This window comes from Cibotium barometz, chromosome 3 (assembly GCF_041138505.1).
Source record: "Cibotium barometz isolate CiBa-2024 chromosome 3, ASM4113850v1, whole genome shotgun sequence".
Classification (NCBI taxonomy): domain Eukaryota; kingdom Viridiplantae; phylum Streptophyta; class Polypodiopsida; order Cyatheales; family Cibotiaceae; genus Cibotium; species Cibotium barometz.
This window is the reverse complement of record NC_141048.1, coordinates 59,475,900-59,539,572: the sequence shown is the minus strand read 5'-3', so window position 1 is coordinate 59,539,572 and position 63,673 is coordinate 59,475,900. Positions and strand designations below refer to the sequence as shown.

Genomic DNA, 63,673 nt, shown 5'->3' with positions numbered 1-63,673 from the left:
AGAGCATCTAGATACATCAAAACACCTAATTACATCAATTTCTTCATTATTTGAAGGAATTTCGCTCTCTTTTGCTTAATTTTGCAGCTTAATTTTGCATAAAGAGAAGAGACTAAAATTAAGAGTTCAATTATCTCTAATTATGAATTAATTTACACATTAGTTGATGCACATGGCTTAGCAATTTCATGTCCTACCTAATAATGTGCTCAATGATGTGAATTAATTAGTGATTAGTGGTGAATTAAAGTCTTTAATCAGTCTAAAAGGGGAGAAAGATTAGTAAAAGAGTTAATATTTGATTAATTCTTAATCATATTTTTTGCACAACTCATTAGTGGCTAATGAGCATTTAATGTAAAGATGCCAATGAGTTGTCAACTTGTCCATTTTGGGGGTCATTTATGAAGGGTATAAGGGAGATGCTGGTCAAAGCTCTCTACTCTATGTAACTCTCTCATAATTCCTTAATATAATAACCTTTTCATTGAAAAAAGTGTTGACTTTTTTTATATTCACTTACCTTTTTGGGGAAATGCCCATATCTCCCCAATTGAAAATTCAAAAAATATTCCCTCCACACAAGAAAACTCGAATTTCTCTCTAGACTCCAAAAAAAGAGGCTTCACGGCATGAGATTCTTTGCATTTCATGGTGTAAAACAGGTCCATGAAAAAAAATCACAGTGTGAGATCCTCTGCATTTCACGGTGTAAAACAGGTCCGTAAAAAAAATTCGCGACATGAAAAGGTCCCTCTATTTCACGATGTGAAAAGGTCCATGGAGTTTTTTTTTTAAGAGTATAAAAATAGCCTTGTTTTGAGGCCCATATCTCCTAAACCGTGATGCCGATGAACACGTTCTAGTGCTCAGCAGAAAACCCTAATTGAGCTCTTCAAAATTGGTCCAAGCGTTAAAGAGGGTGAAATCTATCGTTTTGGCCTCCGACCCAACAGTCTCAAAATTCAACCTGAAAATCGAGGCAAAAAGCGAGCTTAAAGCAGTAAAAAATGTCCAAACTAGCCCGAAAATGATCGCGTACCATATTTGGGCTACTTTTGAGTGTCTAAACGACAAAATCATGAAAAAGTCAAAGAGATAAAGTTGTAGTGCTCCAAAAATACTACAACTCTCTCATACAGCTTTTTTTCCAAATTCCTTTTGGATTGTGAAAATGAAAAAATCTTTCTGGAAAAAAAATCATCTTGAGATAGTGATAGAAAATAGGTTTTGAGACCTCTTCATCTGGGATACTACCAGCATGCACTTTTTCCAAAAAAGTTTATCCTAAGAGGGCGTTCACATGCACTTTTGAGACCTTGTCTTCCATCTGAGACACCAGTGGGACACACTTTTTTTAGGAAAATATCTTTAAGATCATTCACGTGCGCTTAGCGCCTAAGAAAATTAAGGCAAACAAACCCTCATTTGACTTAGAGAAAGATGCGCCAAGCCTCCTAAGGCTAACGGGCTGTAAGAAAACCTAAAAAGCAAAAAAAAAAAGTGTGCTTGCTCATTAAGGAGAAATTGGCAAATGATAGAGGGATTACGTGGGCCCACACCCAAACTGAATCCAATGGGATTATGTGGGCCCACACCCAAACTGAACCCAATGGCTGAAATCTTCGAGCCATTGAGATTCATGCCACAAATGCACCTCCTAATACCATTTTCCATGTTGACAACAAGTGTGTCATCGGGTTTTACATCCCCTGTCATATTATTTCGGGATTTGGTCCTTTGCCTAGCACCACTACAAGTCCTAAACCCCCAATGGCTGAAATCTTCGAGCCATTGAGATTCATGCCACAAATGCACCACCTAATACCATTTTCCATGTTGACAACAAGTGTGTCATCGGGTTTTACATCCCCTGTCATATTATTTCGGGATTTGGTCCTTTGCCTAGCACTACTATAAGTCCTAAACCTTTAGAACTCCTAGGTACCAACCCTTTGTAGCCCCTAAATGCCCAAACCGTGGATATATTGACTAATCTAAGAAGCGGGGTTGCCCGAGGACTAAATGAGATCTAGAGTATATACAAGCAGTTCATAATGCGAAGATGCTAAAGTGGAGTGGGTAGGTGTGGACTAGTCAGTGTAGTCCAGTTGTAGAATCTATGGTGAAGATATGTCAATGCCAGCTACCAAACTCGCTAGTGATGTAAATGTCGAATGGCCATGCAGGCACATTAATTACTATGTTTTGATTTTAAATTCATGGCTGGTCATTACATTTTATATGTAATTCGTAGATCCTACATTTACATATTCTAATCATAATTACAATGTATAACAAATATGGGGAGGTTATGCTGAAATTTTTTATATTTCGAGAAAGCCTGTGAATTCATTGGAACTAGTGATACATGACTTGAATGACTCAAGATTTGGAATGATAGTCCGTTATCATATTCCACACAAGAATGCACAACCTTGTCCCTATCTAAGACCATTCACTGGCTATTTTAGCATTTTACGATAAATAAGGCTATTTTGCATAAATTCAAATTTAGCTACACAACACAAATGATGTGGGTTGGTCACAAAGTTAAAATCATTTTTATGTAAGTCTTGGTACCCTCCATAGGCCTACTGAATCTCATACCTATTGAAGGTCATTTGCTATACCCTACACTAGGTGGTGCAAGACCCAGACAGCACTTTTTTGGGCCAAAACTACCCTTGAGCCTTGGATCCACTCGTCAATTGAATATCGCGAGTCACGTGCCCAAGTTCCACCAAGGATGACATCATATTCAAGGGAATCTAGGATTGCATGGAATTCAATTTCCATGATTTGATCGATTGTTTTAGAAGCATAGCTGAAGTAACATGGAACTTCAATGTTTTCTCCATTGGCACCTATTGCAAGAGAATTTTCTTTAAGGATGATTGCAGGTTGATCCAAAAATACCCAAGTGTCTATTGTCACGAGGTTATGGTGGCTTGCTCGAGCATTAATCAATGCGCGTTTACATTTAACTTTGTTTTCCATAGGGAAATCTAACCATACCATGATAGAATCCTCAAGTGGAACCATGGATGTTCTAGTGTTTAATTCAGCTTCAATTCCCGTTTTAGTTTCATATTCCCATTCACTTTCATCCTCATCTTTGCTCTTGGAATTTTCAAGAGTTCCTAATGTGTACAATGGTACCTTGGGTCCACTAACCACTTTAACTGAGGTCTGTTTGGAAACTTGTGAATCCTTACAGTCCTGTTCTATGTAGCTCTTAAGATCTTGGTACAACTCATGGTTAGCTTTTAAAAGTGCAAGGGCTGAAGCTATGCTAGCTTCACCACACAAGAGAAGAGCACTCCTCTAAATGAGGATTTGAGAGATTGCTTAAATTTTGTAAGGGATTCATCGAATTCCTCACGTGCTTTTTCAACTGCATTATTCATGCAATCTTCCTCTAATGACTCTTCTTGGCTTGATGAGTTCATACGTCTTCCTCTTGAAAGGGTAAGTGATATACCTCCGATTTTTGTATTTTGGTTACTTTTTTAGGTTTGACATTATGAGGTTCAATCATAACCGGTGATCCTGTTTGACACTCAGCAGTGCTAAGCAAGCTCTCCTGAGCTTGTATTTTGCGTTCCTCATATGTCATGTGATCATGATTTTGAATTTGGTGTGGTTGGTCAGGTTCTAGTTTCATGATTGGATTGGGAGGTGCACTAAGTGACAAGTCAGAACTTGTTTCATACTCACTAAGTGACGTACTAAAACTTGTTTCATCTTTTGTTTTTCCTTGGATTGTTAGGTTTGCATTATGTTTGCCGAGAATGAAACTTTTTCGGTCTTTTGTTTCATGTTTCGCACATGTGGGTTTTATGGTTTCAAGGTAGCCTTTGAGGTGGATGCATTCGCATTATATGTAGCTTTTGGCTCTTCTAGGGTTAGGTTCTCCACAATTTTCCTTTTCCTTTTCCTTTATTTCAACCTTGGTTTTGATAGTTTGTTGGCCCTTGTTTTTCTTGGGTTTAGAAGGGTTTGCATCCTCTTTTGGTTTCTGTTTGAAAACATGCTCTTCTACCCATTTCAAAGTGTGTTCTTTTGCATTCTTTTTTACTATTTCTCGTGCCTTAGCTTGCAAGCATGTAAGCACATTCAAGGGTACTATGGACAATTGTCTGTTTTACACACTCAAGATGTTAAGAGTTATATTTTGCATGACAGGTTGCATTAAAGCAACTCGCCTTAGGATATCTTGGAGTATGTGATCGATGCCACATCGTTCACATATGGGTTGCAAAGTGTCGGTGATTGTGGGCATGGAAATATTCCAAATTGTGTAGTCTACCACTTTGTGCAGTCCATGATAATAGAAACACTGAAGTGTTTGCTTAGTTGCTTCTTGAGGAGTTTCTACCCTTTGGACTATTTCTGTTTGAGGCAAGGATGATTGTAGTATTGATGTAATTGGAGGTGAATTAGGACATTGAGATGTGTCGTGACCTAAAGCTTTACAATGTTTGCAGAATTGAAAGACATACTTAGGGTACGCACATTGGGAATTGGGGTGGTAGTGGTGGTAATGAACACAAGGAATTAGGCCCACTATTGTGAGAGGCATCAATGATGTTTTGTCTTGAGGGAGCTCATTTTCTCTTGGAGATTTTGGTTCAAAGCTTTTAAGCAAGGCTGTGTAGAATTCAAGGAATGACAATTTCGAGATCAAATATCCTTTAGCCTTTGCTTCACTTGGTTTAGATGAGGAAAATCTCATATCGTGATCATCTCACTTGGTTTAGATGAGGAACATCTCATATCGTGATCATCCTCCATTATGTTGTCATCTAAACGTATTGCTTCTTTACAACATTGATCGAATGTTTCCAGATTGGATTCAATGATCAAGTTATGTAAGCTATTTTTCTTTATGCCCATTATGAAACATCTCTTCAATTGAGCATCGTTTAGTTTTTCACATGGCTCACATCGTGAGTCCAGTATTTTTATCCAGAGAATAAAATCTCTAATGGTTTCGTTTTATTTTCGCTCATTCGAATAGAGTTCCCTTGTTGCACTCCATCGATAACCTTGTCTTGAAAAGCCATGGATAAAGGTTGTTTTCAAGGTCCTAAAATTTACTTTAATCGTCGTGCAGGCATCAATGTGATGAACCATCGAATAGCCTTTCCCACTAAGCAAAGGGCAGTTTGGATTTCCAAAGGCTTCACACCTCTGTTGTTCAAACATTTGCATGAATTGAACAGGATCAGTTGTTCCATCATACTACCCATGATTTTGGAAATTTCTACGGTTGTGTTTTTGGATGAGTCACTAAAGCCGTGTGTGGGTGCTCTTGTGGAGCATTGATGAGCACAAGGCAACTACCAGTCAAGAACTTTGGCACTACCTCTCATGCAAAGCATCCGATGAGATATATCTAGGTAGAAGAAGAAAAAAGCATTGAGCACAAGGCAACTACTAGTCAAGCTCTAGTACTACCTCAGGCAAAGCATCTGGTGAGATAATCTAGGTAGAAGAAGAAAAAAGCATTGAGCACAAGGCAACTACCAGTCTAGTACTACCTCTCAGGCAAAGCATCTGCTGGTGAGATAATCTAGGCAGAAGAAGAAAACCAGAAAACTAGATGGAAAAGGTGCACACACACTCACCTAAGGGTGTGACAAGATCGAGGGTCAAAGTGTGGCACGGATGCCATAAGGCCTCAAAATAGACCGTTAACAAAATCAATCAATAGTGAGGTGAGGCTTGAGTAATCGTCGTGAGGAATGGGGGTGCTTGTTAGTGGAGGGGAGAGGGGGCATCATCAGTGGAGAGGATGAGGGGGGTGGTGTTGGTGGTGTTATGAAGAGTGGAGAGGGTAGAAGGGAGAGGGTAAGGGGAGAGTGTCAATGGAGAGGGTAAGGGGAGGGCTAGCAGTTAGAGGGAGGGTAGATAGGGTTCCTTAAAATAAATTTTTGGGATTTTTTTTAAAAATAAGGCAAAGAGAGGGGGGAGGTCTTTGCATCAAAAAAATAATGGGGAAGGGACTTTTAATTTTTGTGTGAGAGAAATCCAAGTTGGCACAAAAATTGACCTTAAGACACTTTGAGAAGGAAACACTAATTTCTCAACACAAAAATTGGAGCACAACATATACTTGCATAAATTGAGCATAAACCTTAATAAACCAACTAAAATAAACAAGAGAGAGATAGAATAGAGGACACCAGCAACACAAGAGTGGGTTGAATCTCTCCTAGGTAGAGTGTGACCCTTGTACCACTCTCCCATATTTATATGTATTAGAAAAAGCACTTGCTTTCCAAGAAGATTTTGTGCCACTCTCCCATATTCAGAGAGTGGCCCTTGTACCAATCTCCCATATTTGTATATGTATTAGAAAAATCACTTGCTTTCCAATAAGATTTTTCTAAAAACAAAGCACAAGTGCTTTTGAGTTTATGAGCATGCTTGCTTTCCAATAAGATTTTTCTAAAAACAAAGCACAATTGCTTTTGAGTTTATGAGCGTGCAAGCTCTACAAAAATATAGCAAGCATTAATATAAAGTCTTGGGCCTACCAAAAGTATAAAATACTATTTGGTATGTACAAAGGTATGAGGCTTTACCCTTACAAAAATATAGATGCCTCAATATGAAACCATAAAAGGTGTTCACATGTCTTCCAAAATATCTCATAGTGGTCCAATACATGTTCCACTCGCAACAACAATTAACACATAATCCACCACTTATTCTTCGCCTACATCCAAAATAATATTAGTCAGTGCACACAACTAATTAAACACATTAATCTCATGAGCATATCATACCAATACACACACCTTGATTAAACACATTAATCTTGGTAAATGATATAAATAAAAGGATGCATCCAAAATAATATATCCCAAAATAAAATAATGGGCATCCCCATAGAGGTTGTGACTAATATTCCTTCTTGTTCAGGTTGCAATTGACCTCAATTACATGGATAATAAGAGTGGATGATATTTTTGTAAGAATGGAAAAACTTTTTTGGCATCTATTTAGCATCTTCAATAGGATGGTTCTTGAAAGTCACAAGATACTTAAATAAGTGTTACCTGTGTGTGTAGTGGTGGTCTCATGGTCAATAATAGACTCAAGCGCACAAGATGTTCTTCTTCATCTATCAATTTAGGAGGTTGTTCTAATGTAGGATGAGATGGTAAAGGTCCTCTAAAAGGTCTCAAAAGACTAATATGAAAAGAGTTATGAATATGCCAAGTAGAAGGTAGCTCCAACTTACATGCATTATTATTGATCTTTGCAATTATCTAGAAATGTCCATAAAATCTAGGAGCTAACTTAACTACAAGGTTAGTTTCTACATATTTAAGTTTTCTTTTCTCAACACGAAGAAGCACATAATCGCCTTCATTAAAGATGATATGTTTTTGTGTTACGATTACTGTACTTCATGTATTTCTCTTGAGCTTTTTGAATATTCAACTTTACTACTTTATGAATTTGGTCAAATGCTCTAATAAAAGAATCTACAGCCTTTATAGAATGTGAAAGTATAGTGGTAGGAGTAGGCAAAGCCTTACCATAGACTATCTCAAATGGTGCTTTCTTAGTAGCAGTATGAGGACAATTATTATATGCAAATATTTATCCCACTACTTAGGCTGAGATGAGACATAAGATCTAAGCAAATCAAGTATTGTGCTATTTGTTACTTCAGTTTGTCCATTAGATTCAGGATGGAAAGCACTAGAGAAATCAAGTATTGTGCTATTTGTTACTTCAGTTTATCCATTAGATTCAAGATGGAAAGTGGTAGAGAAATCAAGTTTTGTTCCAAGATTATTAAACAATGTAGTCTAGAAATCGTTACAAAAAAGCTTAAGACTTTGGTATAAAAGCTTTGAGGCCTAAAATATTTCGTAAACTAAAGCTTAAAGCTTTGAATCAGAAAGCTTTAATCTTTTAAAAGAAATCTTAATAATATGGTGGCTAGCAGCATTAAGCACTCAAATTAATTAGCGAGGAGAGGCAGTGCAAGGTAGGGAAAGATAGGGCGGCTGTAGTAATTTGGTGCCAACAAATGAGTAGCAATCGGCCTCTAGTGCAGTAGAAGGCGACCAGCACAATTAAAAAAAGAACACAAGTATGCAGCGTAGGAGGAGCCCTTGAATATGGATTTACTCTATGAGTTGAGTTTAGGAATTCCAACATTAGGAGGTTGAAGCTCTTGCCATGAGTTTTCAGCAATTCCAAGATTAGGAGGTTGAAGCTCTTGCCATGTTAATCACATCCATAAGGCTTGATTCTTGAGGGATTGTGACTTGAAGAAGGTGGTTTTGCAAAAAGAGCAGTGGTCTTGGGTTTTGCCGGAAGTGGTTTTAAAAAACTTGATATTGGACTGTAGCCCTATATTGGACTGTAGCCCTTGATCTTGTTCTTGATCCAATGGCTCATAAGATTCTCATAAAGTACACAACCTTTGTCCAAAGGTTTTTATGGCCTTCTTTATCCTTTTGATCTTTGATGATGTCCTCTCTTTGTCCAAGCACTTATACACTTGCTGCAGCTTTTTGCAGGCCTTTCTTTCTCCCGTGATATTTCTCCTTTGATTTGTTGAAGCTTTAGTGATTCCTAAAAATCAAACATTTAGCCTTCTTTACACCAACAAGTAAATTGCATAAACCTTGATTTTTGAATTTTCCTTCAAAAATCCTTCTTCTTGAGTGGTCCCCAAGCTCTAATGCCACTGTCAGGACCTTAAGACACTTGGAGAAGGAAACTCTAATTTCTCAACACAAAAATTAGAGCATAACATATACTTGCACAAATTGAAAGCATAAACCTTAATTAACCAACTAAAATAAACAAAAGAGAGATAGAGTAGAGGTCACCGTCGACACAAGAGTGGGTTGAATCTCCCCAAGGTAGAGTGTGGCCCTTGTACCACTCTCCCATATTTATATGTATTAAAAAAAGTACTTTCTAAAAATATTGTTCTAAAAATAAAGCTTATGTGCTTTTAAGTTTATGAGCGTACAAGCTCTACAAAAATATAGCAAGCATTAATATAAAGTCTTGGGCTTACCAAAAGTATAAAATACTATTTGGTTTGTACAAAGGTATGAGATTTTAGCCTTACAAAAATATAGATGCCTAAATATGAAACCATAAAAGGTGTTCACATGTCTTCAAGATATCTCATAGTGGTACATGTTCCACCTACGATTAACACATAATCCACCACTCATTCTATAGAGGTTATCACTAATAGGGGGGAGAGAGAGAGGGTGGTTGGCTAGAGTGCGAAGAGAGAGAGAGAGAGAGAGAGAGAGAGAGAGAGAGAGAGAGAGAGAGAGAGAGACCTATTAAACATCTTCAAAAGACCATAAAGATCTATGAGACAAAAAGTTACAAAGTTGTCTTATAAAATCTGGTAACATATGAAATGAAATTGATAAAAGAAAACTTGTCCAATGCCCTTGCGCAAGGGCTTGGGCAAGGGCATTAGGCTTTACATACACCACGTAAGCATTGGTGAGCCATTACTATCCACATCCACATCCACATCCACATCCATATTCATAAGGTAGGATACATCCACTACTAAAGGAGGACAATTCTAATGTTGCTAAAGTAAATTTCATATCTGGAGCTATTGCATAGTAGGGCCTCTCCTCTATGGTTATAGTTGTTATGCCCATTGTATTTAGTAAGCCCTTTCAATAGTAACTCCCTATGGGAATGTGCTCATGAGATGAGGTGCTAGCACATGGGTGTGGCTAGGCTGAATATCCTCTTGCTCATGCAAGTGTGCCTAGGCCGAATATCCTCTTGCTCATGTGCATGCCATTTGGTCACCTCTTGTGGTGTTTAGGTAAAGTACCTTGTGAGGGTTCTCTATGATGTGTCTCCTCTTAGTCTTTGTGCTTGGCATAGCATATCTTAGTGGTGGTGATGCATCTCTAAGAGAAATAGGCCTAGACATTGCTGGTCCTCATAGGCCATGATCTTGGAGAGTGGGCTAACCCCCCCTGAATATGCAGTGTATCTCATAGTACACTAGGCATCTACATATGTAATGCTCATCTTTCTCTACCTCCCCCATGGTACATCCTTTTCATAACCTTTTCTCCTACTCTATGTGCTTGTATCTCTGTGTCTCTATCTTTAAGTTATGGGATGATACCCGAATTTGACCAGTGTGGCTATCCTCATAGTAGCAGGTGGCATCTATAGGTAGCCTGGCCTCTATATGAATCCATTTGCTAGTGTGAGTTGGAAACAGGATTTAGGGGGTAGTCCTATGAAGCCAACCATGTGGTGTTGGCCTCTATATGAATACATCTACTAGTGTGAGTTGGAAGCAGGATTTAGGGGATAGCTCCTATAAAGCCAACCACGTGGTGTTAGTATCTAATATAATCAAATATGGTGCAGATGAGGTGATTGATCTCTCCATGGGAGAGGGGTAGGAGAGGGGCATCATGATTGTAATGAAAAGGTTGTAAGTCATCAATGTTTAAGGAATGTGAGGCAAACCAACTCCTAACATGGGCATACCATGACCATGTCACACCCTTTGCTTCCAACCTCTGTAATGACTCTAAGGCTAACCCGAGAAGATGACCACTGCCTAGTGTATATATTGGATGTAAGTATATCACTATCTATCACTATCTACCAGAGGAGTAGCCCCAAAATTTTCCCTAAAAATCTTGTGTGGTATGGATGCCTTCCTTCATACCATCTTGGAGAGCATCGAAAGCGATATCATATGTCCAAAATTTGCTTGTTTTTCTTCCTTAAGTTTGGTCGCCCAAAAGGCTAATAGTGCAAGGGTGACCAAAGTATCAAAAAGCCATAGTTTTGTGCTAGGTTTTTGAAATATGTCTAGAAACATTGTCTCTTCAACCTAGCCCCACCAAGGCTAAATTCCCTCATTTATATTGTATGCTAAGGTACATTATAAAAATTCATTCTACACACACACACACACACACACACAAACACACACATCCCTTGTATTAAAATAAATTGATACATTTGTTTATACAAATCATGCACGAGAGAGCGAGAGAGAAGGTACCTTAAACTTAAAATGATCACACAATCAAATTTTCCTTCAATAATATTCATCTTTATAACATAAGTGCTTATTACATGAGAGACGAGAGAGAGAGAGAGAGAGAAAGAGAAAGAAATCATAAAATGGTAATAGCAATGGTAAAGTGTGATGGAGTGAATAGATTTTAGAGAAGATAGAAAAATGCTACCCTTCACCCTTCATGTACTAAGTTTACTTTTGGTCTGAGTTTAATTTGTTGCATTTATCCGCTCTCACCAACCCTTTCACATTATCTAATGTCGGTCCATGACCCTATGTAAATCTTAAATGTCCTAACATACTGTATAGTTTAGAGAAGATTCACTCGCCCACCAAATCTTGTCACTTTTATGGGGCCAAGTTTAGTGTTCGAGTCTAGTGTTGGGCCAAGTTTACTATTTGCTCAACCAGACATAGTGTGTGAAGGTTACAGTGGTGCCAGTGCCCATAATCTTTCATCTATGTTTACCTATGGTCAGAGTTTACTTTTATGACACTCGAGAGACAGTCAAACGACATAAAGAACTTGATGTATGGCTATGCTACCTTGCCTATTGATCCCATGACTCCAACATTGTGTTAGATAGTACTATGAGGAATGCTACCTCCCTTGTTTTGTTGCTGCCGACACTAATGCCACCCACCTCGTCTACTATGCCACATCAATGCCGCCTCCTTGTCCCCTTCGTGTGCACGTTAATGCCTACACACTAGCCCTTCTATTCTTGATTTCACTTGCCTGTTTGGTGGCTATCTCTAAAGTAGAGATGTTGACAACGTTATTTATAGTCCAATAAGGATGAGCCTTGAGGAGATGAAATGCAACTAAGATTGGTGGAGAGCATATTGTGAACGAGGAAACTCTATATCTATTGCTTCACCTTGACCTACCTTGTTGAAGGGGTTGCCTTACCTACAAAACTGAGATTGGAAAGATAGTAGGAGACAAATTGGTGTTAGTGCTCGTTTAATTTTAGAGAACATAAGTTCCACTTTCCCAAAATGAGGTGGATTGGTGCTGGTGGCTATTCGATTTCAGAGAGCATGAGTTCCAATTTTCCAGTGAGGGTGCATCACTGCTCTTTAATGAAACACAAAGACAAAGGTGAGGAGTCTTTATCTATGCCCTCTCTGGCCTTGCTTTCCAACAACATGGTTATTACCTACAACAATTGCTTTTGACCTATGTTGTGCAAATTAGCCATCACCAACTGCCCTTTCCTAAATCTTTCCAATTTTCCAGTGAGGGTGCATCACTGCTCTTTAATGAAACACAAAGACAAAGGTGAGGAGTCTTTATCTATGCCCTCTCTGGCCTTGCTTTCCAACAACATGGTTATTACCTACAACAATTGCTTTTGACCTATGTTGTGCAAATTAGCCATCACCAACTACCCTTTCCTAAATCTTTGCTTTCTCCTTTGATTGCCCCACCTCCTCGTCCTCCCCTTTGTGCAACCACATCTCAGCTAGGTACTCTCTCTCTCTCTCTCTCTCTCTCTCTCTCTCTCTCTCTCTCTCTCTCTCACACACACACACACACACACACACGCGCGCGCGCGCGCACACACACACACACAAAAACATACATATGCTTTTCACATTATATATATATATATATATATATATATATAAACTCACTAAAAATACTCCTCTATCTCTATCTCCGACAAACACACAAACACTCTCTCTTGCACATCTTTGTTTAGATGCATCCCTTAGCATTAATAAATTGATTCACATATGACCCTACATTTTGGGACCATTCGCATATGATGACTCTTTAATCTCGTGCGTGTAAGATTTTACTCGCCTGACAGATTTGTTCATTTCCGTAGAGCCCACCCTGGCCACATGCTAATACTTTCTTTCTAGCAAGCTGGCTCTAGTTGGCTAAAGTTTATGGACTTGCACATTACATGGAGGAAGCCGACAAATGCAAATTATGGCTCTATAGATGCCCTGGTGATGAGAGGTGTTTATGAGCGATTTGGAAGCGTCCTCCAAGATCTACCTATATAAAGGGAGCAAGGTGAGTGTTGAGACACTCACTTAGCCCATGGATTGTCTTGTGGTTGTTTGCCATGTCTCTAGTGTTAGCATCGGGTGGGAGTTCCTCCTCTCAGGTAACTCTTGTTGATCTACCTTGCATGATGATGGTGACTGAATCCCTTAGCGATGGTAACTCTATGCTTATTGTTGTAGACCTATAGGTTTACATGACTACATGGAAACCCGTATTATGCTAACGCCTGTGTATGACTCGTATTACATGATGGGATGATGACCTTTGGGAATCCTATACATAATACATATCCTATTTTGGATAATTTATATGCTGGTTTTTCAGAGATGGTTCTCGATTTTTATACCACAATCAATTCTGAATTGTTTTTTAGAAAAGATTCTTAGTTTTTGGATTTTACTGATAATGCTAGCATGTGCATATTTTATGAATAAGCTACGTTGCTATATGAGTCTTCTCTGTTTTTTTAAGAAATTTTAAAATCAATTTAAGCACGGCTCATAACCCTAGTTTTTTGTGTGTGTTAATCCTATATCACCGGTTGATACGTAGGGCTAATAACGCGGATTCAGTATCATATTTTCTTGTTTTTTCTGGGTTGTATATTAACTAGGAGTCAATATTATGTATGATATTTTTTGGGTTTTTTTAATCAATACAAACTGATTTTTGAAGTCAATAAGGATTTATACTGGCACGTTAAAGTTTATCCTCAATGCTAATTGATGGTACACCTCATATGGATGTGTATTACTATGATAACCGGCTAATGGCTTGTAACCGGGCATGCATGGCGGTGGCTAAAACACTCGACGGATTCTGGAAATTTTATCTGACCTCAATATAGGCCAAAGAATTAGTTACAATAACATATAATCTAAGAATTTAACCCTCCGAGTTGTTAGATAAAAAATGGTTATATAAGGATGTAAATAGCTTCGAGAATTGCATGGAGGCCACCACTAGAAAGTATTTCATAATACAACTGATAAAGTAGTGATTATGTATTCTTATACATATGTAGTTTTCTGAATTCTCCTAAGACTTGCTTAACTGGATGAACAATACTTGGATTGTTGTGATAATTTCTAGGGACTATCCTCTGAGATACTCGAGTACTTACATCTTGATAGGATGTTCTACTAACTTTATTAGTGGTATCTATTGATTCTTTTTAGGAATACTAAGATGTTAATCATCTTTCATAAGAAACAATATTGGATTTCTCTAATTGAGATCACTTTCTAGCCAATTATCTTCCACTTGGTAGATTACCCCTTTACTTTGAGATAATAATATAGTTTAGATATATTAAGGGGATCCCATCATACATAAACCATAAGCTATTTTGGGTGACATCTATAACACGTGATAGGTCCTTTGACACCTGCAAGACACACATGGGCTAACTCTTTGTTTGTTTGTTTGTTTGAATGGATGCAGGTAATAGGATCTATTCTCTCAAGATATTTTCGTGGTTTATGCTCTACAAAAACAAGTTCTTTTCTCACTTAATGGAGTCACTTGCTCCTTGTACTTGTAACATGATTATTGTACACAAATCTATTATTATATAACATGTTTAATGTTTTTACTAGTCAAGTTGGATATGGTTCTTGGAGTTTCTCTGATTGTGCTGATATAGAAGACTGAAAACACACACTATAACTGCAGTATATATTTCTTTAAATGGGAGATATATGAAACCTCTAGATTGACATTCTTGACCTTAGAAGTCTAGCTCTCCTCACTATCATTATGCTCCTTGAGCGAATAGGTTTCAGGTAGGTGGCTTTACTTTTAGGGTGAGATCATGGCTCACAACAATTTTGCTATGCACATGTTGGTTGAAGGTAGTCCTTATCTTATACTTATCTCATATTTATTTCAAACTCTAACACCTTTCTTTTGATTTTAGATCCTACCACTTCTAAGGGGTGTCAAGATTCCGATGGAACATACCCCGTCCGAAAGCTTGCTAGCACGTCTTGGCATGCATTAGGGATGAAGAAGCTCATAAGAAGATTCTGTCAATCCTGAGATGTTCCCTTTGGGATCCATTTTGCAGTTCCTCTCATTTAATGATTGGGTTCGAGTACTTACAACTCTTGATAATAAAAAGGGTGATGGTAATCAAACCATCTGTGACTTATTATCACAAATTCCCATGCTTACTAAAACTTACCATTCTGATCTTACCTCATTTGTTGCGGTGGGAGCAGATATCTCAAATTTCTTAAGAAAGCAATGCGGTTTGGAACCTTCTTTCCTTGATGCTCCATCTATTCCCAATGTTCCACTAAGAGGAAACATATTGAATAGAGATCCAACGGCTCTAGAAACTATTAAGTCTTTCTAAACAGACATGTGTACTACATATGACTGATTCCTGCTTTTTAGAATTGGTGCCAACGGTGTCCAAAGTCTACCCTTTTTTACCTATTCGGCAAGTGGAGGTAGAATCAATGGGGGTGTCACATTGCCTTTGGACCCTCACAAATAAAGGGTTCCTAGCACATATCCAAGCATAAACTTGGATATATTTGGCAAATCTAATAGTTTCAATACTTGAAGAATGCAAGAACCATGCTATCAAAGGTGTGCAATATCTGGAAAGAGGAGTCATCTTTTTCTATGAGTTTTTAGACTTATCTAAGTGCTCATCATCACCTGTGGGGATTTATGGAAGAACCAAAGGGACCATGACTTTTTCCATGACTTTTTCCAAGACCAATGCTGAATATTATTTTGAAACAATTTGGAATATCTATAGGCCATATTTAAAATACACCTGCAAATTTCTTTATCCTAATGCCCCTTATGATTCTAGCATAATTTGGTTCAACCATGCTATATGGTATGTTTTGAATCACTTAGAGTATTTATTTCCAAACAAACCAGTGGTGTTCCACCTCACTTCTTTGTTCTTGGCTAGGAGCTCAAGCCAAAAATCTAGTATTAACACAAATTACTTTTCTTCAAGTTAGAAAGCTTATGTTGGATGTATTAATTGAACTTAAGGGAACAGAACTAGGAACCATTCTCAATAGTTATGCTCAATTTAAAGGGATAAAGCTCATAAATGTGCTTCTAAATCCATGTATTGACAATGATTCCCCTTACAAAAAGGAACCATTCGACATGTGTACATAGTCACGGATTCCAACCACTTATAAATAACCAAACTCAAGTAGAACCCTTCTTCTTTCCCATAGTCATCCACTCCTTGGGCTCCATTTTCTTACTCTTCTTTGGGCACAGTTTCACTCAAGAAGGGAGGGGGTGTTGGAGGAATTATTATTAAAAAGAACTTTATTAGGTGAGCAAGAGAGATAACTATGTTGGAGGCAGGAGATGACTCTATAAAAACCCATATAGCACATGCATGTGTTAAAAATATCCCTATTTTTAAATTTTACAATCTTTTACACAATTATTCATGTTAAGAATTTGAAGGATGAACCATCTTTTTGAATTTAGATAATTAAATACATTAAATAGCTAATTATTTAATCCCCTCTTTCATATATAATTAAAAAAACACCATGCACTAAGTTGTTATGTTACATATGTATAAAGTGAACCCCCTCCCCCCACACCCCAAAGGAGGTGAATTAACCTTATCCATCATGTATTGGCCTTATGCAAGGCATTGATAGAAAAGGATTTGGATGCCTTATGAATAGGGCTTATATGCATAAGGCTTATGCATCCTTATGCATAGGACTTATGTGTTGACTTATGCATAGGCCTACTTATACATTATGTATCGTCATATGCGTAGGCCATTATGCATTAGACCCGATCCAGACCTAATGTATAAGGTGTATGCATTAGGTAATGCATCCTTATGCATAGGACTTATGTGTTGCCTTATGCATAAGTCGAGGGTGCTATGTAACAAGAGAGATGAGAAGCCTACTCTTATGAGAGAATGAGTGTACAAATTGGATTGACATAGAAAGAGGCTATCTTGATATGCTAAAGACAACCTTACAAATAGGAAGAAAATGTTAGTGAAAACATTTTCTTCCTATTTAATGAAAACAAATAGGAAGAAAATGTTAGTGAAAATAAGTTCTTATGTGTTAAGCAAAAGAGGCCCCTTACCTAAGTGTCCACTAAAGTATGAAAGTATAAGCGTTACCTAGATCAAGAGAGAAACCTTAGGTGAGCAACAACAAGGAGGAGAAAACATTGACTGATTCATCCCCTTTTTATATAATATACCACTGTGCACCCTTTATGGGTGTTGGAGCCCTGAATGTGAAAGAGGTTTGTGCCTTTAACCAATCACATAAGTTTTTGTGAAGCAATCTCAAATTATGACAAGATGTCAATGTGGCTAGAACAATGATAACTTTTAACACTTACGTTGCCTATGCAATACTCATGAGTTCTTTATCATTTCCACCTTTGTGTCATCACTTCACAAATTCTTTGTTGATATCCAAAGTTCATTAGAATTTAATATAGAGAAGGATACTCATAAGACACACTCACATTGATGCCATCAATTTTAAGGCAAGAAAGGTCTCAAAATAGCATTGAAAATCAATGCATGCTTGAAAGATGTGTGTATCTCTTGATCTTTAAGGCATGCATTGAATTTAAAAAAAAAGGAGCTGTAGAGGCCTTAGAAGATGCCAACTTTTGAGGCCTCCTCGACCCTTTTTTTAAATATATACAATGCATGCCTTAATGTTCAAGGGAAGGGCTCTCCTCTAGCCTCTTCATAATCATCTTCTTCTTCACCTCCATCATCATCATGTTTGGCCCCTTTTCTTTCAATTTCACGGCCCTATATTAATGGGTGCATACCTTTGTATTACGGGTGGTGACCTTGCATGAAAAAAAAGGGTTGGGGCTTCTGAGGCCTCCCCAACACTTTTTTCATGTGTGTGTGTGTGTTTTCAGTCTTCTACATCAACCAATCAAAGAAACTCTAAGAACCATATCCACTTTGACTAGTAAAAACATTAAACATGATTATATAACAATAGATTTGTGTACAATAAAGTTATAAGTACAAGGAGCAAGTGACTCCATTAAGTGAAAAAAGAACTTGTTGTTGTAGAGCATAAACCACGAAAATATTTTGAGAGAATAGGTCATGTTACTTGCATCCATTTAAATATACAAACAAAGAGTTAGCCCATGTGTGTCTTGTAGGTGTCAAAGGACCTATCACGTGTTATAGATGTCACCCAAAATAGCTTATGATTTATCCAGTGATGGGATCAATCCCCTTGATATATCTAGAATATAGTATTATCTCAAAGTAAAGGGGTAATCTACCAAGTGGAAGATATTTGGCAACAAAGTGATCTCAATTAGAGAAATCCAATATTGTTTCTTATGAAAGATGATTAACATCTTAGTACTCCTAAAAAGAATCAATACATACCACGAATAAAGTTTGTAGAAAATCCTATCAAGATGTAAGTACTCAGGTATCTCAGAGGACAGTCCCTAGAAAATATCACAACAATCCAAGTATTGTTCATCCAATTAAGCAAGTCTTAAGGGAATTCAGAAAACTACATATGTATAAGAATACATAATCACTACTTATCAGTAGTATTATGAAATACTTTCTAGTGGTGGCGGCCTCCATGCAATTCTTGAAGCAATTTAAATAGTTATATGACAATTTTTTATCTAACAACCCGAAGGGTTAAATTCTCAGATTATACGTTATTGTAACTAATTCTTTGGCCTATATTGAGGTCAGATAAAATTTCCATAATCTGTCGAGTGTTTCAGCCACCACCATGCATGCCCGGTTATAGGCTATTAGCCAGTTATCACAGTAATACACATCCATATGCGATGTACTGTCAATTAGTGTTTGAGGATAAACCTCAACGTGCCAGTATAAATCCTTATTGACTTCAAACATCAGTTTGTATTGATTAAAAAACCCCGAAAAGTATCATACATGTATTGATTAAAAAACCCCGAAAAGTATCATACATAATATTGACTCCCTGTTAATAAAACCCAAAAAAACCCAGAAAATATGATACTGAAACCACGTTATTAGCTGCCTTGCTTATCAATCGGTGATATATTATCAACACACACAGAAAACCAAGATTATGAGCTGTGCTCAAATTTATTTTAAATTTTTTGAAAAAAACAGATAAGACTCATATATTAGCATAACTTATTCATAAGATATGCACATGCTAGCGTTATCAGTAAAATCCAAAAACTAAGAATCTTTTTTGAAAAACAATTTAGAATTGATTGTGGTATAAAAATCGAGAACCATCTCTAAAAAACCAACATGTAAATTATCCAAAATAGGATATGTATTATGTATAGGATTCCCAAAGGTCATCATCCCATCATGTAATACAAGTCATACACATGCATTAGCATAATACGGGTTTCCATGTAGTCATAAACCCATAGGTTTGCAATAAGCATAGAGTTACCATCGCTAAGGGATTCAGTCATCATGCGAGGTAGATCAACAAGAGTTACCTGAGAGGAGGAACTCCCACCTGATGCTAACACTAGAGACATGGCAAACAACCACAAGACAATCCACGGGCTAAGTGAGTGTCTCAACACTCACCTTGCTCCCTTTATATAGGTAGAGCTTGGAGGATGCTTCCAAACCGCTATCAACACCTCTCGTCAGTGTATATGCAGAGACATAATATGCATTTGTTAGCTTCCTCCATGTAATGTGCAGGTCCATAAACTTTAGACAACTAGATCTGGCTTGCCAGAAAGAAAGCATTAGCATGCGGCTAGGGTGGGCTCCACGAAAATGAACAAATCTGTGAGGCGAGTAAAATCTCACATGCATAAGATTAGGTGAGATTACTAAAGAGTCATCGTATGCAAATGGTCCCGAAGTGTAGGGTCATATGTGTGAATCAATTTATTGATACTAAGGGATGCATCTAAACAAAGATGTGCAAGAGAGAGTGTTTGTGTGTTTGTGTGTGTGTGTGTGTGTGTGTGTGTGTGTGTGTGTGTGTGTGTGTTTGTCGGAGATAGAGATAGTGGAGTATTTTTTTAGTGAGTTTATATATATATATATATAATGTGAAAAGCATATGTATGTTTGTGTGTGTGTGTGTGTATGTGTGTGTCCACCCATACCTAGGCATCATACTCATAAGGGTTTGAGGCAATAGGCCCCATGAGTATGGGCCTACTGCCTCAAGAGATTAATAAGCAGAGAAGGATTAAATCTAGCTCCATGCCATTCATTGCTAGCTATGACACGGGACCCATGAGTATGGGCCTACTGCCTCAAGAGATTAATAAGCAAAGAAGGATTAAATCTAGCTCCATGCCATTCATTGCTAGCTATGACACGGGACCCTTTTGTACTTCTTGAAGAAATAATTAAAAACTCATAAAATATATCAAAATTAAAACAAAGACTTGAATTAAACTGAAAATCAAATAACATAGCATAACATAAGGCAAGAGAAATAGAATAACATCACCATCAAGGTAAGATTGGGTGCAATCTCCCCCCCCCATGCCGTGTAGCTCCACTTCCACGATATGAGTATTTAGATAATTTTATTCATAAAAAATAGCCCAAGGAGCTAAGAATAAATGAGAGTACAAATTGGGCTTGCTTTTCCCACTTTTGGGGTATTGCTTTATATATTTATAACCATATCAAAATCCCTAAGGTTTGTACATATAAAAACCTTTGCCCAAATATAATTGTTATTGGGCCTTGTTACATAAAATAACTTTGTGCACATTTGCACATATAATAATCTCGTACACATTTGCACATTCTATTGAGCTGAATCCTGTACAAATTAAATTAAGCATATTTTTTTCTACAATTATTAATCCATAAAAAATGTGGTAAAATATATACCTATAATAGTCCTCCCGTTTTTGAGGAAGCAACTGTCCTTAGTTGTGTAAGAAAAATGTCGAGAGAACAAGATTATTGATGTTATAACCTGCAAGGTAAACTCAGAGGTCCTTAGTTGTGTAAGAAAAATGTTGAGAGAACAAGATTATTGATGTTATAACCTGCAAGGTAAACTCAGAGGTCCAAACATGGCTCAGAGGCACAAAGGCATGGCTTAAAGGTTCTTATTATGGACATGGAATACCAACAAGAAAAACTCGTGTAACACCTAAATTGGTGATCGTCACACCGATTTAAAAAAATAACATGTACAAAAAGTCATGATTCATAAAAGAAAAATGATCATCATCTTCACACCACTGCTCAATCCACCAGCCATACGACACCTCAATCGGTACCCTCATATAGTGCAACACCTCGATCGGTACCCTCACACATCTCATGTAGTGCGACACTGTTACATGTATATATTTTATTATTTTTTGATGAATTAATAATCGTATAAAAATATGTTTAATTTTAATTTGTGCAGGATTCAGCTTAATAGAATGTGCAAATGAGCACAAGATTATTATATGTGTAAATGTGCACAAAATCATTTTATGTAACAAAGCCCATTAGCAATTATATTTGGGCAAAGGTTTTTATTTGTACAAACCTTAAGAATTTTGATATGGTTAAAAATATGTAAAGCAATACCCCAAAAGTGGGAAAAGCAAGCCCAATTTGTACGCACATCTATTCTTAGTTCCCTGGGCTATTTTTATGAATAAAATTCTCAGAGTACTCATATCGTGGAACTGGAGCTACACGACATGGGGGGAAGGGGGGGCAATTGCACCCAATCTTGTCTCTAATGGTGATGTTATTTTATTTCCCTTGCTTTGTGTTATGCTATGTTATTTGATTCCAATTTAATTCAAGTCTTTGTTTTAATTTTTGATATATTTTATGAGTTTTTAATTATTTCTTCAAGAAGTACAAAAGGGTCCAGTGATAGTGGTATGAGAGCTTTAGTTTAATTTAATCTTCTTGAAGAGCGATCAAAGACTTGTGGACAAAGAGGTGAAAGAGACAAAGGCACAAGGCACTTGAGATTTTGGTAAATTTTTTTGAATTTAAATTGAAGAAGAACACGTTTATGGATTTATGTTTATGTATGGTTGAAAGAAGGCTTGTCTTTAACCATTGGACAATAAATCCCCATCAATCTATTTATTGCCCGAAGGGTAAAGCTAGGTGAAAAACCATTAGTGGGTTTTCGGAACCACAAAACCACCTTCCTCAACATTAATCCTCTTCATAATCATAATCTGTTGGGTAGAGATTGAATCAACAAGGAGAGGAGCATATGGAGAGCCATAGCCATAGCCAGATTGTTAAACCAAGGCAACCATAAGAAAACTATCATGGAGGGATGAGAGTTGTGGAGAGAATTTCTTTATCCAAAATTACTTTTTCATTTTTTTTCTTTCTTCTTTGTTGTGTGCTGAGCTGGTAGCTTTTTATCCAAAGCCTTAATCAAAGGCTGTTAAATAATTATAATTATATATATATATATTATATATATATATATATATATATATATATATATATATATTGCTGCGCCTCCCTACCATCCACTCCAGGCTTAGAGATGGGCGCACCACAGTGTGTCTGCGAGCAATAAATGCGCGTGCAGAAACGATCTCGAGTCTCGCCTTCCAGCTCAGCTAGGAAAATAACACGAACCGGTTCACGGGATCGCTTTTCTCTCTCCCTTCTGTGCAAGCGGCACATAAACAATAAAGCTACATTTCTTTTTCTTTTGTTTCTGTTGGCCTTGTTTAAAGGTTTAATAATCAAGCCTAATAAGCTTAATAATAAAACCTATACACACACACACACACAGAAAGCTATTATCATTAAAAAGCTTATAAATAAAAGCTTGAAAAAGCTTAGCTAATAAAAGCTTATGTTATAAGCTTTTTAGTAAGCTTTATAATACAAAGCCTTATTAAAGCTTTTCTTTTTAAAAAAATCAAATCAAATCAAATTTTAGTTAAAATCTATTTTTCTTCAATCTCTATTATTTTCATAAAATTTTTTTCATATATATAAAAGGCCAAAACTTATGCTTTAAAGTTTAATCGTTAAAGCTATAATATATATATATATATATAATTAATTAATTAATTAAAGCTTTTAAAAAAGTGCATATTTTGTTTTTAACAAACCCCTTGAAGAATTTTTTTTAGATGGCCAGCAATGACGGGAAACGTTGCTTTGTCTCACTATTGAGACTCGGCTCCCACAAATCATGAGCTAAGTCTTCGTTACAATCAATCTTTACCAGTTGTAAATTAATTAAATTATTGCATGCATATTTTGTGTTGTCCAATCAACTATTTTGCAGCCAACCGACATAATATCTAAGCTAAGTATTTACTATACTCTCTCTATTTATATTTTTATTTCAAATATTCAAGCATTTTGAGAGTACTGTTTATAATTAAGCTTTAATTTATTGTTCCTCGATTCTTTAAATTTGTTTAAAATTGTCAAACGGTGTCCTTTTAAATCCAAATGAATTTCATAAGTAATTGTTGAGATTATCACTTTTTTTTGGGATGATTATATCATTTTGCATGGGCAAAATTAATTATTTCAACGTTTATTTCCTAGTTTTTAAATTAAAATTGTTAGAAATATAGTTTGCATGTTAGAAAAATCCATTAAAAAAAGAAAAGAAAACTTTGTTAAAAACCTCAAAAAGCTTTAACTTTTGGGAGTAAGACCTTAGATCGTAGAGACCAAAATCTTGCTCCAAGACCTTCTTAAGGCTTAGAAGAGACCTTAGTTTCTTTGTTCCAATCAAATTATTTTTGTGATGCAGAGATTACAATATTTTCAGGCTATCAACAATAATGTGCAAATCGTTGGGAGTTTTCATATTTTTATTGTTGTGATATTTGAACACCACTCTTATTGTTTTATTCTCGACTCATCATACCTTGAGGTATATTTTCTTATCCGTGAATTTTAGTTGCATCAGTCGTATCTACATTTGTTTATCTAACACTTTACCATGTAGATGTGCTTCCCCAACATCATATGAGTACGTATTCAACCCATTCATTAGTTGCATTGTGTGTTTAAAATTGACACTAATTAATTCAAGATATATTACTCATAGAACTACTTCTAAATTGTTTGGTACCATATAGCATGAGCAATAATATTTCTTTTTCAGAATGATTTCAGCACTTCTAACAAAGCTGTATGACACTTGCAAGTAAGTTGTTATCCTCTATAACTTATTAAATAATTTTTCCAATGTTTCTATGAAAGTTTTATCTTTAAAATAGTGATTCTAACACCTTCCAAGTAAGTTTCTCATTTCTATCTTTAAAATAATCATGCTTAAATAATTATGCATAGAATTTTAATTCATACTACTCTAAGTTCTAGTTCTTATAAAGTCATAATTTAATATAACCCTAGTTACATTTGAAATAATAATTATATTTTAATCCATTGGCATTGTTTCTCATCTTTCTCAATGTAGACCATCTTTGCAATCGGATATATATATATATATATATATATATATATATATATATATACATATATATATATATAAGGTACGACTCTCTTACGCTTGAGTTTCATGTTTATTATTTAAGTCTATTTCAACTTCAAAAGTAAATTAATCTTTCATCATCTAGACTTGTTCACTTAATCAAGATGGTTAGAATCATTACTAGTTAATTGTCTTTTATCAAATTTATCCATTCTTCATTTATAATCTCACACCCTCTCTACTAGCTTCTCAACTCACCCTCTCTACTAGCTTCTCAACTCAAGGTTAGTATTCCCTATCCTTAAATCCATAACCAATTTAACTTTCATACTTTTGACGTTAAACTTTTCATGAGATTCTATTTAATAACTTAATACACCCTATCTATAATCAAATTATCTGTTATAATGTTAAGTTTCTCGTGGACTTTGTTTAACAACTCACGTACCTTTGAGTGTCAAAATTCTTTTGAGGCAGATAATTTCAATGACACCATGACGACGGAGGTATGTATATGTATATATTCACTGCCTTTTGTACAACTTTTTCATAAGTATTTCTATAATATTTTTTTCAACCTAAGAACCTACTTAATAAACCATAAATTCAACATTAAGATTAGTTCAAGTTCGATAACTTTAATAGAATTTCTAGATAGAGAAAATTTGTGTTAGAATTTAAGTTTCAGAGAGAACTGGCCACTCTGCCTCAAACTTCTATTATGAAGGAAGTGATGTATAGAATTAATCTAATGGTATGGGACATCAAATTAGTTTCATATACTTACTCCAAACACATTTATGTCTTCTATCTTTTTACCATCCTATGTGTGTATATACAACGCACCTATGTGGTATGGGACACATAGACTCGTCTTACATAAATTCATTTGATTGGTTCATTGCATATGTATTCTGTGTAGATCTAGTCTTCCACACCAATCACGAAGCCATCCTCTCATGCGTTTATGCAACTGTATATTGGGGACGCCCATATATGGTATGCTTTTAGACCCCCACTATTTGTTTCAGTTGGTTCGTATATGGAGGGGTGATTCCCAGGGTACTTACGCCTGGCAAACATATGTGTGGGTGTTATTTGAATATTTATGGGTTGTCTATATCTGAAGACGACGTTGGGATTAATTTATGTGTTCAATTAATTGTTTAACTAACATGGATAGCGTCTGAGTATAGCAACGAGAAGTGCGAGGGTACCGATTGAGGTGTCATATGGATGGTGGATTGAGTGGTGGTGTGAAGATGTTGATCATTTTCTTTTGTGAATCATGGCTTTTTGTACATGCTATTTTTTATTTGATAATCGGTGTGACGATGGTATTCTATGTCCATAAGAACCTCCGAGCCATGCCATTGTGCCTCTAACCCATGTTTGGACCTTTGAGTTTGCCTTATAGATTATGACATCAATAATCTTGTTCTCTCGACATTTTTCTTACGCAACTGTCCTTCGTAGATCGACATGTTGTATCTTGTCATCACCTTGCTGCCGTGTGCTTACTTGCTTGAGAGACCTTTTATATGCGAACAAATCTAGAAGAGAGAATGGACACTCGTCCATCCAGCTGTCCATTCCTCATGGACGAGGAGTCTTCCTCGTCCATAAAAAGTTATTGAGCTCACCCAGGAGAAAGGTGTGTAAACCCCCTTGTTTCCAAAAAGATCTAATGGATGGGACGTGGATGTTGGACCCATCCAAAACGATGTGTGTAGACAGAGTGGTAGGGAAAACCCTATTATGAAGGTATTAAGGATGACCTTAAATAATACAATAAAACTACATACGGTATCACGACACATACAATCAGAGAAAAAAAAAACGCAAAAAAAGAAGAGGAGGAGGAAGCCGTGCAACACCACAAATTCCTTCTCCCTCCCCCCTCCCAATTTCCTGGATCTGAGCGCTATGGATCGCTATCAGAGAGTCGAGAAGCCCCGCTCAGAGACACCCATCAGCGAGAACGAGATCCGCATCACCACACCGGGCAAGATGAGGAACTACATCACGTACGCTACCTCCTTGCTCCAGGTTAGGATTCCTGCTTTTGCTGCTCTACCTCCTCGTTTAAGATTTTTGGCTTTTAGGGTTTTACCTGTGTGTTGTGTTTTAGGGTTGTTTTTTGAGGATATTTCTTCATCAGCTCTGTCTAGGGTTTCTGAATTTCAGGGTGTTTTTTGTTGTTTTTCTGTGTATGTGGAGGCCCGGCAGGTATGGCGCTGAGTCGAATTCTCTTTCTTAGTCTGTTTTGCGCGGGTGTGTGTGTGTGTGTGAGAGAGAGAGAGAGAGAGAGAGAGAGAGAGAGAGAGAGAGAGAGAGAAGTACTTCTTCAACCTCTCTGTTACGAGAGGTGACAGACTAACTCAGGTTAAATGTCACTTTTGAAGCAACCAATGTTGTCTTTAAACCTTTCCTCAAGAGAGTTAAGGGGGACTATCTTAAAATAAATGCCACGTTTGACAGAGAAGAGGGCAGTCTTATCTTTGCCTTTCAAAAGTATAAAATCACAGTAATATTCTTGCTGCTCATGCCTATCTTCAATAGGCCCATGCACCCGGGGGGTGGGGGGTGTAGTAGAATTTGGTAATGACATCTCATGATTTCAAGAAAGTACTTGATTTAAGATTTGTATGTTCGAGAATTAAATGTTTTTTGTATCTTTTTGACATAAATTTGTTACAGTATTGATGGAATTCCAATAGGACTTTTAAGTAATCAAATAAGTACAGATCTCCAAGAATTCTTCATGCTTGAATCTTTTTCTGTGAGCCTTCAATGCTTTTGAAAATTTTCAAGTTTTCAAGCGCTTTGGTCGATCTTCATCTTTAAGCTTGGGTAAAACAAGGTTTCATTTTGATCTTCTTTAATTGATTGGTAATGTCTTCATGGAGAGGTTTTTGGTTAATGTCATTAAGGATGAGGAGGAGCAAGGGTGTAAGGGTTGGAGAATGGTGTGATCACAACAATCTATTGCATCAGTCTTACATCTATTGTTCTTGACATATGTTTGTTATTTGGAATCTAGATGTGAAGAACTGGTTAATGCCGAAGTATTTGGGAGTTGTGTCTTTAGTTCATAATAACATGGGCCATGTTTTGTACTTTGTGATGAACTTAGCAGTTTGTTGTGATCAGCAGATATGATGTATTGAGATCTGATTTGAAGGTTGGCTGGGTCTTGTAGTTAAAGATTGCCAGGATGTCAAGCACAAAATTTGGTCTCACTCATGAATATCATTGTAGATATGATGTATGTGAAATCTGATGTCGAAGCTTGGCTGGTTTTTCATGAAGTTGAAGCCTGAACGTTACCAAGATGTGTGTGAAAAGTTTTCCAGTATAAAATTTGGTCTCCCTCTTCATAAGTAGTGATGATTTGAAGCTTCTTGCTATGTGTTTAAGATAACAAATATGCAAGGTTTTGGTGTCCTCTTGCAGAGTGAACATTCATTTGATATTTGTTTGTGAGGTTTTCAGAAGCACAGCTCATATGGCTCATGTAGTGTTGCACTTGACCTTGTTTTATGCCTTTTGCAGGATAAGGCGACACCAGAGATTGTGCTGAAAGCTATGGGCCGTGCAATAAACAAAACTGTGACAATAGCAGAGATCATCAAGGTAGGCATTGATGTCATCTGCATGCCTCAATGGTAGCAGGTCAGCAAGATCATGTTTGAATTTGTCATCTTGAGGCCACATGGAAGGTGATGGGGCTCTGAGGTCCATGTATGCTGTATTTCTCATGACAGAGAAGAGTTGCAGGACTTCATCAGATCACCACAATTGGATCAACTGACATTACTGATGTCTGGGAACCATTAGAAGAAGGATTGCTTCCGTAAGTACTAAAGAACTGCAAATAACCAGGATGATGTGACACATTGTTCAGTTTTAAAGACCAGATTGGTTCCGATGCAGGTTGGAACAAACTCGGCATGTATCAATGATTTCAATCGTTCTCTCTGTCAAAGAACTGGATACCACCTCCACCGGGTATTGACCATACCATGGGTTTTGCATCTGTACTAGTTGGAAATAAGCGGATTAGATTCCAGCAGGGGCTATCTGTCGAAACTAGTGATGGCCTTCCGAGTTTGATGGGGCACGTCTGTGGCAAGTTGACCCTGGCTCGAAAAACAAAAATAAAAGCATCTGTACTAGTGATTTGAATAATCAGATACACAGCTAATCACATAGTTGGAAATAAGCGGATTAGACTCCAGCCTGGGCTATCTGCCGAAACTAGTGGTAAAAGCTTTTGGCCTTTCGAGTTTAATTGGGCGCGTCCATGCCAAGTTGACCCTGGCTCGAAAAACAAAAACAAAAACATCTGTACTAGTGATTTGAATAATCAGATACACAACTAATCATAGACAAGTATGGTGGACCTTTTTTTTGTCATTTGCAGCTACCAGCCACCTCTTCCAGCAGAACTTGTGAAGCCATTGGCAGATTATGATAATGAAGGAGGTGATATGTAGTGCAGCCATGTTGAATTTATAGGAAAGAGTTCTTCCAGGGGTATGCTGGTGTGTGCATCCAGTCACTTTTGTGTATCTAACAGTGTCTTTTTTCTGTGGGTTGCGGATTTCAGAAGGTTCACCTCGAGGGGGGAGAGGAAGGGGCAGGGGCAGAGGAAGAGGAAGAGGGCGAGGTAGAGGAAGAGGAAGAGGTAACGTATATCCAATGTCTGGAGTTGTGAATAGATCTCCTGTGTTCTGTTTATATTGGGTCTTACTGCATTTCTGGATTGTGGTTATGATGGACACATGATAAACTGGTGGCAGCCTTTGCTTTTTGAGCATGCTGATGATGCCATGGCTTAAGCAGGAATGGGCTTTGGAGGTGATTACAATGGATTCGATGGTGGTTGGGCTCCTGGACGTGGACGAGGGAGAGGATGGGGGAGGGGACTTGGTTTTAGGGGTCGTGGCAGGGGCTATGCGGGTGGAGCTGATACTGTGGAAGATGCTGGTGGATATGACGATTCAAATATTGTTCCAGTGGAGGGGTTTTCTCGAGGCCGAGGTACAGCCTGTGCTGACATTTAATCTGTGGGTGGTTGTACATCTTCGCCTGCTAAGAGCTTTCACAAACCTCAGAAATGTCTTTCACAGGGCGTGGTCGTGGACGGGGAAGGGGCCGAGGCCGAGGCAGAGGCCGTGGTTTTCAGCAGGGTGGAGCTTGAACTGGAAGGGAATGTAATGATCTAATCATTCATTTGCTCTGCTCAGATTTAGGTGAAATTGTGCATTTACCAAATAGGGGTTAGGCTTTGCTTTATTATGCTTCAAAATGAGCTTAGTTGGAGAGGTAAGTCTCAGCCTAGTAGGAAAGGGGGCTGTGTTTTTGTAGATTGTTTTTAGATGTCATTTTATTCATTCTTGTGAAAATCGCCTCAAGTTTTTTTTTCTAATGAAATTGAATCTCCAGCATTCAGTTTCTGTTGTATTGCAGTAAAGATACTCATAAAGCAAAGCATTCATTTTAAGCCCGAATTATGGTGGAGACATGGTTTGTCACTAGTAAGCATTTTTTTGTCAGATGCTGAGCAGAAGCTATATGTATGCCTTGTATTTCCACTGTTTCTTGTGGCTTTTTAGAGCAGCTTTATTCCTTTGTGGTGAAATTCTGCCCAGACCCTCGTTAGAGGTTGGGTTACAGTGAAAGGCTATGTGGTTCTCATCATGTTTGTGTAGTTTCTGTGGCAGAAAAATAAAGATGATTTTTTAGCGGAGTCAAATTTTGGTTGTGTATTTGTAACTTTCCAAGGATGAGGTTTTGCACTCTGTGAAACCTGTACTTTTTTCTCTGTACGGATGGGCTGAGCACTTCTTTCACAAGCTGTTTGTTGGAGCACATTGTTTCCAGGATGTCAACAAGTGATTGTATATTTCAGTCGTGCTGGCGGCATATCGATCTTTGACTTCATAACTTACCCAAGACTTTCTCCAGCTTGACTAGTACCCTGCTGAATTGTGAAAGGTGTCTAGACAACTTTCCTTTCCTCAAAGCTCCTTTAGCAGATGCTTTTTAGTACCATTGATGCTGGTTAGCAGATGTCTTTTTATATCTCCTAGTACTAGGTCGCTAAAGTTAACTGGAATGAGTTTGTCCAGGGATAGAGCCCCCCTCCACAATGTTCTCTGCAGGTTCTTTTATTTTCAGCAAGTTCAGGTGTCCTTTGGTTTTTTCCTCCAGGATGACTCCATGGCAGCTGCTCCATTGTCCCTGTCCGAGGTCACCCTCAGCAGTGTTTTCTCAAAAGCAGATTTCCAACTCTCAGCCTCTTTAGTGGCCTCACTAGAGGCACACACCTTGGTGTGCAAGATTGCTGTCCCCGGCTCATGGTCAGGTCCAAGATCTCCTTTCATGCACCCACCTTGGTGTGCAAGACCGTTGCCAGCTATCTGGCTCATGGCCAGGTCCAAGATTTCCTTTAGGCACAGCTCTTATTGCGGAGAGCTGGGTGGTATCATGGACATCCAGCTCCTTGGCAATGGGTACATTCAGGTGGAGTTTTCCACTTCCACTATTGTGGAGTAGACCCTGTCGCATGTCGTGCTTGCAGTGCGGAGCTCCCAGGCTTACTTCACCCTGTGGAAACATGGTTTCTCTTTGGAGCGGGACCTATTGGCAGAAGCAACGGGCTACGCCAGCCGCCACCATTGCGAGGGCATCGTGGATCCCAGCTTATTGCCTCGCCAGAGCATCTCCCTTGACACTTGGGGACTCCCCAGCTTCACAGCAACATTCATCATCAATGGCTCAAATTCTCGGGCCTTCCAGGACAGTGCATCATCTGCCAGCAGATGGGGCACCTCGCACGAGCTTGTCCCTGCCGATGCATCGGTGAGGGGTCTCCTCCTGGAGTCACAGGAATAGCCCCCCCCCCCCCCCCCCCCCCCCCCCCCCCCCCCCCCTCTTTGCTGGAAGAGCAAAGTGCCAGCAGCCCTCCTCGCCTCCCTCCCCGGTTGCCGCCCCGCTAGAGGCAGCCTCAGAGGGGGATCCCATCAACCACATCAGTAGCAGCAGGTGCCTACCCAGGGGTGCAAGTGGTAGGTCCCACCTTGTCGGACCAGCCACCATCACAGGTGCCATAAGGTGTGCCCGGTTCGCTCTTGATGCCTGTCTAATGTGTGAACTGTTGTGAGTATTTATCTCCAGATTTTAAGTGTGGTGCACCATTGGATTCCATGGGTCCTCGTGGCGAGCTTTCAGTACATCCCCCCCCCCCTTCCCAAAAAAAAAAAAAGCTTGCGGCTCGCGATTTCCTTTAGCTAGCTCGTATCAGAGAGGTGGGTGGTATCACGGCCATCCAGTTCCTTGACAATGGGTACATTCAGGTGGAATTTTCCACTTCCTCCATTGCGGAGTAAACCCTGTTGCATAGCCTGCTTGCAGTGCGGACCTCCCAGGCTTACTTCACCCTCTGGAAACATGGTTTCTCTTTGGAGCCGGACCCATTGGCAGAGGCAATGGGCTTCCCAGTGATGGTATGCTACCTGCCTACCCTTCCCAAAGAGTACAATCTGTTGGGCAAGCTATTGGATCCCCCCTATACAATGGCCACCATCGTGAGGGAGGGCAGCATGGGATCCCGGAGAGTACCATCCGTTGGGCAAGGTATTGGATTCCCCTATGCAGTGTCCACCATTGTAAGGGCAGCATGGGTCCCAGTTTCTTGCCTCGCTGGAGAATCTCCCTTGACACTTGGCGACTCCCCAGCTCGACAGCAACATTCAGCAGCATGGCTTGAATTCTCGTGGCTTCCAGGACAGTGCATTGTCTGCCCGCAGATGTGGCACCTCGCACGAGCTTGTCCCTGCCGATGCATCGGTGAGGGGTCTCCTTCGGGAGTCACTGGCAGCAGTGCCAGGGTCACGTGCACCATGCAGTGGGGTACACAGTGACACACTGGCATAATCATCAGTGCAACATTTTATACAGAAGAAGTACCTTTTTACAGGAATAGCCGTGATCCCATTGTGAGCCCTTAGTCTAGGGACAGTCAGGCACGAGCTACGTAGTTCAGTCTCCGAGCCATAGAGGTCAGTCTAGACTTTGGAGTCGGTCCTCTCAATCCACTTGAGAATTCATCAGATAGTGCATGTAGAAGTCAGCCATGAAATTAGCCGACAGCTTCTGGTAGCCTACCAGCAGCCTGAGGACATATATAAAACAGGCGCATCAGTCCCTCGTTATTCATTCAGTAATTCAGGAAAGCATCAGCAATTCAAACACTAGATAATCATCCTACTCTCTCTAGGCAAATCTTTGAAGCATCTCTTCAGCATTCAACCAACATATGTGCAGTCCTTCAGCTATTTGGACTTGCATAAGTGGCCCGAAGGGTCTTCTGTAGTGCCTTGGATTGGTGGATACTCAGTCGACATATGGTCTTCCTCGTCCTTGTTGGGGGCAGTCATATCGCTTGTTCTCAAGCATTGTACAACATTCTCCAAAGAAATAACATAAATAAATACTCTTGCTTGCAGGGCGGGATTGGGACCCAATACTGTGTTGTGTACTTCACTTCTATTCTCCTCTCTCTCTCTCTCTCTCTCTCTCTCGGATGCTAAAGATCCCACCACACAACGGTATAAAGTTCTCCTCTCTCTCTCTCTCTCTCTCTCGGATGCTAAAGATCCCACCACACAACGGTATAAAGAAGGCCTTGTTGTGTGTATGACGATCAACCTACATTGGTATCATAGCACCAGGTTGGTGACTTGACTCGGCTATCAACCAGCATATGTGCAGTCCTCCATCTATCTGGACTTGCATAAGTGGCATGAAGGGTCTTTTGTAGTGCCTTGGATTGGTGGATACTCAGTTGACGAATGGTCTTCCTCGTCCTTGTGTTGTGGGTAGTCATATGTCGCTTGTTCTCAAGCATTGTACATCATTCTTAGAAGAAATAACATAAGCAAATACTCCTGCTTGCAAGGGGATTGGGACCCAATATTGTGTTGTGCACTTCACTTCTATTCTCCTCTCTCTCTCTCTCTCTCTCTATTGTGTGAATTGGACCAATCCCCCAATATTGTGTTGTGCACTTCACTTCTATTCTCTTCTCTCTCTCTCTCTCTCTCTCTCTCTCTCTCTCTATTGTGTGAATTGGATGCTAAAGATCTCATCACATAAAGGTATAAAGAAGGCCTTGTTGTGCGTTACCATGATCAACCACATTGGTATTAGAGCATCATGTTGGTGACCCGACTTGGCTACCTAAAGAAGTGAGCATCTTGAGGATGGTGATATTGTGGTCCGGAAAAAACACCCAGGCCTTCTCCATGTCGGGAGAGATATCGCATCAAGAAGAAAGCCATCAGGAAGTCATGGAGGCGCACAGTTTCCAACATGACACACCAAAAGAAAGTATGCTTTCGCAAGCACATTAGTGCTCTTGAGAATAATGATGGTGCAAATAAATTCTTTGAAGATGCAGCTTGTCGTAGGAAAAGAAGCCCAAAGAAGGCATCTCGGATCTGGCACATGTTCTTCAGTCTGGAGGAAGAAAGAAGAAAAGACGACGAAAGATGCAAAGAAGCAAGAAAAAAATGCAGCAGAAGAAAAAAATAGAGAAGAACATAGACGTGCGGAGGAACAAAGGAATAAAGAAGCCACACACAAATATTAGGAAGACCAATGTTGCTGAGAAGCCGCTGACCAAGAGTTTTAACAAAGTCTCAATTGGGAGGCTATGCAAATCCAACATCAGCAACAAACGATGTCATAGATTCTGGCATTCCTTCCTAGGATTGCTTTGAATACTGTCCTCCATCGTTCCTACCACCATCACTGTCATATGAACCTCTCCAAATTTTGTAAGGATGATGGTAAGTGTGATCATGGTGCTGTTACTCAGTTTATTCAACAATTTGAAGCACATTTTCCTTTAGCTAAAATTACCCATACTTATTGGGGAAATTTTTACTTGGTGGTAGATTGGTCACAACTTCACATAGACCGCATCATAGGCCAATTCCAATTTGATTGGACTACCTTCGTGGCTTACCTCAAAACCAATTTTCTTCCACCACAGTATATGACTAATCTTGAGGACGAATTTTACAATTTCACTCAGGGTGGTTTCCATGTTTTGACCTATTTCAACAAGGTCATTACCATGGCCCAACAGATGGACATATTGGAAGAAGATAAGCTCAAGTAGTTTATTCGTGGTTTAGACACAAACATTGTACCTAGTTAGGAATTTTGGACCTCAGACTTATGCATGGGCACTAACCCTCGCTCAGAATCAGGAACTGACGGAGAATGGAGGTAAGCCAAAGTAGGTACAGTCTACTTCTAAGTCCCAACAATAGTCGTCTACCCAAGGTAAGGGGGCTCAAAACAACAAGGACCAAAAGGACAAAAAGAAAAATTCTCAAGGTCAATAAGAAAGATTCTATGCCCAAGAAGACTCTTGAGGAAGAAGCTAAGGAGGGCATCATTGGAGGTTATCTCCAACCGGATGAACAGACACGGTATAGGATAGAGAACTGTTGGTTCTTCTGTCACATTGTGGGACACGAGAAGAAAGATTGCTCTAAGTTTCAGGTTGAAAAGTTTGCCAAGGTATCCACTTCCACACTAGTGATCGTAGCATCCCCAACCACACCTCCATCATCTGCCTTTAATGTCGTTCAGCTTTTCCCCACTTTGAATTCAATAACACTAGTGGTATTTGATGATAAGTAGGAGGGTAAGGCTTAGGGAAATAAGGCTCTCATCCATGCCTATGGCACTGCTCTCTCATCAATTTGAGTTTCAGGTTCAAAAGGTAACATTCCAACGGGATTTCATAGTCCCCTCCTTTTTTAGGGTGTGACATGATCCTCGGGATCCAGTGGCTTAGACAAGGTTTAGGGTTTAGCACCGTCAACGAGCGTAGGACATGGTTCAAAACCATTCCTGATTGGAGGCAGGACACATCACTATAGTTGAAGGATTTCTTGAGCTTCGCGAGGATCGGAGCATTCTTGGAATTTCATTCATTTCCCACATTCAGGCCCAACGAGCGATAAGAAAAGGAGTAGAGTGTGCGTTGCTATTATGTCCACTCTCACTCAAATGCAGTTCAGACAAACACCTACAATGGACCAAAGGATGGATGGTCTTTTGTCTCAATACAGCAACATTATACTGCAAGATGACCTCCCACCCAATCTCCCATCCAGTAGACTTGAGGACCATCGCATAGAGTTGGTATTTTGTCTTAATACGACAACATTATGCTGCGAGACGACCTCCCACCCAATCTCCCACCCAGTAGACTTGAGGACCATCACATAGAGCTGGTTCTTGCTTCAGAGCCTCCCAACGAGTTCCCCTATTGCCTTTCCAAGGAATTGGAGAGTGAGGTGGAGCACCTCTTGCTCTTATTTTATTTGTCCAAAAGAAGGATAAGACCACACGCTTATGTGTGGATTACAGGGCGCTCAATAAGCTAACAATTAAGAAAATATTCCACATGCTCAGAATAGAGTACATCCTACAACGACTCAATGGTGCAAAATTTTTCTCTAAGATGGATCTTAAGAGTGGCTACCATTAGGTTTGGATCTTTAAGGCCGACATTCCAAAAACTGCCTTCTTCAAGACCGAGCGCGACCATTATGAATTTGTGGTGATGTCCTTTGGACTCACCAACGCACCAGCGACATTCAACAAGATGATGTCTCGAGTTTTTCGGGATCTCATTGGCGAATGTGTCTTCATCTTTCTAGATGACATCCTTATCTTCTTAGGGACTACAAAGCAACATGAGCAAGATGTTGCACAAGTATTAACTCTTTACAGGACAATGAGTTGTTCATTAATGCCAAGAAGAGTGAGTTTGGAGTACTGGAAATCCATTACCTAGGATACATCATCAATTCATCAGGTATTAGCCTCGATCTTGAAAAGGTACATGCCATTCTCAGTTGGGATATTCCCACTATAGCCCAGGAAATTCGTTCATTTGTGGGTCTTTGTCATGCCTACAACACACACATGGACAAGTTTTCTGACATTGCAGCACCTCTCACCAACTCGCTCAAGGGTGTGAAGAGTCGTCGGCAGAAAGTGTTCATCTCACGGGCAAGGCTTTAGAGGCATTCCAGGCAATGGAGAAAGTTACCTTTGAGTTTCTAGTTTTGAAGTTCGCATCATGGGTGACCCTTTTGAGGTGATTATCGATGCCAGTAACCTAGGCATTAGAGTTGTTTTATAGCAAGATGGTAGGGAAGTGGCTTACTATAACCGCAAGTTGAATAATGATGAAAAGAATTATTCGGTGTATGACAAAGAGCTTTAGGGGGTGATAACAACACTTAAACATTGGAAGCACTTCCTTTACAGAAGAGATTTCACACTTAAGACAGATCACCAAGTACTTAAATGGTTGCAAACCATGCCAAGTGCCTAATGGAGTGACCAGATGGAGTCAATTGTTCCATTAATTTGGGGAAATGATTGAATGTGTCCCTGGTTAGAACAACCCCGTTTGCTGATGCAAAAAGGCACAATTCAAACATTACAGGATTCCACTATGCTGGAAATTCAAGGCAAAGACTTGGACAACATGAAGGCATAGTATTTGGATTCGGAAGAATTCGGGACTTTATATCAGATGGCCCTCAGAGATAGAGGTCCTAAATTCACGTCCATTTTTGGAGAGCATTCTTTGACAATTTGGGACTAAGTTGTAGCTGTCCAGTCCATTCCATCCACAAACAGAAGGCCAAACAGAAATATACAATCGATTGGCCTTTGACGTTCTCAAATCATATTGCCATGACCAGTAGTCCAAATGGGAACAATAGGTTCAGGCAATCCTAAATGATACTCACTCATCAAGTATTGGCTGGACGTCGTAGAAGGTAGCGTTTGGTTTCTGGTTCTCATCTCTTTTGACGAGACATGTATCACCATCCCTAGAGGCCAATAAGAAAATCGAAACTTTTTTGGAAATCATTGAGTCAGTTAAGGAGCGCCTTGCCAAAGCTCAAGAATCTTATTATACTTGGCAAGCCAACAAATCCAGGTGAGTGTCAACTTTAGAGAAGGGGACTTGGTATATCTCCGCATCATGAAGCAACGGTTAAAGCAAGTGGGTAAGTGTTGTCCCAAGCTTTTATTCTGAAATTTTGGCCCATTTTTCGTCATTCAAAAGTTAAGTGATGTCTCTTTAAAGTTAAAGTTATCGGAAAGTTAGACTATGCCCAATGTCTTTCATGTTTCTTGGTTGAAGCCATATGTTGGTCTAGCATTGCAGGATATATTAGAAGAGAAACAACCAGATATGATCGACGAAGTTGAGTGCTTAGAGCACTCAAGGGAGAGGGTTGAATTTGCACTTATAGCATCTACCTCTATAAGGAACTATGTTGGGATTTGGCACAAGATTGAGAGCACTGGAGGGGGGAGGGATTTGGTGCAGGGTCTTTATAAGGGCACTCCGTAATATGGTGTGGGCCTTTGCATTGAAAGCATTCATTGGTGACCTGCGTACCTATCTTGCTCTTTGTTACACTATGGCTTTGAATAGAGAGGTATAGTCTATGGTTGAAGCCAGTTTAAGATACCCAAACGGATCATACTCTTGGTGCTCGATGGGTCTTGTTAGCCATGAGACTCATAGCTCTCTTGTTCTTGGTTTTCTATCTTTGCAAGCAAAGTCATTGAGTATTGTTGTTGTACTAGTGTAGTTCTTGGAGGAATCGGTTGCAAAGGTTCTTTCAAGAGTACCCCCAATTATTGGCGGACTACTTGGAAGCCTTGAATTTGTCGCCAAGTTAAGCAGGAGGGAATGCCATGTGCACCCTGCACTAGGGTACACAGTGACACTGGCATTGTCATCAGTACAACATTTTATACAAAAGTAGTTTCTTTTTATATAAATATTTATTGTATGTAGAGACCCCATTGTGAGCCCACAATCCAGGGACAGTTACGCACGAGCTATGTAGGTTAGTCTTTGAGCCATAGAGGTCAGACTAGACTTTGGAGTCAGTCCTCTTAACCCACTTGAAGAATTCATCAGATAGTGCATGTAGAAGTCAACCTTAGTACTAGGTCTTGCATTAGACAACATTTAGGTCACGATGGCATGTCCTTGGGGGGCTAGCCAAAGACTAGCCCATGGGCTGGTGGCTCTGTAGGCTTGGTTAAGGGTTGTTGATAGCCTAGATCCTCTATATGAGCCAACCGACAACATACAAGGATAGCATGTCCTTTGCTGAAATTTGAGGTGACATGTAAGCTAGAGAGGAGTGGAGACTTATATCCCACGTTGATGTACAAGTCCAAGAGTGTACCTTCTCATATAAAAGGGGACCATTTCAAGAGCAATGAAAAATGAAGCAAGCTTTCAAGTCTCTATGAGTACAAGTCTCAATCTTGTAATCTAATTGTGCTTGAGTCTTAACCTTAGTTAGCATAATCTTTTCATTATCATTATGTTGTTAACCCACCATAAGATTAGTATTTTTTAATCATAGTAATTAGGATTAAGCTAGCTATGCATGGTGAGGGTTCATGTTTATTGATGGTATGAGAGCCACCCCTCTCCATTAGCTTAGCCTTAGCTCACACTAGTCTAATTATTTCACTAGTCACCTAATTATTCACTAAGCTCAAGCTTATCCTTCTCTTTTACTTGTGATCCAAAATTGCAAGAGCTTGTTCTCCTCAGCCAAGCCACCATTTCTCTTAAAATTTTAGAAGCACATTATTGAGCCCTAGGTGCTTTTATACCTTAGAGGAATCAGGCGCATCTTTGTTACAAAGTCCAAAAACAGCACTAGAATCTCAACTGGTTTTTTGATGAATGCTCCGCGCCTGCTCAAAATTGGTCCAAGCTCCTTTAGGGCTAGCTTAGTAATGGTGCAAGGTGTCTACAAATGAAGCCTTGGACCATTTTATCCACGGACGCGACCACAACAAGCAGAAATGTGGTTGCCTAATTTTGGGCATATTTGGGCTTTTTATGAGTTTTTGTTCTTTGCACAATTCACTTCTCCTCATCTAGTGCAAGAATTCTATACAATAAACCCTCTCAATGTTATATTGTACAAGTGCAATTTTGGCCACCAAAATTTGTTGTACTTAATCACATTAATTAAGTACTTAAGCATTAATCATTGTCATTAGTGTTGTGTTAGCAAAAATTGGGCTAATTAAAGTCTAAAATTGGAAAATTGGGATGTAAACTCACTCTGGGAAGTTCTCTTTTACATTAAATTTCATTGGGTTCTCTTGCATTACTAAAATTGAAGAGATTTTTCATTGTCATTCTTGTACTGGGGGACTAGACACTGGTTGTGAATTATTATATCACAGGTAAAGACCTTCCCGATCTTCTCACCACAAATTTGTATGAGATTAAATACTGCTAACAAAGCAAAATAAAAGCTTGTTAGTAAGACCTTCTCATTATGAAGCATGTTGAAGTTGTTTCAAGATTTAATGGTGATGGTTTTTTCACATGGCAAAGCAAGACCATGTACTTGCTTATGTGTAAGGGGCTTTGGCACCTTATTGATGAGAATGAACAAGTGGAGGTTGAGGCACTTTAAAACAACAAAGCATTGGGACTTATCGCTCAAAATCTTGATGATGATGATGTGATTAGTCACATTGCTGGCATCCTTGATGCCAAGTTGGCATGGTAGGAACTCAACAAGATTTTCGGCACTGACTTAAAGAGCTTAAAGATCAACCTTCTCATGCAATGTTACAAGCTCAACAAGAAGGAAATCGAGACCATGGCACAACACATCAGTAAATTTAAAGGTATCAAACATCAACTTAGTGCATTAAAGAAAGTCATTGAGGAAGATGAATCTATTTCCGTATTGTTACAAAGTGTTGACAAAGAACCTTATAAATCACTTGTTGCTACACTTAAAAATGTGCCCAACACTAAACTTCAAGATGTAGAATCATCTCTACTTGAACAAGAATCAAAATTCAAGGATAAAGAACCATGCAAATCACATTCAAGTGAGCAAGCACTGTTTACAAAGGATGGGAGATTTCAAAGAACAAATCAGTTAACATCTCAAAGATGTGATCACTGTGGCAAGCTTGGTCACATCTTTGCAAATTGTTGTTTCAAAAATAAACCAAAAAGAATTTGTAATGTATGTGGAAGGATTGGGCACTTGGAAGAACATTGCTACTCCAAATAGAATCAAGAAAACAACCATGTGGAAGATGTTCACTTTGTGGCAGAAAATGATGCCTCTAGCTCCAATCATCTTTTCTAAAATCTTTGTATGTCCTACCCTCTGGCAGCACTGATGATGTAGCCAAGGTAGAAGAAATAGCCAAAATTTGTAACCCTACTCTTAGAAGAGACCTCTAGACCTCAAAGATAGGTTAATTCTCTATTAAGGGGAAGACCTCACTCTTAGAGATGACCTCTAGGCCTCAAAGATAGCTCAAGTCACCATCAAGGGAGGGTGTTGAGATTTGAGGTGACATATAAGCTAGAGATAAGAGTGGAGACTTATCCCACATTGATGTACAAGCGCAAGAGTGTACCTCCTCATATAAAAGGGGACCATTTCAAGCAATGAAAAATGAAGCAAGCTCTTAAGCCTTTATGAGTATAAGTCTTAATCTTGTAACCTAATTGTACTCGAGTCTTAAGCTTAGTTAGCATAATCTTTTTATCATCATTATGTTGTTAATTAGGTTTCACCCACCATAATATTAGTATTTCTTAATCACAATAATTAGGATTAAGCTAGCCATGCATGGTGAGGATTCATGTTTATTGACATCCTTGTTGGTGGCTAGCAATAAGGGCAACCATAGGACATGGTCTGCAGCCTATCTTGGGATTTGTGCAAACAACTAGCAAGAAGGGCAACAAAAAAACCATGCGCAGCATTTAAATAGCATTGAATGCTAAATTTTTAGCAATTTTGTCCAATATGAAACTAGCCGATAGCTTCTGCTAGCTGATTAGCAACTTGAGGACATATATAAAACGGGCGCATTAGTCTCTTATTATTCATTCATTAATTCAAAAAAGCATCAACAATTCAAGCATTAGATAATCATGATTCTCTAGGAAAATCTTTGAAGCATCTTGTTAACCAGTCCGGTTAACATTATTTTTCAAGCGCGGTTACGGTTCTTGTAATTTATCTTTTTGTAACCGCGCAAAGCGCTTAATGATAAAAGAGATATGGGATGACCAAGCTTATGACTTGTGTAACGCGGGTCATAGGAAAGAGATGTACATAGAGCTAGGAAGCTAGTTTTGGGCCCTTAATTGTAAATGGGTGGCCCACCATTGTAAAATGAGAGCTCTTGTATATAAGACATTTTATGGAATATGAAAAAGGGGGGACAATCTCATTAGTCTCATTTGAGTTTTTGCCCCCTCTCTCTCACTCTCTTGAGCTTATGGATACATTCTTGTATTGTTGATGCTTGTGTATGCTTGTAGGGATGGTGATGATCTAGCTTCTCCTCTCCTCTCTCTTGTCTGTCTACCAAGATCTCTCTTGCACATATGTGGCATGGAGGTAAGGTTGAGCTTTCCATAGCTCCCTCCTTCTTGCTCTTCACCTAGCTCTTGAATCTTCACTTGCGTGATACAAGTGGTGGTGGAGTGAGCCCTAGCGGCCTCACAAAGGGGAGTTAACCCTCATTGTGAGCCCTAGCGGCCTCACAAAGGGGAGTTAACCCTCATTAGGGTTGGCTAAGTGCACACGAGAGTGCACATCTTTGACTCAACCTTTACATGGTTGTTTCTCTTCTTCTTCTTCTCCCTCTCTTGTGTGCAAGGTTGTATGTTTGGATTAACATCTTTGGTGCTATTGCCAAGTCTTCTATATCAAGCCCCCTCCCCTCGCCTCCTACCTCAAACCGTAATTTTGTCAGAACCTGTTCGATCTATTACTCCTAGATCCAACGAGCTCCGTGGGCCTGAATTAGGGAGGGGGGTATGCCGATTAACATTTATTTTCAAGCGTGGCTATGCTTCTTGTAACGTATCTTTTTGTAATCGTGCAAAGCTTTTAATGATAAAATAGATATGGGATGACTGAGCTTATGGCTTGTGTAACGCTGGTCATAGGAAAGATATGCACATAGAGCTAGGAAGCTAGTTTTGGGCCCCAATTGTAAATGGACGGCTGGCCATTGTAAAATGAGAGCTCTTGTATATAAGACATTTTATGGAATATGAAAAGGGAGGGACAATCCCATTAGTCTCATTTGAGTTTTACCTCTCTCGTCTCTCTCTCTCTCTCTCTCTCTCTCTCTCTCTCTCTCTCTCGCTTGTGGATATATGCTTGTGATTGTTGATGCTTGTGATTTGGGGTTTTCACACCCACCATTTGGATATCTAATTCAAGCCGAAATTTACCTACCATGTGTTTGTATATAATAGCTTGTGTCCTCATTTTCTCTTTTAATTACTACACCTGGATGCCCTTCTCTTATTTTTTGGGTTTCAATTCATTATCTAGCTCATTATCTTATTGGGGTAGACGGGTATTTATTTTATCTAATTACTTACCCTATAAGTGGTGTGAATATATGGCTAGGACCTTATCTTCTCTTTTCCCTTTTACTGGGTGGCCCATTGACTTTGTACATAAACTAGAGATTCCTACTATTTTCATATATATAAGCACTTATATATATATATATAGGTGTATAAAGTGAGTTATATCTAGTGTCCTTCCAAAGTAGGACCTTTCTCAGGGATATAAGCACTTATATATATATATATATAGGTGTATAAAGTGAGTTATATCTAGTGTCCTTCCAAAGTAGGACCTTTCTCAGGGATATAAGCATGTATATATATATACAGGTGTATAGGGTGAGTTATATCTAGTGTCCTTCCATGTAGGACATGAGAAAGGTCATGCATGGAATCAAGAAAGTTGATCATTCTTCGTCACTTTATGGTTCTCTCCTCTGTCTCGCCACCTTGTGGGCCACTGGCACAACATGCATCAAAGGGAGGCCATCACCACATTGGGCCCTCTCTGTCGTCATTGGCCACGTGGAGGCAGAACCCCTTGTGGCACTCAATGTATGAAGAAGGGATCCTGCTAGCAATTGTCATCTCCTTCTTCCCGCCATCACCTCAACCACGGCAGCCAACCACTCACCATCATCCCCTCATCGGTGGTAGCCTCTCACCCCACCTTCCACGTAGATGACCACCTGTTATCTTCCTCTAGGTGACACCTTTGTTTTCTCCATCATCACCATCTTTGTTTTCTAGCAATCACCCCCACTTCTTCTCAACACCCCCTGGCTTCTAGAATATCACCCCACCCCCCTTCTCGAATGCGAACTTGATAGGCATACCTCCACGCATGACAGCGGTGCGTACACGGTAGCCATTTTCCTCTCGATGGCAGCTGCTTTGAGGCAACTGTGGGCCATCACCTCCACTGAAACTCACACAGCGACCTCCCCTCCTCGACTATCATCTCCTCCTGGGGCAGCTACACACCCCCGCCTTCTCAACCCTCGCTTATGCAGCAACACCTTCACGATGATCACCACTCCCCTTCTCTCTTGCTCCTTACGAAAACCCTAGGTCACCCACGAATCAAAGAGAGCGTCACCTTGAGCCCCCCCACCTTCCATCTATAAGACAAGTGGCCTTGCGTGGCAATGCATGTTAGGGTCATTATGAATGAACAACATCCAACAGCAAAAAGTAAGAGAAGCAGCACCACAACAACAAAACTCAAGTCTCTTCCATGTGGGAGCTCTTGGTAGTAAAGATGGCATGATATCCTCACATTGGCTTTCCCCCTCTTTTGAGCCTTGTAAATCCACTTGTGTAAATTACATGTTTAGCAAAAAAAATCATGCCAATGGCATCACCCTTGTAAAGAACATTTCACTCCTTCTCTTTGGCTGTGTCCACTACCCTTGGCCCATCATGACAGCCTAGGGAGGGATTCTCGTAATCATCCTAAAGTCTAACTCTATGGCCCCCCTTCTTAATTTCTCCAACCATGGTTAGGGGCTCAACCCAAGCCCTAACCCATGGCTCCATGGAACTATAAATACTCCCCCTTTTTTCCCTTCAAGAAGGCACCTTAAGAGAGCTCAAGTTTTCTTTCTAGGAGAGAGTATGCATAAGCCATAACCTATCCTACCATGCCACAGGCACCAACACCGCATCCTCCCGCCCAAGTGCCACAGTTACACAAGAAGGTGAGAGGACGGTCAACATTATTGGTTTGGAGGAAGTTTCAGGAGCAAAGAAGGATCCAAAGATTCTACTAGAGGTAGATGCCATGCCCGCGAAGAGAACCACAATTCAAGAAATTGAAGATATGGGTTCAAATGAGCCAGAGGAGAAGCGAAAAGGAAGAAGAGCAAAGCAAGATGGAGAAGCAAGCACCAGCAAGACAAGGAAGCCTCGTTTGCAAACTCACCATGGAAGACTTTCTTTTCGGTAATGGTCACCGACGTTATGATCTAGTTTCAACCTTTGAAGTGTCTACCCAAGGAGCACAACCACAACACATCCAGCCTCGAGCAAACTCTCCAGAGGAACTCATGCAGCAGCGGCTCTCACTGAACAGCTAGAGGGAATTTCAGTAAATTTTGTGCAGAATGCAAGGCAACCCACCAATGGGCAAAACCAAGAACAAAGAAGGCAAGCAAGGGAGTTCCACTGCTACAATTATGGTGAGGATGGTCAGACATGTACAATTGCCCAAACCCGAGGAGAACCTAGGGGGATTACTATCCCACCAAGAAGGCCTTGACTATAAATATGCCTCCTTGGCCTACACCACCACCACCACCTCTGCTTGCACCGATACCACAATAACTTGTGCTAATCCTACCATGCCACAGGCACTAACACCGTATCTTCCCGCCCAAGTGCCATAGTTTACCACAAGAAGGTGAGAGGATAGTCAACATTATTGCTGTAGAGGAAGTTTCAGGAGTAGTAAAGGAGGATCCAAAGATTCTACTAGAGAGGTAGACACCATGCCAGTGCAGAGAACCAAAATTCAAGAAATTGAAGATATGGGTTCAAATGAGCTTGAGGAGAAGCCAAAAGGAAGAAAAGCAAAGCAAGATCGAGAAGCAAGCACCAACAAGACAAGGAAGCCTCGTTGCAAACTCACCACAAGGAGGATCTGAATATTCTACTAGAGGTAGGCGCCATGCCAGTAAAGAGAACCACAATTCAAGAAATTGAAGATTTGGAATCAGAGCTAGAGAAGAAGCGAAAAAGGAAGAAGAGCAAAGCAAGGTGGAGAAGCAAACACCAACAAGACAAGGAAGCCTCATTGCAGACTCACCATGGAGGACTTTCTTTTGGGTAAGGGTCACCGACCTTATGATCTAATTTTTGATGTGGGGAGAACCAAGCACTAGCAAGACAATGAAGCCTCCTGTTACAAACTCACCATGGAGGACTTTCTTTTGGGTAAGGGTCACCGACCTTTTGATCTAGTCTCAGGCTTTGAAGTGTCTGCCCAAGGAGCACAGCCACAACACATCCAGCCTAAAGTAAACTCTCCAGAGAAGAGGAACTCATGCAGTGGCTCCCTGAATAGCTAGAAGGACTTTGAGTAAATTTGGTGCAGAATGCAAGGCAACCCACTAATGGGCAGCAAAACTGAAAACAAAGAAGGCAAGCAAAGTAATTCCACTGCTACAATTGCGGTGAGGATGGGCACGACATGTATAATTGCCCATGCCGGAGGAGAACATAGGGGGATTACTATCCACCAAAGAAGGCCTCGGTAATAAATTATTCCTCCTCGGCCTAGACCACCACCACCCCTCCTTGCATCGATACCACAATAACTTGTATAAATCCTACCGCGGCGCCACAGGCACCAACACTGCATTCTCCCGCCCAAGTGCCATAGTTACCACCACAAGAAAGTGAGAGGACGGTCAACATTATTGATTTGGAGGAAGTTTCAAGAGCAAAGGAGGAAAAGACTCTACTAGCGGTAGACGCCATGCCACTGAAGAGAACCAGAATTCAAGAAATTGAAGATATGGGTTCAGATGAGCTAGAGGAGAAGCAAAAAGGAAGAAGAGCAAAGCACGATGGAGAAGCAAGCACCAGCAAGACAACGAAGCCTCATTGCAAACTCACCATGGAGGACTTTCTTTTACGTAAGGGTCACCGACCTTATGATCTGATTTCTGATGTGGGGAGAAGCAAGCACCAGCAAGACAAGGAAGCCTTGTTGCAAACTCACCATGGAGGACTTTCTTTTGAATAAGGGTCATTGACCTTATGATCTAGTCTCACGCTTTTAAGTGTCTGCGCCCAAGGAGCATGACCACAACACATCCAGCCTAGAAAAAACTCTCGAGAGGAACTCATGCAGTGGCTCACTAAACAGCTAGAAGGACTTTGAGTAAATTTGGTGCAGAATGCAAGGCAACCCACCAATGGGCAAAACCGAGAACAAAGAAGGCAAGCAAGGGAATTCTATTGCTACAATTGCGGTGAGGATGGGAATGACATGTACAATTGGCCATACCGGCGGAGGAGAACCTAGGGGGATTACTATCCACCAAAGAAGGCCTCGGCAATAAATTATGACTCCTCGGCCTAGACCACCACCACCTCTGCTTGCACCAATACCACAATAACTTTTGTAAATCCTACCGTGCCACATGCACCAACACCGCATTCTCCTGCCCAAGTGCCACAGTTACCACAAGAAGGTGAGAGGACAGTCAACATTATTGGTTTGGAGGAAGTTTCAGGAGTAAAGGAGGATCCAAAGATTCTACTAGAGGTAGACGCCATGCCAGTGAAGAGAACCATAATTCAAGCATTTGAAGATATGGGTTCAGATGAGCCAGAGGAGAAGAGCAAAGGAAGAAGAACAAAGGAAGAAGAGAAAAGGAAGAAGAGCAATTGAAGATATGGGTTCAGATGAGCCAGAGGAGAAGAGCAAAGGAAGAAGAACAAAGGAAGAAGAGAAAAGGAAGAAGAGCAATTGAAGATATGGGTTCAGATGAGCCAGAGGAGAAGAGAAAAGGAAGAAGAGCAAAGGAAGATGGAGAGGCAAGCACCAGCAAGACAAAGAAACCTTGTTGCAAACTGGAGGAATTTCTTTTCGGTGTACAGGTCACCGACCTTATGATCTAATGTCTAATGTGGGGAGAAGCAAGCACCAGCAAGACAAGGAAGCCTCATTGTTTGCAAACTCACCACTGAGCACTTTCCTTTGGGTAAGGGTCACCGACCTTACGATCTAGTTTCAGCCTTTGAAGTGTCTGGCCAAGGAGCACAACCACAACACATCCAGCCTGGAGAAAACTCTCTAGAGGAACTCATGCAGCGGCTCACTGAACAGCTAGAGGGACTGTTACGATGCAGAATGCAAGGCAACCCACCAATGGGAAAAACCGAGAACAAAGAAGGCAAGCAAGGGAGTTCCACTGCTACAATTTCGGTGAGGATGGGCATGACATGTATAATTTCCCATACCCGAGGAGAACACAGGGGGATTACTATCCACCAAGAAGGCCTTGGCAATAAAGTATGCCTCCTCGACCTTGACCACCACCACCTTTGCTTGCACGGATACCACAATAGCTTGTGCAAATCCTACCACGCCACAAGCATCAACACCACATCCTTCCGCCCAAGTTCCAGAGTTACCACAAGAAGGTGAGAGGACAGCCAAGACTATTGGTTTGGAGGAAGTTTCAGGAGTAAACGAGGTTCCCAAGGTTGTACTAGATGTAGATGCCATGCTAGTGAAGAAAACCAGAATTCAAGAAATTGAAGATATGGGTTCAGATGAGCCAGAGGAGAAGTGAAAAGGAAGAAGAGCAAAGCAAGCACTAGCAAGACAAGGAAGCCTCGTCTTGCAAACTCACCATGGAGGACTTTCTTTTGGAAAAGAGTCACCAACCTTATGATCTAGTGTCAGCCTTTGATGTATCTTCCTAAGGAGCACAGCCACATCACTTCCAGCCTAGAGCAAACTCTCGAGAGGAACTCATGCAGCGGCTTACTGAACAACTAGAAGGACTTTGAGTAAATTTGGTGCAGAATGCAAAGCAACCCACCAATGGGCAAAACTGAGAACAAAGAAGGCAAGCAAGGGAATTCCACTGCTACAATTGCGGTGAGGATGGGCACATGTAAAATTGGCCATACCGGGGAGGAGAACCTAGGGGATTACTATCCACCAAGAAGGCCTCGACAATAAATTATGCCTCCTTGGCCTAGACCACCACCACCTCTGCTTGCACTGATACCACAATAACTTGTGTAAATCCTACCGCGCCACATGCACCAACACCACATTCTCCCGCCCAAGTGCCACAGTTACCACAAGAAGGTGAGAGGACAGTCAACATTATTGGTTTGGAGGAAGTTTCAGGAGTAAAGGAGGATCCAAAGATTCTACTAGAGGTAGCGCCATGCCAGTGAAGAGAACCATAATTCAAGCAATTGAAGATATGGGTTCAGATGAGCCAGAGGGAGAAGCGAAAAGGAAGAAGAGCAAAGCAAGATGGAGAGGCAAGCACCAGCAAGACAAGGAAACCTTGTTGCAAACTCACCATGGAGGAATTTCTTTTTGGTGTACAAGTCACCGACCTTATGATCTAATTTGTGATGTGGGGAGAAGCAAGCACCAGCAAGACAAGGAAGCCTCATTGCAAACTCACCATAGAGCACTTTCCTTTGGGTAAGGTTTACCGACCTTACGATCTAGTTTCAGCCTTTGAAGTGTCTGGCCAAGGAGCACAGCCACAACACATCCAGCCTGGAGAAAACTCTCTAGAGGAACTCATGCAGCGGCTCACTGAACAGCTAGAGGGACTGTTACTAAATTTGATGCAAAATGCAAGGCAATCCACCAATGGGAAAAACTGAGAACAAAGAAGGCAAGCAAGGGAGTTCCACCGCTACAATTTCGATGAGGATGGGCACGACATGTATAATTTCCCATACCCGAGGAGAACCCAGGGGGATTACTATCCACCAAGAAGGCCTTGGCAATAAAGTATGCCTCCTCGACCTTGACCACCACCACCTCTGCTTGCACGGATACCACAATAGCTTGTGCAAATCCTACCATGCCACAAGCATCAACACCACATCCTTCCGCCCAAGTGCCAGAGTTACCACAAGAAGGTGAGAGGACAGTCAAGACTATTGGTATGGAGGAAGTTTCAGGAGTAAAGGAGGTTCCAAAGATTGTACTAGAGGTAGACGCCATGCTAGTGAAGAAAACCAGAATTCAAGAAATTGAAGATATGGGTTCAGATCAGCCAGAGGAGAAGTGAAAAGGAAGAAGAGCAAAGCAAGCACCAGCAAGACAAGGAAGCCTCATTTTGCAAACTCACCATGGAGGACTTTCTTTTGGAAAAGGGTCACCAACCTTATGATATAGTGTTAGCCTTTGACGTATCTTCCCAAGGAGCACAGCCACATCACTTCCAGCCTAGAGCAAACTCTCGAGAGGAAATCATGCAGCGGCTTACTGAACAACTAGAAGGACTTTGAGTAAATTTGGTACAAAATGCAAGGCAACCCACCAATGGGCAAAACTGAGAACAAAGAAGGCAAGCAAGGGAATTCCACTGCTACAATTGTGGTGAGGATGGGCATGATATGTACAATTGGCCATACCGGCGGAGGAGAACCTAGGGGATTACTATCCACCAAGAAGGCCTCGACAATAAATTATGCCTTCTCGGCCTAGACCACCACCACCTCTGCTTGCACTGATACCACAATAACTTGTGTAAATCCTACCGTGCCACATGCACCAACACCGCATTCTCTCGCTCAAGTGCCACAGTTACCATAAGAAGGTGAGAGGACAGTCAACATTATTGGTTTGGAGGAAGTTTCAGGAGTAAAGGAGGATCCAAAGATTCTACTAGAGGTAGACGCCATGCCAGTGAAGAGAACCATAATTCAAGCAATTGAAGATATGGGTTCAGACGAGCCAGAGGAGAAGCAAAAAGGAAGAAGAGCAAAGCAAGATGGAGAAGCAAGCACCAGCAAGACAAGGAAGCCTCGTTTTGCAAACTCACCATGGAGGAATTTCTTTTCGGTGTATGGGTCACCGACCTTATGATCTAATTTTTGATGTGGGGAGAAGCAGCAAGACAAGGAAGCCTCATTGCAAACTCACCACGGAGGACTTTCCTTTGGGTAAGGGTCACTGACCTTACGATCTAGTTTTTGCCTTTGAAGTGTCTGCCCACCAAGGAGCACAGCCACAACACATCTAGCCCCTGGAGAAAACTCTCTAGAGAAACTCATGCAGCGACTCACTGAACAGCTAGAGGGACTGTCACTAAATTTAATGCAGAATGCAAGGCAACCCACCAATGGGAAAAACCGAGAACAAAGAAGGCAAGCAAGGGAGTTCCACTGCTGCTACAATTTCGGTGAGGATGGACACGACATGTATAATTTCCCATACCCGAGGAGAACCCAAGGGGATTACTATCCACCAAGAAGGCCTTGGCAATAAAGTATGCCTCCTCGACCACCACCACCTCTGCTTGCACGGATACTACAATAACTTGTGCAAATCCTACCATGCCACAAGCATCAACACCGCATCGTTCCGCCCAAGTGCCACAGTTACCACCACAAGGTGAGAGGACAGTCAAGACTATTGGTTTCGAGGAAGTTTCAAGAGTAAAGGAGGTTCCAAAGATTGTACTAGAGGTAGACGCCATGCCAGTGAAGAAAACCAAAATTCAAGAAATTGAAGATATGGGTTTAGATGAGCTAGAGGAGAAGCAAAAAGGAAGAAGAGCAAAGTAAGCACCAGCAAGACAAGGAAGCCTCGTGCGAACTCACCATGGAGGACTTTCTTTTGGGTAAGGGTCACTAACCTTATGATCTAGTCTCAGGCTTTGAAGTGTCTGCCCAAGGAGCACGGCCACAACACGTCCAAACTCTCAAGAGGGACTCATGCAGCGGCTCACTGAGAACAGCTAGAAGGACTTTGAGTAAATTTGGTGCAGAATGCAAGGCAACCCACCAATGGGCAAAACCGAGAACAAAGAAGGCAAAGCAACAAGGGAGTTCCACTGCTTCAATTGCGGTGAGGATGGGCACGACATGTACAATTGCCCATACCCGAGGAGAACGCAGGCGGATTACTATCCACCAAGAAGGCCTCGACAATACATTATGCCTACTTGGCCTAGACCACCACCACCTCTGCTTGCACCATTACCACAATAACTTGTGAAAATCCTACCACGCCACATGTACCAACACTGCATGCTCCCGCCCAAGTGCCATAGTTACCACAAGAAGGTGAGAGGATGATCAACATTATTGGTTTGAAGGAAGTTTCACGAGTAAAGGAGGATCCAAAGATTCTCCTAGAGGTAGACGCCATGCCAGTGAGAACCAGAATTCAAGAAATTGGTTCCTATCCCTAGCCATATGAGTGACTTGTATGACATCAAATTCCTGCACATGAGCTTCCTCGCTTGTCTTAGCCAAGTATTAAAACGAGAATTTTTGCATGCCCAAGTGCCTTGAATTTGTTTAATTAACAACAATGCATCACCTTTAACATTTAACCTTTTTACCCCATGATCCAAGCAAAATTTTAGACCCATGACTAGAGTGGCATATTATTCTTTCTTGTTGGAATTTATCCCCTCCAGAACTTCTCCTTTCTTGAGAAAGACATCCCCTCCAGGATCATGAATCACGGCTTGACCTATTTTCCTTCTAAAATTCCATCAAAATGAAGAGTGTAAGCATCTTCTAAATCTGCTTGCGGGGGGGGGGGGGGGACTTGTGAGCTTTTTCTCATCACCTATGTGTGAGGACATCAGCCAAGCATGCCCTAGTGCTATGCTCAACAATAAAAGTGTAATCATACTCCACTACCCACTTTGCTATCCTGATAGAAGTGTCCATGTGCTGCATTACATGAGAGAAAGTTGGCTCTACAGCAATTACCACAAACTTCTTGGGCAAGAGATAGGGGCGAAACTTCTTCAAAGCAAACATTAAGGCTAAGACCATTTGTTCTATTGTTGTGTACCCTTTCTCAGCAAGAGTCATTACTCGGCTAACAAATACACAAGCCTCATAAATGAGGTATGGGGATCTTTTTGCATAAGCACAACTCCTAGTGTATCTACCCCAACACTAGGATTAACATAAAATGTGTCATTCCATCTAGGTGGTGAAATGGTGGGCAAAGAACTGAGAACATTTTTTACCTCTTGGAAATGCATGTCATCCTCTTCTCCCCATGTAAAAACACTTTGATGTGCTGTATACGGAAATACTACTTGTGAGAGGAGATGTATGAACCTACTCATGTACCTGACCTTCTAAATGAAAGAAACTAGCTCTCTTGTTGGGGTAATAGTGAAGGGAGGGCCACAAGAGCTTGAACTTTTCCAAGATCTACTTTGATGCCTGCCTTTGAAATGATGTGGCCTAGGAGAAACACCTTTTTTCTGCAATGTGACACTTGTCAGGGTTGAGCTGCCCACCCAACTAATGAAGTCTATTGAGGACTTCCTCAACTTTAGCCAGATGTAGAATCCTTGAGCTATAGATGCAAAAATCATCAATGAAGACTCAAATAGAAGAACCAAAATAGGGTTGAAAAACATAATTCATAAACCATTGGAAAGTGGCTGGAGCATTGGTAAGGCCAAAGGGCATTACTCTGTATGCAAAACCTGTATTCAAAACATCCCAATGGGGTGATGAAGGTGGTGTTCCGTTGATCTTCCTGTGAAATTCATATTTGAAAATAGCCAAAATAACCATCACAAATAGTATATTATACAATTCATGACTTGCCACCTCATTCAAAATCTCGTCCTGAAATGGAAGTGGAAAGTGATCCTGTGCTTAGTAGCTAAATTCAAAGGTTTGTAGTCAACACAAACCCGCCACTTCCCATTTTTCTTTGAAGTGACTACCACTGGTGAAGTATTAATAAAACAATTATGAAGTATTAATAAAAAAAAAGAGATATTTTGGAGTAATCATTCATTTTTGACACATGGGTAAGGAAAAGGGGGTCCTTCAAGGAGGCGCCTATTTCACATGTGTGGATGAGTTTTAAACTAAAAAATAATAGGATATTTTTATCTCTCCTCTCTCCTAAATCAAACCAAATAAAAAAAGGGAGCCAAACTGGTCTAAAACTTGTCTAAATTCAGCCAAACTGAAGCTAGAAAATTCTAGAACTCAGTTGGACTCAGTTAGTGGCCTCCCTCACCTATAAATAGACCCTCATGTCTTTGTATTCTCATCTATGAACTAAACTATGTCGGTATTACTCTAAGTTATACTTATTTTCTATTATCCTCTAAAAACCCTCTACAAATTGAAGAGATTGGTGCCTCTCTCTCTCTTCAATCTTCCTTGGAGACTCCAACAACATACCAAACCAATTGATTGGTTGGGAGCCTCTACTATGATCAAAGAATCAAGTAATTAAAGTGTGGATTATTGTCTTCTTTTTCTTAAATCTCCAAATGTTTCTCTTCTCAACCCCTCTTAAGCTTGCGAAGCATTAATTTGAATGGCTTTTGAATACTATTGAATTCTTTAATGTATTGTAATGAAGAAATACATAATTTTCATTTATGCTTAATTTATAATGGTTTTTAAGCATTTCTCTCTTCCCCCCAAAGAATGGTCATTCCTGTGGCCTATTCTCAATTCGAATGAAGCTTCTCATGAAGCATTTCTCTAATCTAAAAGTAATTTCTATGCTTGTCTAATTAGAGGCCAAAATAATGGCTTTTTAATACTTTTATGCTATTAAAATTATGGTAGAATAAAGAATCAATCCATAATTGGATAATGATCCAATTAGTGTGGTTATTCTAATCACATGAATAATACTAAACTTTATTCTTTCAAATTTATTGAGAATTACCAGTAATAGCAGTGGAGCTATGGCAAAATTTCAATAAAATTAACACATAAATCATTTTCATTCATAATGAAAAGAGGACTTCCTATTATACATAAATAGTTAAATAGGAAAAAGAGGAATTTCTAGTAATCCATTTTTATGTTAAAAGAGTAATCCCCATGACAATGGAAATCCATGTATTCCAATGAAGTAAGAGAAAAATTGTGATACTAAAATAATGTATATTTTATTTAAAAATTAAAGAAGAATTTAAATTAAATATATCTTTTTGTATAGATAAATTTAAATGATGAAAGAGGAATTTTCACCATATTGGAATTCAAATATTTAAATGAGGAAAGTGTAATTCCTAGTGTAAAGGAATTAATGGAGATTTTTATTTAAATTTTAAGAGAAAATTTAGTTAAATTTATCTTTTTGAATAGATAAGTTTAAATGATGAAAGAGGAATTCCCACCATATTGGAATTCAAATTTTTAAATGAGAAAGATAAGTTTAAATGATGAAAGAGGAATTCCCACCATATTGGAATTCAAATTTTTAAATGAGAAAAGTGGAATTTTTAGCTTAATGGAATTAATGGATATTTTATGTAATTTTTAAGAAGAATTTTAAGTAGATTTAATTTATGGTGGTAAAAGAGGAATTCCCATGATAATTGGATTGCACTCATTGAAATGAGAAAAAGAAGGATTTCAAGTTTATTAAAAAAAGGTATTGATATTTTAGTTAAAAGAAGAATTTTTATGATATTTAAGAAAAGATGGATTTGAATTAAATTTTAGTGTAAAAAAAATGAATTTCCAACATAATTCTACCTAATGAATTAAGGTTGAGAAAATATGTGATAGAAGGAATATCTTTGGATATTGAATTAGTGAAATCACTAAATTGATATTTACCCAAAATCTACATGTTTAGTTGAAGGGAATCCTTATAGAACTAAGCCGAATGAATTTGGTTAGACTACGTGAGGGACGGACAGTAAACCTAATTGTCTTTCTCTCGACCTGAATCAGACAAAAAGTTCATGCCAATTCTAGTTACTAAATCCAAAGAATAGACTATTGAAACTAATCTAGTTTCCTTGACCAAACTCACCACCCAAGAATCTAGTTGGACAAATGGACAAAATGATAGGTAGATTACCCTCATGAGAGATCAAGGATCCTCATTATGAAACTGGGAATTATGGAAAAAGGGTTGTCGAAACCGATCTCAAACTGGAATTTTACTTGCATTGGAGCCTTTGTTTTTTCATTCAAAGGACTGTTTTACACCAGAATGCTGGAGGAAGCATTTGGCTTATGTTTTTCTAAGAGGAGGTTCGTTGGAACAGCTGGCGGGGAGTCGTCAAGGGACGTTACTCGCAGCAAAGCCTGCCGAGGTCTTGACCTGCCTCGGTACGGTTAAAATGGTGCTGGTCAAGACCTCGGTAGCAAAGCCTGCCGAGGTCTTGACTAGCCTTGGTACGGTTAAAATGGCGCGCTTCCGGTACGATGGGCGATGACCGACGAAGCAGTCCCTGAGTGAAGTGCTAGGACACCTAAGGAGGATCCTAGAGGGTTCTGACCAGGTGATGCACGGGCTCGCAGTTGCTAGGACACCCATGCGTACGTCAAGGAAGATTTCGGATGGATAAAAAGGAAAGATTTTTGAGAACCAAATTTTGATACTGAATCTCGTTGGTTGGCCAGTTGGTCTTCAATGGAGAGTTCAGAGGATACATTTTTTAATACAATGGACTCCGAATTTAGGAAAATGATGATCAGAAATATTATGATTTCTATTGAAGGATTGTTTTTAAAGCCAGTCGAATCTGTTATAAATGGTAATTTCATATTGGGTGTGTACATGGTATGCCTACCTTGATTTTTGTATGAATCGCTAGCTAGGGGGCCTGGGAACTCTTTTCCTTAGTACCCGGGTAAAAACCCAACCAAATCTTTATAAAGGAATCCCACCAATTTAGTGGTCGGCTAACCCATGGGCCGGATGGGCTGGATTGGAGGATTCCCGAGAAATAACTAGATACGATTAGTTACGTTATTTAGTTTTAAATCCTGAGAAGACCTTGTTCTGTGTGGAGAGGGGATCATCGACTGTGCCTTGTAAATGGGAAAAAAAGTGGTGATTCCATGGACCAAGTGCGCCTCTTCTTGATCTCACCATGTGACTTCAGGTTTGGTCAGATCAGTTTATCTAGTTAAGACTTGACTCGTTAGAGTAATTTCCTCGTTAGAAGATTTTTCCCAATTGGCGGGATCGCCCGTGCCTTTCGGGCGGCCCGGTCTCGGAGGGGCCGCCGCCCGGGCTAGCCTCTCGTCTTGGACATCTGGTGAGGCCCCGACGAGTGTGTGGACCCCGCCCCGCATGGGAGGCCGACATCGCTTCCGCCGCCGGTAGGAGCCCCGGAGTGGGCAGGGGACCTCACAGCAGAGTTGGTATCAGAGCTTTGTTGAAAGCTAATAAGGATAAATGAATTCTTATTAGAAATTGATAATAAAAACTCAGAAAAAAGAATTTTCATAATGTATTTTCATTTCGTAAGCTTCTTTAACAAAGAATTTTTAATCAAAGAAATTGTTTTCATAGATGGAAGTTCTGTACTTATCTGGTATTCCCGACCTCACCCAGTGGGCAAGACATGATTGCATTCGCCTTTGAGCATCTCATCTCTTCCACTGCAACTCGAACAAGCCGAGTCAGACTCGCACGCCATTTCGAGGATTTATATTTTTCTGATCCAGCAGTGGAGAGACGACAACATAAGTGTTTTACAGGGCAGTATGTCCACGACTCTTGCGACCGGCGTGCAACGTTGAGGCAAAAACTCTCATTGGCCATGATTTTGATAAAGTTGAAAGTGGTACATGGTGTCATTCTATATCATTCAATGCCTCAGAATTTCAGACTCTCATGCCAAATCTATAGGCTCCTTAGTCGCTTTATTCCCAAGGAGAAGATAATAGCTCCCTTGTTGGCTGTAAGTGAACGTTTGTATCAGGGCATGGCTATGGCCTACTAGTACCGTTGTCTTATGCGTCTCTCGAGGAGATTTTGATTTCTTGAGCTGAGCTGTTCTATGTACATATTGAAACTTTTATATAAATAAAGAAATGTTTTCTGGAGAAAAATTCCCTACTGTGTATAAGTAAGTGTTTATGGACAAGCTGATAAAGAAAAATCTGTTATCGGACATATGTCATAGATCTCCAATAAGATCATTTGTCTTGTTTAAGAAATTGTTTTTCGAACCTCTTAAGTCTTAGGATCTCGTGGACGATATCAAAAACAGAAATTTAATAATATATCATTTTTGGCAAAATCATGAGACGAGGAAACCGTGGCCGTCAGCCAGACCCTCTCTTTGAAGATGATGAGCTTGACCCTGACGTTCGGAAGGCTCTTCATAGAACTCAGCCTCCTCCAGGACCCTCAAAGGAGAAGGGGAGAACTTGGGCGCGAAGGCTGTGGAGAAATGGGTGGAAGCCATGGAAGAATATTTTGACGTCACTGGGGCTACAATGAGCGAAGCAAAATGGCTCTTGCCAGGCTGAAGATAGTGAAAAGAGCCAGGGTAGCATGGAGGAACCATTATGACACCAACCGTCTGGACAGAAATACTCAGTCCTGGAACGACCTTAAAACCTATTTAAGGAAGAGATTTTGTCCCCCTCCTGGATTTTTGGAAACCAAACTGAACGAATTCTTAGAGCTGAAGCAGAGGAGCAAAACCATCGAGGAATATCATCAAGCCTTCGCTCTTCTACTCAAATATTCACCACACCTCTAGATGAAGAGCAACATGGCCAGATTCATTCTTCGGGGAATGAACAAACCCTTGGACACACTGGTCAAAAATGCCAAGCCAGTGTCCATGGCTGAAGTTGTCAGAATGGTGAAGGACTTTGCCAAAGCCTTCATCGTAAAAGTCCTGCCAAAGCCAGCTCCCTCATCCTTCAAGAGATTTCAGACTCCGGGAAGTTCTTCCAACTTTCCGCCTCCAAAGAGACACCAAGGTCCTAACCAGAATGTGGAGATGGGAAGCTTCAAAAATGAAGGAAGACCTTTCCCCCGCCGAAGTACATTCTCAGGAACTCCGGCTCTCTCCAGAATGCAAAGGGAAGAGCTTCGAAGCGAGAACAGATGCTTCGGCGGATGTCAGGGACTTGGGCACCAGAGCTCAAGGATTGCCCATCTCCTTCAGTGGGCCAAGGAAGCCAGGGTCCCAGAGTTCAGAGACCGACTCCTTCATTTCAGTCCTCCCCAACCACGGTCCCCTGTGCCAAGAGTGCCAGCTCAACATGTAGCCTCCATGCAAAGCAGTTTCCAAACTCCCTCTCCCAAAATTGGAATAACCAAAGAGAGAGAGTTGCACCTCAGACTGCAGCAGCCAGAGTAGTCACCATAGCTGAGGAAGTGGAGGAAGAGAAAGGACAGATCTATGCAGCAATTGAGCATCACGGGAATAACCGTCAATTCTCAATCCTCCAGACTCCAGCAGAGTACCAGGGTAAGAAATTCAAGCTTTTGATTGATTCAGGCAATACTCATTCTTTTATTTTCCCAGGATGTCTGCATAAATTAGTCCTAAATAAAAAATCAGGGAAACCTATGCAAGTGGAATTAGCCCGTGGGAAGATTCTTTTCACTCACCTTGAGACTGAACTTATTCAGTTTAGCCTAGATGGGAACATAACAGAGTGCCAGTTTAGAGTCCTACCCCTGGGAATATATGATGGAATCCTTGGAATGGATTGGCTCCAAAAGAATCAAGCTGACATTCATTGTCACAAAGGAACCATCTCTTTCCTTGACCTTCACGGGAATAAAGTTTAAGGAATTGGAATTTCTGCCTAGGGTTAACTGGATGGTATAGGATCTTTATCCCTAGGTATGCTCAGATAGCGTCCCCTTTGACTAACATTCTCAAGAAGAGTACACTTTTTCAGTGGACTGCAATGTGTCAGAGTGCCTTTGACAAGCTAAAGACAGCCTTAGTAACCAAACTTGTCCTTAAATTGCCAGATTTTACCAAACCCTTTGAGGTAGTTATTACTGATGCCAATGGATTTGCCTTAGGCGGTGCTCTAATGCAGGAAGGTCATGCAGCGGCCTATGAAGACTTAGAACACATGAGAGGAATTATGCCATCCATGACTTGGAGTTACTCTCAGTGTGTATGCTCTGAAGTTGTGGAGACATTATCTTTTGGGACAAAGGTTCACCTTGATGATGATAGATCATCAAAGTTTGAAGTGGATCTTCACCCAAAGGGATCTCAACATGCATCAACGGAGATGGATGCAGACCCTACAGGAATTTGATTTTGAGATAAAGTATCGGCTGGGGAAAGAAAATGTGGTTGCAGATACGCTCAGTAGAAAAGCCTCCTTGCTTGCAATTACAGTGGTGTCAAATCCATTGATCAATGAAGCAAAGGAGAAAATCATGCAGGATAAATTCTTTGCCCCTATTGCTACACTTTTGTTGTTGCAGGAAAGCAAGACTTGTTGGAATTAGGGTTGCAGGAATGCACACACAACTTCAAGAAGATGAGGAAGCTTGAGCACAACACAGTAGTGTATTATGAGTGCCAAAAATGAAAGATTACAAGCCCTAGAAGATAATGGGCGTATATACAATGCACGGGGGAAAAAACCTCCTAGTGAGGGAAAAAGTGCCCCGGCGGTCCTAAGTGTGTTCACACACATCACTACTATAATATGGTAACAAATCCCCCCTGGAGTGATGCGGTGAACAAGAGCTAGCACTCATGTATAGGGAAGTGTCTAGCTATGTGGACGAATCCACAAAAGGGAGTAAGCCCAAAGCTTTGCGAAAAGCTTCGAACTTCTCACGAGGCAGAGCCTTTGTGAAAAGGTCTGCAAGGTTATCCTGTGTTGGCACATAAGCCAAACTGATCTCTCCTGCAGAGAGTCTCTCCCTGACATAATGGTAGTGCACCTCAATGTGCTTCGTACGAGCATGGAACACTGGGTTCCGCGCAACTGCCAATGCGCTCTGACTGTCAGTGAAGATGGTGGTGGCAGATGGCTGCCCAACACCCAAATCAGCCATAAGGCGTCTGAGCCACACACACTCAACCGTAGCTGTGAAAGCTGCCCTGTACTCAGCTTCACAACTAGAAGTGGCCACAGTAGGCTGCTTCTTGCTCAACCATGATATGCATGAGCTTCCAAGCATGAAGCAAAAACCACTCGTGGACACGCGTGTGTCATAACAACCAGCCCAGTCAGAATCTGAAAAAACATGTAAATCTGGCGGCAATGATCCCCCCTTGGGATAAAACAACCCAAGATGCCGAGTACCACTCAAATAGCGAAAGATACGCTTCACTGCCTGCCAATGCTTAATGCCTGGGCTATGCATAAATTTGCTCACCTGTGAGACTGCAAACTGAATGTCTGGCCTCGTAATGCATACATAAATGAGGCAACCAACAGCTGTCTGATAGAGTGTGACATCAAAGTGATCTCCAGCATCATGAAGACTCAACTTCAAACCTGTCTCCATTGGAGTAGCAATAGGCTTGCAGTCTTCAAGGCCAAATCTCCGCAACAATGTTTCAATATACTTTGTCTGACACAAAGCAATACCTCCATCACACTGCTTAAATTGTATCCCCAAATAATGATGCAAATGCCCCAAATCTGACATCTCAAAAGAGGCATTCAAATCAGCCTTAAAATCAGCAATATGACTCTCATTTGGTCCTGTGAGCAGCATGTCATCGACATAGAGAGCAATGATTAGATGTACACCATCCACACGTTTAACATACAAAGTGCTTTCTGTTGGACTATTCTGAAACCCATGTGCATACCAAGCTCGTGGAGCTTGCTTTAAACCATATAAAGCCTTTTTTAACCTGCACACTTTGTTTTCCTGCCCTCTTTGAACAAAACCACGAGGCTGCGATACATACACCTCCTCATGCAAATCTCCATTTAAGAACGCAGTCTTTATGTCCAGCTGATGTACATTCCAACCATTATGAGCTACTAATGCACAGATGCTACGAACAGTGGTCATACGACATGTGGGAGCAAAAGTCTCATCAAAATCAATGCCCTTCTCTTGAGCATAACCTTTTGCAACAAGCCTAGCCTTATGGCGATCCACTGTGCCATCAGGCTTACGCTTCAATTTGTATACCCACTTAGTGCCAATGGCCTTCTTGCCAGGGGGCAAGTCACATAAAGACCATGTACTATTCTTCATAATAGCATCGTATTCTGCTTGCATAGCAGCCATCCAATTTTCTGAACTTTGTGCCTCATCAAATGAAACAGGCTCACTTTCATCGCACATACTAGAAATAGCCAATGCATAACAATCTGACGCATAAGAGGCACCATGAGAGCCAGAACGAGTGCGACTAGACAAAGGGGCATCCAACTTGCTGTCACGCAAAGTCTGCACCAGCCATCTAGGCATGTTCCTAGAGCCCTCAATCTCTTGTCTCTCATCCTCAAGTGCATCATGCACATCTGCATCAGATATAGGCTGATCTGTGCCATCATTTAAAACCTGCATAGGCTGAAAAACTGCCTCATGAGGTATTGCACTTGACTGTGCACCACTGAAAAGAGGCAACAATGTATCATAGACATCACGTGAGCTGATATCTGTCTCCTTAGTACATGAAACCAAGGGCTGAACTGCATCTTCCACAAATACAACATCACGGCTAACCAAAATGCGCTTTGTCTGTGGATGATACAAACGATAGCCTTTGCTCTCAGCACTATATCCAACAAAAATACATTTGACAGCTTTGTCATCCAATTTTTTGCGATGTTGCACAGGCACTAATGCATATGCCAGGCAACCAAAAACACGTAAATGGCCAACAGATGGCTTGCGGCTATGCCAAGCCTCATATGGAGTGACAACCTGTAATGCTTTGGTGGGACACCTGTTTAGTACATAAGTGGCACACATGACAGCCTCAAGCCAAAAACCATGTGGTAGACTTTGACTCTTAACCATACATCTTGCCATTTCCATGAGAGACCTGTTTTTTCTCTCAGCCACACCATTTTGCTGTGGTGTATACGGCACTGTACATTGGTGTTTTATCCCACGCTCAGCCAGAAATGCATTAAATTCTGAAGACATATACTCCCCCCCTCGATCTGAACGGAGGGTGCCCATCTTACTTTCTGACACATTTTCAGCCATAACCAAAAACTGTTTGAAGCACAAAAACACTTCGGACTTTGCCTTCAAAGGATATACCCATGCATGCCGGTAAAATCATCAATGAAAGTCACGAAGTAAAGGTAGTTTCCAAATGATGGAGTTTGCATGGGACCACAAACATCACTGTGAACAAGCTGCAATCTGCGTTCAGCTCTCACTGATCCATCTTTGGGAAAGGAAGCACGCTGCATTTTACCCAATATGCAGCCCTCACAAACATGCTTGACAGGTGCCTCAAGCTTAGGCAAAGAAGACACCATTTCAGATTTCTGCAGGCGCAGCAAACTTGCAAAATTCAGATGACCAAAACGTGCATGCCACAGTTTTGCATTTGAAATAGCCTGCGTATCCATAATAGCACATGCTGAATCCTCTACACATTTGCCATCCATATTGAGCTTATACAGCCCTCGACATAGTGAACCAGATGCTACAATGATGTCACCACAAGAGAGATCATGAACAGTACATCTGTCATCCACAAATTTTACAACCAAACCTGTTTTGGCAAATGCGGAGACTGACAGCAGATTCTTTTTGATCCCTGGCACATACAATGCATCAAAAAGTGTAAAGGTGTTGCAATTTGCAACATTCAGCACAATCTGTCCAACTCCTTTAACGGGATAAGAGGAGTTATTGGCACAAGTGACAGTATTCCCTGTGGGAGCAGACTCAAGGAAAGTGAATAAACTGCGCTGCGAGGTGATATGCTTAGTGGCACCACTGTCAAAGTACCATACATCTGAATCTACTGCAGACATACATGTGTCATGCAAAGATGGGTCATAACTGCACTGCGCATTGAATGCCCATTCTGTATCTTGAACAACATTAGCAGATTCATTGTTAGAAGGAGAGGCATCTGCAACAGCCATACCAGCCTCTTTCTTCTTAGCCTCTTTCGCAGCCAGCTTAGGACACGCTTTGATGACATGATCATTTCCCTTACAGTACTTGCAAAATGTCTTCTGTTTGTCACCCTTCT

At 40.5% G+C, this 63,673-nt stretch overlaps 1 protein-coding gene across 3 annotated transcripts; it reads left to right on the top strand.

Moving 5' to 3' along the window:
• Positions 1–26,338: 26,338 nt before the first annotated feature.
• Positions 26,339–30,095, top strand: LOC147640329 (uncharacterized). Of its 3 annotated transcripts, none has more exons than XM_086779253.1 (9): positions 26,339–26,584; positions 28,091–28,171; positions 28,303–28,391; positions 28,472–28,546; positions 28,962–29,023; positions 29,148–29,225; positions 29,384–29,581; positions 29,671–29,754; positions 30,011–30,095. In XM_086779253.1, exons 1-8 carry the CDS (start codon positions 26,462–26,464, stop codon positions 29,739–29,741), a joined length of 777 nt encoding a protein of 258 aa, XP_086635379.1. In that variant the 5' UTR covers positions 26,339–26,461; the 3' UTR covers positions 29,742–29,754; positions 30,011–30,095. The 3 variants fall into 3 exon arrangements, with proteins under 3 accessions (XP_086635379.1, XP_086635388.1, XP_086635370.1); XM_086779262.1 differs by having other exon boundaries at positions 29,994–30,095; XM_086779244.1 differs by lacking the exon at positions 30,011–30,095 and having other exon boundaries at positions 29,671–29,997.
• Positions 30,096–63,673: the final 33,578 nt, after the last annotated feature.

What these genes read in the sequence shown, in the direction of transcription:
- LOC147640329 (XM_086779253.1), top strand. Translation starts at nt 26,462, where the DNA reads ATGGATCGCTATCAGAGAGTCGAGAAGCCCCGCTCAGAGACACCCATC. An exon ending in CAATAGCAGAGATCATCAAG is followed by an intron (nt 28,172 to 28,302) that starts GTAGGCATTGAT and finishes TTCTCATGACAG; the next exon opens with AGAAGAGTTGCAGGACTTCA. An exon ending in AGATTATGATAATGAAGGAG is followed by an intron (nt 29,024 to 29,147) that starts GTGATATGTAGT and finishes TGCGGATTTCAG; the next exon opens with AAGGTTCACCTCGAGGGGGG.